The following is a 72,089-nucleotide window of genomic DNA, read 5'->3' on the forward strand; positions in this document are numbered from 1 at the left end:
AAAAGGCCATGCCTGTCAGTGTTCTAAAGATACCATTGTGTATCTTTTGACTGATTCACCCAATGGTATTTTGTGATGACACAAGACTTTACAAAGCACTATTGTCATTACTGCTGGAGTACCAGACTTCTTGCAAGAGCAGCAAGACAAGCGATTTTTCCATTTAAACTGATTGAAGCCTGAGGTATTGTGTCTTGGTTCCACTGAAATCTGTTACAGAAATGGTTGATTACACATGATAGCTAGATTCTGATATTAAAAAATAGATTAAACCAGAAAAGCCCTGGCAAAACAGAATGCTATTTATGAAAAAAGCAATTACCTATTTCCTTGAAGAAGATATTTTGGGAGATGTGCAAATCTCCCATTCCAGTTCAATGGCTTGGAATGGATAATAACCTACAAGTCACTTCAGGCCAATAAACTGGACTCTGCTAGTTGTAAACATGGATGCTTCACCCTTTTTTAGGCTCACACACTATGGCATAAGAAAAGAGTTTTGCTATGCTCTCAAACACTCAGCTTAAGAAAAGCCTTATGATTAGTACATTATGGGTGAGTCAAATCAGATTCAAACCAAAAAAAAAAAAAAAAAGTCTGATAGAAAATGCAATACAGCCAAACTGGAAAGATCTTGACAAAACAAAATACCATCTGTGAAAAAAGGGACAGCCTGTGGTGCAACATATTTTTCTTTGTGCTATTGTGTATATATAAATGTCAGAGTAATAGCATGTCAGGGTTTCAAACAAGAAAGCATGCTTTCTCAGCACTGACCATGCCTGAAATAAAGACGTTTTGACTAATGCACTTACCCAGTGAACTCTACAGGCATCTGGTATTGAGATATGTTCATATGGCAATCATACATATGTAATGAAAAAGGAAAAAAATATATTATTTTAACCTAAATTATATGTCTGTTTCTTTTCTCACTAGTATCTAGCAACTGCCATGGTGGTGCAGCAGTTCAAGAGGTTTTCCAGTTCGATTCTCAGCTGGGGTGCCTTCTGTGTGGAGTCTGAATGTCCTCCCTGTGGTTGTGTGGGTTTCCTCTGGGTGCTCTGGTTTCCTACCAAAGACATGCTGTAGGTGGATTGGACACTCTAAATTGACCCTAGGTGTGTGTTCCTTCTGTGGAAGGTTGGGTGCTGGGCTGGCAACTTGACACCATAAAACTCCACTGCCAATCATGAGCGGACAGGTGATCTGCTGTGGCGACCCCTAACCGGGAAAGCCAGAAGAAGATCTACTGACTGATAATATTTTAAAAGATATGTAGATCATATTTTACTGCTAGACCCATCTTCATTTTTTTTATTAGGTACTTAGCTGAAAATGCCAAAACATCTTGAAATGTTGATAATCTGGAATTTGTATTACCGTTCTACTGTAAATCTTACTACAGCTTCCATTGAATATTGTGCTGAAAATAATTGAACACGTGCAAAAAGGGAGGGGAGTGAGAGAACAGTAAAACAAATCTGAGTATACTGTGGGAGACACAACTATCTTAATATCATGGTTAGACTGAAATCACATATTTTGTATTTATTTCATACAGTAAAAAAAAAATCAGTAATATAGTAAATGCAAAGAGGAATGTGTAGAGTATGAAGCCATCATGGCTCTTGATGTAAATACTGACTGTTTAGGTCAAGATACTTTATGGAGTTACATTTCAAAGATACCAAGTATCATTTCTGAAATAGCAAAGTATGCATATTTCTCAATTTCTCTGCTCAAGCATGCTTAATAAAGCCAAACATAATTGTGGAGGGAGCAAAGGCCCAAACCCAGGGGCATTTCTAAATGATGCTCTAATTTACATAAAAGTTAATGTTAATTGAACAACGGCTTTTATATCATTACATTTTCTGAACAGCAGAAAGTCTGAAACTAGTGTTTGCTATAACTGAATGACTGTAATGCTCAGTGGTTTACCAGAAAATCTAAAATTTTATGATGGACAAAGCATAAATATGACAAAATCAGGGACATTCAGTGAAAGTGTGAACAGATGAGAAGTGTGCATTCTTGTGGAATGCAGTTTATTTTGTGAATATTAAAACTCAGAAAATTTGTAAACTGCCATCGTAAGCAAGTCTATTTGTAAGGCAACAGAACAGATTTATAAATTATCATAACATAACACATACTTGGATTGGATTCAGAAATATGCCTTGTATGATTGTGCAAGGGCTTCCTTGAAGTTAGTGAGAGGTATGATGGTGATTGAGGGTCAATTGTCAATTAACAAGTAGGAATTTTACTGCCCAAGCAGTAACTAATTAAGAAATCTACTCACTGAAATTACAGGTTAGCACAGACAGAGGTTTTTTTCATGATTGCAGATAGAGATTTCAGAAACTCCAGTGGGTATAAAAGCAGAGTACATGACGAAACATAAAACACAAAGAACAACAAGGCTGGTGTTAACACAAAGTGAGGGTATCATAACGGTCATATTGACATACAGGAAGAAGAAGAAGAAGAAGAAGAAGAAGAAGGAGTGATGGGGAAGACTGTACAACAAATGAGGAGGGAGGGTGACACAGAACAAAAGAAAACACCAGGATGGAAGATAGGGTTGCTACCCCATTCTATGTCTGTGCTAGCTACATGCAGAAGTTAGTGACCACTAAGAATGCTCTCGCCACTGTGGCCTTTCTCAGATGGTAAAAGTAGCAGTGCCTGGTAGTTGTGCAACTTTTTTGTCACAAAATGACCCTTTTCAGACAAAAGATGTGGGCTTCAAGAGACTAGTTCCATTCATCCCTTTCAACTCCTGCCAGGTGATAAATTGTGACTTCCTGGCAGTGTTAACAGACGGGAAAAAGATCACTCCCTTGAGTAATTAACTGTCAGAGGCCACTGATGATGCTCAAGGTCACACCACACCACAGATCCTTTGCCACCCAATAGAAAGGAAGGCCTGGGGGCAGTTGATCTGTCAGCAGGAGATGGGCATGTCCTGTGAAGAAACAGGAATCTCTGCTGCACCACCATCACAACCATGACAGATGCTGCAACAATGACAAATAAATGGATAGAACCATCGTAATCATCATCAGCCCCCTTTTTCCCATTTTTCTACAGAGGATCAGTGTGTCAAGTCAGGTATTGTCATCTGTTTCAATTCAATGCAACTCTCCTACCATCTTTGAAAGTCATGCCTGACTGTCACAGGCTTTTTCTCATACAATCCAGCCACTTATTTTTTCTCTGGATGCTTTCATTTCCTCTTACTTGCTTCCTGTCTGTCCTTCACAAGATTGCCTTCTGCTGTCTTGCACATTTGCTTGAACCACCGTAATATGTTTTCTTCCAGTTTCTGTGGAATTGGAGCTACTTAGGCTTCTGCTCTGATGTCCTCATTTCTTCATCTGTCCCACAGTGTGCATCCTACCACTCATTTCAGGCAATTTATCTCTATTATCCATGGCTTCTTCAGCTGCTCTGCATTCCCTGCCAATATTTCTATGTCAAACAGTAGTACTGGTTGCACCACTACTTGTACACCTTACTTTTCAGCTTGTTCAGCATTATTCTGTCATATATTGCACTGATACTCTGTGGCAGCTGGTTGCAATCCCTCTAATTCTAGCTTTCACTTCCTCAGTCAGATTTCTCTTCTCTTCAACCTCCCTTCTCAGATACTTGAAACTGTTAGCCTGTTCCAGTATTTTCCCTTGTATCTCAGTTTTCAGCTTCTTCTGATTTCCCCCATTTGTTGACATTGTGACTGCCTTATCTATACTCAGTTTTATCCTGTGTGCATTCAGTTTTGCATTCCTTCCCTTATAATTTGCTGAAGTTCTTGAACAAAGTGTGCTCAAAAATGCCACATCATCTGCAAACACAAGCTTTGTTGATTTGCCCCCTCTGACCTGTTTGCTAATGTAGTCCATCACCAGTGGGAACAGCAGTGAGCTCAGTGCTGGAACTTGTTGTACATCCACTCCCACTGGGAAACCCTCTGTGAGTCCAAATACTGTTCATACTTGTGTCAGTCCCTATATGTAGCCTGCACTAAATCTGTTAAAGTGTATGGAACTCCTAACCATCATAGAACTATCCAAATCTGCTTTCTTGGCATCTTGTCAAATGCTTCCTCAAAGTGTAGGAAAGCCCAGTTGGACTCTGGCCTCATCTCTATCTTCTACTTCCACCATCTGTCTCACTGCAAACATAGGGTCAGTTGTGCTGCATCCTGTGTTGAATCTGAACTGATCATCTTGCATCTAATGTTTTACTATTCTACATATTAATTTATCATTCACTCTCGGCAGAAATTTCATGCAGTGTGACAGGAGTTTGATACATCCATGCCCCCCATAGCCATGAATGTCCTCTTTGTTCTAGAATGCTTATTCTCCAGTTAAATAGGATACACCTTATTCTCCATACTGCTGTGAGTACCCCTAGGAACCTTTCCTCCCTTAATTCATCCAACATGTTGATCACATCTGTTGAGACCTCATTTGAGCCCGCTGCTTTCCCTGACTTTATTTTCATTAGCACTGTATTTACTTCTACAAGGATAGGATCCTCCTCTTCTTTCATTGTAGTCTGCATGTGGCAGTCCAGTTTCTGTGGTATTTTCATCATTCAGAAACTGCTAGAAGAACTCCTTTCATCTGCCTTTGATGTCCTGTTGACTGGTGAGCAGGTTGCTGCTAGCATCTCTAATGAAGAGTGCCTGATGACTGTCTTCCTTATTTTTCTGTATTTGCCTTGTAACCTGATATAGTTTCTTTTTGCAATCTGCTTAGTCACTTTTCATAAACTGATTGAGTGCATCTGATGCCTTGCTCTTTGCTATTGTAACTACTCTTTTAGACTGTTTGTTAGCAAGCATGTATCCCTTCCTAGCCTGGGCCATCTTTTCTATCTCCCAGTTTTCCTGCACTCTTTCTTTCATTTTTGATGACTTTCTGGAATTCTGTATTCCACCACCATTTTTCCTTATTTGCATACCTGGATAGAAACAAAAAAGAAAAACAGAAAAAAATGTATTTTTTGACAAAGAAAGTAAGAGCGGAAGAACACTATTACTATTCTACCTGTTTCTGCTTATCAACAATTTTACAGGTACCTACTGGTCTGCTACACAGCTATTATGTATGCTATTGTGCATGGGATGGTACTACTGATTAGGTATATAAATTAAAATGTCCCTCTTGAATGTTACGGATTGAACTGAATGGTATGGAGTAGGAGTGTACCCATGACTTAGGTTTGTGAGGATTGTGACTACACTGACAGGTCACTGATGTTGGACATAATATGCCATGGATAGTGTATGCAGGTGATATCCTGTGCACATGTTGTATGGGACAAGTTCAAAGACCTGCATGTGGACTTGGATAGTAGTACTGTGTATGTAGCTAAACATGCTTATGATAATAATGTAATGTAGCAAAGGTAGGCAAACAATTATTGCCTACAAATAGACAGCAAAGCTAATCTAATTTTCTATCCATCAGGGACATACTATAGGTATAGCACAAATCCCTGTAATATGACAGGTGGACATGGCAATGACATGGGCATATTGGGTTTTTAATACACTGTCACCCTTACATTCACATGATGTGTGGCAGTGATCATATTTCAGGGAAGTAAGTTTCTGACTCAAAAAATAAATAGTAGAATCTGGTTTGATAAGTAATATATTGGAAGCGAGTTTCTCAAGCAGGCAGTTCTGAATTTCAAACAAAATAAAAATGTAAAAAAAATACTAAAGAATGCTTTTTATTCAGTCACTGTCATCATCATCTTCTTTCGGCTGTTCCCTTTAGGGGTCACCACAGCAGATCACCTGTTTCCATTTCTTCCTGTCCTCTGCATCTTGCTCTGTCACACCAACCACCTGCATGTCCTCTCTCACCACATCCATAAACCTTATCTTAGGCTTTCCTCTTTTCCTGTTACCTGGTAGCTTCATCCTTAGCATCTTTTTCCCAGTATACTCAAAATCCCTCCTCAGCACATGTCCAAACCAACGTAATCGTGCCTCTCTGGCTTTGTCTCCAAACCTTCCAACCTGGGCTGACCCTCTAATATACTTATTCCTAATCCTGTCCACCCTCATCACACCCAGTGCAAATCTTAGCATCTTTAATTCTGCCACATCCAGCTCAAACTCCTGCCTTTTTGTTAATGCCACTGTCTCCAACCCATATAACATAGCTGGTCTCACTACCCTCTTGTAGACCTTACCTTTCACTCTTATAGGTACTCATCTGTCACAAATCACTCCTGATACTCTTCTCCACCCACTCCATCCTGCCTGTACTCTCTTCTTCACCTCTCTTCCACACTCACTGTTACTCTGAACTATTGACCCCAAGTATTTAAAGTCATCCACCTTCGCCACCTCTACTCCTTGCATCCTCACCATTCCTCTATCCTCCCTCTCATTTACACACATATGTTCTGTCTTAGTCCTGCTGACCTTCATTCCTCTTCCCTCTAGTGCATATCTCCATCTCTCCAGGGTCTCCTCCACCTGTTCCCTACTCTCACTACAGATCACAATGTCATCTGCAAACATCATAGTCCACGGAGACTCCTGTCTGATCTCGTCTGTCAACCTGTCCATCACCATTGCAAATAAGAAAGGGCTCAGAGTTGATCCTTGATGTAACCCCACCTGCACATTAAACGCATCTGTCAATCCCACCTCAGACCTCACCGCTGTCACACTACCCTCGTACATATCCTGTACCACTCTTACATACTTTTCTGACACGCCTGACTTCCTGATACAATACCACAACTCATCTCTAGGCACCCTATCATATGCTTTCTCTAAGTCTACAAACACACAATGCAACTCCTTCTGACATTCTCTGTACTTCTCCATCAACACTCTCAGAGCAAAGATCGCATCTGTAGTGCTCTTTCCTGGCATGAAACCATACTGCTGATCACTAATCATCCCGTCCCTTCTTAACCTTACTTCCACTACTCTTTCCCATAACTTCATGCTGTGACTGATCAGTTTAATCCCTCTGTAGTTACTACAGCTCTGCACATCACCCTTATTCTTAAAAATCGGTACCAAAACACTTTTTCTCCATTCCTCAGGCATCCTCTCACTTTCCAAGATTTCATTAAACAATCTGGTTAAAAACTCCACTGCCATTTCACCTAAACACCTCCATGCTTCCACAGGTATGTCATCTGGGCCAACAGCCTTTCCATTCTTCATTCTCTTCATAGCTATCCTTACTTCCTCCTTGCTAATCCATTGCACTTCATGATTCACTATCCCTACATCATCCAACCTTCTCTCCCTCTCATTCTCTTCATTCATCAACCCCTCATAGTACTCTTTCCATCTCCTCAACACACTGTCTTTGCTTGTGAGTATGCTTCCCTCATTATCCTTTATCACCTTTACCTGCTGCACATCTTTCCTAGCTTGGTCCCTCTGTCTAGCCAATTGGTACAGGTCCTTTTCTCCCTCCTTAGTGTCCAACCTTTCATACAACTCTTCATATGCCTTATCCTTAGCCTTCTCCACCTCTCTCTTTTGCCATGCACCTCATCTCCTTGTTATTCAGTCACTCTAAAAAGTAAAAAATTAGAAAGAAGAGTGAAAGCTTTCCAAAAAAAAATATATATATATCACAGATAAGCTGATTTCAGAAAAGCATTCAAGGTTAGTTTTGCTGATTCTGTTACTGAGGAGGAATCAGCAAAACCAGCAACGAATGCTTTTCTGAAATCAGCTTGTCTGTTTTTCTTTTGCAAAGTTTCACTTTTCCTTATTTTTTATTTTTTAGAGCCACTGAATAAAAAGCAGTCTTTATTTTTATTTTATTCCTTTTTAGTTTTCAAGTAAAATATGTGCCCCTCTGTGGTTCTGTCATGCTCCTCGATAAACATAGTAAGAAGGCAATTAGCTAGGTATGCATAGGTATTCCATAACAAAAATGAAGAAGAAAAAATTGATTTAGCTGACAACATCAAAAATTTTGATTACATTTTTTTTTACATAAATGTGACAACTTTTCATACCTACGGCTTTGTATGCAGTCTAGTTGCACAAAAATGACACAGTTGCTGGATAAGGCATTTTAAATTTAATACCATATTTCCTTAGAAGCTGCTTCTCTGGCACCATACTAAATTTTTCAGTTTTCACTTCTTTGGCAATTTCACACTTATTTTTAGGTTATGTCTGAGACAGGTCTTTGCTGTTTGCTTTTTGACTGTGAGATGTACACGGAAAGCATTACTAGCACTAAGAAGTTTGCCATGCAGTAACCTCAGCAAATTACTTTGTGGGTACAAGGGTTTATTCACTCTGTCTACCAATTATGACTGTAGAACTTTAGCTTTGACAGTCACTTGGCTAAAAATTTCTTTTATCACTAGCTCAGGATTATCTTGAAGATAATGGGGGTGATTTAATAAAGCCTACATGGTCTTTTTTACCATGTAGGCATTGTGCCACTCTGCTAAAATGAAAGTAAGCAGATTTGAGACTTAGTAAGCACTGCAGGGTGGCATGCATGCTCGCGCCAACACAGGAAGTTCTATGGCATGCAAATTGCCTCATAAGCAGGTGAATCTCATGCAAATGGGGCAGGTAGAGCAATCTAGCAAGCAGATAGGCAGCCATGCAGACCCCGTGTCAATGTTCGTAGTGTACATGGAAAAATTCTGTGTACAGGAATGTAGACAGATGGACAGAAATGGCATACCACACACAGATATGAGCAAAAATATCCTCTGTGTGTCGTAAAAGTTACAGAAAATATGTTAATATATATACATTTTTTAATAATCTGGGCATGTTTGTGTGGCACACCTCACTGTGCAAACATGCCTTAAAAAACGTGAAAATAAAATTAATATTATGAGACATAAATGTATTACAGGACCCTGCATGGAGTATCTACAATGGTACACTGGTACTGTTGATAACGTGATAGGGCTTGGAAGCCTGTAGTTTCAAGGATGTAAGCACAGAATGCTATGTAAATGATGTGGAGTTAATGACTAGCATAATGGGGTAATCATGTCTGCTTATCCCCATTGTGTAGGCAGAGAAGTATGTTGGTGTTTACAGAGGAAGTAGCTGACATCAGGGGAGAGTGTGTCCAATAACTATTAAGCTGATTGGAGCTTAGCTGCACCTGTCTGCACTGTGTTCTGCCATACTGAGCATGGAAGTCTTGGGGGATGCACTGACTTCTAAGCTTTGTTTACTTACAGGGCACTCGTTTGCGTGGTGCACAGCACTGCTGACAGTATCTAAAACGCAATGATGTATTAATTAGTTTTGACCCTTGTTTAACTTAAATTAGGGCCATTAAATGATGTTAATGATATGCTAGGCAGGTGCAATGTGTCATAGATAGCCAATCACACAAACAGCGCCTACAGTAGAGCACTCTGAAGTAGGCAAACACCATACAATCTGATTTTCCCCCATACTCTGCACCATTGGAGTACAGACTTGAGAATTTTAACTGCAAGAATGCTAGGGACTGATGCAGGTCTACTACATCTGTATGCGCCAGATGCTGAAGTCAATGCTGCTGCAGACAATAGGCCTAGGCAGAGAAGAAGAAGAGTGTTCAGGCCCAGGTTAACCTTCCAAGAGCTACATGAGCTGGAGATTGTAGAGTGCAACAGGGTGGACAGGGACATACTACAAGAACTCATTGAGCTCTACCACCCTCAACTCAGACCCAGAGCCAACAGAGGGGAATCCACCCCAGTGGAAACAAAGGTATTTGAAGCCCTTAGGGTAATAGCCATAGGTACCTTCCAAAAACCTAATGGGGACATGACAGTGGTCTCACAGGCATTAGCATCCAGGGTACAACACCAGTTCCTTGATGCCATGTTACCACATGCCAGTGAGAACATTTATTTTCTCTGTACCCCTGAGGCAAGGGCCAGCAATATGCAACACTTCTACCATTTAGCACACTACCCTGAGGTACTGGGTACCATAGATTGCACTCATACACACATCAAGTCACCACTCAGTGAGGAGAGTAGAATCTATGTCAACCACAAGGGGTACCACTCCATCAACTGCCAAGTCATGTGTGATGTTCAGAGCATTATCATGAATGTGTGTGCTGGCAGCCCTGGCAGTTATCATGGCTCCCATACCTGGCATGCATCACAGCTGTACCAGATGTTTGCTAGAGGGACATCCCACAAGGCCATTTACTGTGGGATGCTGGCTATGCACTGGAACCGTAGATGATGACATCCATCAGAAATGCACACACATCCATGGAAGAATACCATAATAAGGCACATGCACAAACTATGGACATCATAGAGCATGTATTTGGGCTACTGAAGTCATGGTTCCAGTGCCTGAACATATTTGGTGGAGCCCTGCAGTACTCTCCAGCCACATGTGTGCATGTGTTCACAGTATGTGCCATTCTACACAATATGATCTTGCAGAAACAGCTACAGCAGGATCAGCAAAGGAAGGGATACACAGCCCCTCACCATTGCCTTGGTCACCACAACCACACTCACAGGAGGACTTGGAGGAGGAGCCCCCTGATGATGTCCCTGTAGGCAGATGTAGGAGTGCCCAGTAAGTCCTGGCATTGGCTAAGAGACAATGCATAGTACATTCACTGACTACCTATGGCCCTAGGGACTGACACCTTACTCCTACTCACATTCATATATTAAACTAGCTGATGTCAGGCAACCCACATGACCTGTACCTATCCATGTATTGGCTGTGTACTGCTTTCATCACAGAGAGTTAGCCCTGAACTACAGGTCTGTCAACTGCTGCATTCACAAAGTAAGTTTCTAACCTACACACTAACTGTAAGGATTACTATACCATGGTATTGTATGTATGCATCTGCTGCTGTTATGCAAGGAAATATAGTGGGCTATTTGGACAGATGTTACATCCACATGGGACTACAGATACCCTGTCCAATAGCATGTGTTTCTTAATATTCACTAGGCCTCATGGTTGGAATTTTCACAACATCAGGCAAGGGAGATGTTAAACAGTGGCAACACATGATATGTGGACAACTGTCTACCTAAGCTGATCATGTGCTGTTGTTCCCACACCCCCAACACAGCAGTGTACCCATATAACTGCTTTAACAGAAAATCAGCTATGGTATATCAGTGGACCAGGCAATCTCAGGGCTTTAACATAGATATCACTCACACATTGCATGTCTCCCTTTATGCAGGATAAAAATTTACATATTTATGCTGTTGATTGTGTGATGAATGACTCCTCTCTGTCTGGTGACCTGTGTGGTTCAGTGGACTAGGGAAGCTAGCATGGGTGATGGTGCTGATGGTTCTAATATAGAAGTATTCACATGTTTTGCATGTGAGGTAGTACTATGTTGGTGTTTTCAGACTGTCATACCTCTCAACCTCTTAGTGCAAGAAATCTTGACAAAGCCAGAAAAATTGGGAATCAAAGGCACAAACATAGGGACATATTTTAAATTTTGTTCCCATAAACCTAGAAAGTTGCTGTAATTAAAGGTGTTGCATTATTACACATTTTCTGATGGATATAACGTCTGAAACACAAATGTTTCTCTGTATTTAGTATAATGTAGTGATGTCAATATTCAATAATTCACCAGAAGATCTCAAATGTATGAAGGACAGAAAAAACATATTAGGCAAAACTCTGGGCATTCTGTGAAAATCAGGACATTTGAGAGGTATGCAGGCTGTCAGTCTGTTGGTGGCGTAACATTACTAACCACAGTCACAGATTAAGTACAGCACAGAGCTGGGGAATGCCATGGACATTTTGAGTGAAGTGAAGTACTGCATAAACAGGGGCAGATGTTAATGTCTGCAACATACAAAATCCTGGAATGCAGTACAAGTATGTGTTGCTTGGAGTCACTTTATAAGTACTGACAGTCCCACTGGGCATGCACAGACACTTTTTATTTTATTTTATTTTACATTTGTTAACTGGGAGGGTCTGACTGGACACAGGCCCATTTTCTGCGGAGGCCCGGTGAGAAAAGCTCCATGTTACACTCTTAGCAATTATACAGTTCTAAGCAAGTTTTAAGAACAAATTTAGGTGTTACATTATTTAAAGTAGTACAAAAATGAAAATTCCACAGTATATAATGCATTTGTTAGAAGTAATAAGTAGTAGAAAATTAACAAGAAATTTATTTTTTTATTTATTTATTTATTTATTATCTATATTCTCATTCACAATAAATTAGTATTTATAGACATAGATGCATATATATATATATATATATATATATATATATATATATATATATATATATATATATATATATATATATATATATATATATATATATATATATATACACATGTTGATAACCACACATCAAGAATATAGATATTGAAGTAAGACCAGGATGAGAATATGAAGTTCTATGATAAGGTTTATACCTTTCTCAGATACAGATTATAGCCTATATCAGGTACAGATTTTAGTATTGTAGTGAACAGGTGATAGTATGTTTTATCCTATTGTAATGATGCTGAGTTTGGATGAAAAGCAAGGATATTAGTGGGGCTATATAAGGAAAATGTCAGAGAGAAGCAGAATCTTTGCAACTGTGCATAGTTATTGTTTACCCTGGGGAGTAGCAAGAGCAGAGCCAACTGTTTGAATAATGGGATTTCAGGAGGTGTTTGAATTGGGTACTCGAAGAAGTGGTAGTTATGTGGCTTTGAAGTGAGTTCCAATTTTGGGCTATTGTGTAGGCAAAGAGAGATTTTCCTGCTTCATTTTTATTTCTGATTACATGAATGAGGTTTTGGCTGCTGGATCTTAGGGCTCTAGTGGAGTTGTGGGGTTGAATTAGTAGCTGGAGTGCCGGTGTTTTCTCAGGGTAGTAGTAAAGTTTATGTGCTACTGTGGCTTGTTGAAGACGTAGTAGCTGTGGAAGCTCCAGCCACTTGAGTTGCATTAGGGAATGACAATGATGGGACCTATTTGTGGAGTCTGTAGCAAACTTGGCAATCTTGCTGTAACATGATTCCATTTTGCGAAGTTCGGTAAGATGAAGATTAGTCAGGATAGGGGAGGCATAAAGAAGGATAGAGATGAGGTGGATTCTTGCAATAGTAGCTTTGGTCTGTTTAGTCATGAACTTTTTATTTCTATAGAGGAGTCCTAATTTTCTGTTCACTTTTTTGATGGTTTGCGCTATGTGGATATCAAATTTCAGGTGATTATCAATCTCTACCCTTATAGTTTTGTGTTCTTGGTTGGCGTGATTTGAATATTATTTTTTAAGTTTATGATGAGGCTATAGTTTGGGTTAGATGATCTGCCAGGGGTAAATAGGATTAGTTTTGTTTTCTTGGGATTTAGAAGTAGTTGTATGTTAGAAAACCAGGTTTCAGCTAGAGTAAAGTTCTTTGGGGTAAGGGTATGTAGTTCCATTATGCTGGGGGCAGCACATATTATGGTGGTGTCATCAGCATATTGTACTACTGAGGCAGTGGGCAGGAAAGAGGAGATGTCATTAGTGAAAAGAGAGAACAACAGTGGGCCAAGGATTGATCCTTGGGGAACTCCTATGGATACTGGTAAGAGGGGGGACAGCTTTTCTTGCCAGAGGACTGCTTGTTGGCATTCTGATAGGTAACTGTTGAACCATAGTATAGTGGAGGAGCATATGTTTAGTCTAGATAGAGCTTTGAGGAGCATATTGTGATTAACAATGTCAAAGGCTTTTGATAAGTCCAGGAAAATGGATGATATGAAAAGACCTTTGTTTCTGTAGTGGTTGACTGTATTGGTGTAAGATAGAAGAGTGGTGGTTGTACTATGGGAGGGTCTAAAGCCATGTTGGGAATTGGATAGTAATTTGTTTTGTTGGAGATACTGCATAAGTTGTAAGTGAACAACTCTTTCTAAAATTTTTGATAAGGGTGATAGTATGGCTATAGGGCGATAGTTGGTCAGCTTTAAGGAGTAGCCTCCTTTGTGCAGAGGAACAATGTGGGATGTTTTCCAGAGGGTAGGTACTTTGTTTTCAGAAATGGACCTATTTATGAGAATTGACACTGGGTATGATATGGCCTCTGCTGATATTTGAAGAAAATCTGCAAGAAGTTTATCGGCTGCCAGTGTGGTTGGTTTTAGCTTCTTAAGGAGGTTTGAAATCATTTTAGTGGACACCGGATGAAGGGAAAAGCTAGAGGCATGTTTTTTTGTATTACTGTCGGTTGTAGTGGATGATTGTGTTGGAGTGCCATTATTTTTTTGGGTATTAGCTAGGTTTTGTACTGTTTCTGTGAAGAATTTATTAAATTGTGTTGGGATATTGTCCTGGCTATTTGGTAACACAGGGGTAGGGGTGGATGCTTTCCCAGGGTGTAGTAAGGTGTTTATGGAGGCCCAGAATTTTTGGGGGTTATGGGTATATTTTTCTTGTAGTTTTTTATAATAGTTGGACTTGTCAAGTTTAATTAGCCTTTTGGCTTTATTACATAGTTCTATGTACTTTTGCCTTAGGGTAGTATTTTTATCTTTATGAGATGCAATCCAGATTTTGTCCCTTTCTTTCATTGTACTTTTTGTCTCTTTGGTTAGCCATGGGGCATGGTATGTTTTTGGTCTAATAGTTCTAGAGGGTGCATGATAGTCTAGGATTTGTAGGAAGGTTGAGTTAAAATACTGTACTGCTTCATTGAGAGGTAGGTGCTTGAGGGGGAACCAATTGCAACAACTTAGTGCCTTATTAAAGTCATTGGTTATGAAGTTTTGTTTATTACATATTACTCTAAGAATAGGTAGGTTGGGGAGATGGTGAGATCTGTTCCTGATTAGGTAGGTGGGTTGATGGTCACTTAGACTAGCTTAGTTAAAATGAGCACAATTCTGTTTCCCCTTCATCAAAATGACCAGTTATGTATAAGTGTTTTTACATACAGACATATACATATACGTATACATATCCATCTGTCACTATCTCTCTCTTACATGCATGGTATATCTGTCACTACATAGTGTCAAATAGATATATACAGATATATATAGCTATGTTTATTAAAATGATACATACATTCCTCACATATATATATATATATATATATATATATATATATATATATATATATATATATACATAACACATATACATAGCATATACACACACAGCTACATGTATATATATATCCTTGTTTTATACAGAAAGACGTGTGTGGATGTCTGTATTGTCCAACATACCCTAATAATGGTGAGTAAATATCCTCTATCACACAGCCATATTGTTGCTCACAGAATCCAAAAAAAAGGCACAACAGTACATAATCTACTTACCTACAGACCCCTGTGCCTGCTGGATGTTGCCACATAGACAGATACAGGTTAGCAGCTGGTGTAATGTATAATGCTGTCAACACACATATGAACAGGGCACATTGTTCCTGCCCACAGGTTCGCCTATGTAACTGCAAACAGCCATATATGGCCATGCTGGTAACTGTACACACATAGCTAGAATACAAACAATTATCTCACTGCTAGGATACTAGATGCAGATAACAATATGAAGCAATATCACTCTGCAGGCCACAGATGCTGTTCAACACAAGTCTAGTTTGTGCAATGCACAAGTACTGCGCCTGCAATCAGATGTACAACAGACTTAATCTGTTGTGCGTGCAGTAAGTACTGTGATCTGTAGTGTATAAGACTAGATAGGTAGGGGTTCTAATCTCAATCTAACTCACTTGTCTGTCTGTGTGTATATTCCTCAGCAAAACAACAGACTTGACCTCATGCCCTATCCACCTGCAATGATTATGCAGTTTTTGGGCCTGTAACTTGTTGCTGGCTTCCAAACTTCCCTCTTCTACAAGGCCTGATGATGTCAGCCACCTTAAGACAATCAGCTGACAGTGTAGTATCAGATGCAAGCTGTGGTGCATGCAATAAGTACTGTGATCTATAGTGTATAAGATTAGGGAGGTAGGGGTTCTAGTCTCACTCCAGCCCACTTGGTGCATGGCTGTGTATTCCCCTGCAAAGCAATGGACATGCCATGGGAAATCCACCTGCAATGGTTATGCACTTTTTGGGCTTGTAACTTTGCTGGCTTCAAAAACTTCCCTCTTCTACAAGGCCTGATGATGTCAGCCATCTTAAGAGTATTAGCTGACAGTTTAGTATAAGACATAAGCCATGTCACATGTGATAAGTACTGTGATCCATAATATATAACATTAGATATGTAGGGGTTCTAATCTCACTCCAATCCACTTGGTGCATGTCTGTGTGCATATATATTCCACTGCAAAGCAACAGACATGATCTCATGGGCTATCCACTTGCAATGGTTAGGCACTTTTTGGGCCTGTAGCTTGCTGCTGGCTTCTAAACTGCCTTCTTGTACAAGGCCTGATGATGTCAGCCACCTTAAGACTACCAACTGACAGTGCAGTATGAGGTGTAAGCTATGGTGCATGTGATAAGTACTATGATTTGTAATGTATAAGACTAGATAGGTAGGGGTTTTAATCTCACTCCAGCCTACTTGGCAAATGTGTCTATATCCATATGCTATAACCTAGACATAGGTAGTATTTTATTTGCAGCAGGTGATATGGCCCACAAAGGACTGACCAGAACAAGGACTGCTTATGTCATCAAGCATAATATGTCCTAAACTGATAGTACTAGCAGACATGAGGAGTGTTGCGTGCAACACGTACTATGATCTGTAGAATGTTCCATTATATAGGTGAGTGTTCACATCTATATACAGCCAACTTGCAATACATGTGTGCCTTGGCATGTCCTGTGCCCAGTGATTAGAAGTGGTGCTATCCTCAATGTAGCCATGTTTGTGTGTGAGCCTGTTAGAGCATTGTACATCATGTAATGGAACCATAGGATGATTAAACTGAACTAGAATAATGGCCATATAGCGCTCATAATGATAGACATTGTCATAACCATAGTTATAGGATCACCACATATTTTCCAGTCCAAGAGGGACACAGATGCCCTATATTGAGATGACAATCACCCAGCCAACCAGACAGTTGGCATGTGCTGAGGTGCACTGAGGTGCTCTGTGTGCCATTAGGCAGGGTTCTGTTCCAAGGGTATGTTTCAGTCTGTTAGAAAAAATTCTCCCACAAGCATGCACTACTAAATTCACATACTATGCTAATGTCCTTACAGTAAATTATCCATCTACTATGCTTCCTACAGATAGGCAGCATATGCAATCAAGTATGCAAGGTAAAGATCACCTCTGAGCAGTCTGTATGCCACAGGCAGCAATAACACTCATTGCAGACAATCCTCATTGAACACATACTGAAGACATGAATTGTCCTTGTGAGGGACCATACTGTTGTGTGCAATTTCCAGTACTGCTTGGAAAGGTACATCAAAAGCTAGCCATTACACTCAGATATTGACATGCTGTGGGAAGAGTATGTGAAGGTTATGAACATGAAACTTACTGGTGACTGTGGTCTCAGCTATGCCATATGATCCCTGCCATACTACTATGGAGACATGGTGATCTGCAACACATTCGGTGTAAACCTGTGTGGGCAGGTCTGTGTGCCCAGTTCTTCCACACCTGAGTATGTACAGAACATGTTGTGACTGATGTGCTACTTACCAGGTACATAGGTCTACCTGATGGAAATGATATTGCATATATATTCGCTTGGAGTTTATGGCCATTAGTATGTCAACAGGCATTTGTTCATCAATACCCTCTTGTTGCAATTGACATAACTCACAGACTCTATGAGTACTCACAATATGCAAGCATCAGTCATCGTTAACCACAGTCATTCAGTAGTCATCTGTATTGTGGTTACATGGACTCCAAGCAGTAGAGGACCCACAACTGCACCCTGTTGAGCACTGCTGCTTATAGATCATGTATTGGAGGCAGATGTCCCTGTGTTGTGTATGTGTGCCATCAATGGGCCACTTAGTAACCCCTACAATGGCAGCATCATGGATTCCTAAATGGGTGCTTTGTAAATGTTGTCTGAGCAGGGTATATAGCAAAATGGCTTGGCTCAGTCTAGGGGGTTGTACGCCCTGATGTACCCACACCCCAGGTCATTGGTGACTGCCTCATAAATGTCCACCACTTGAAACAGTCATGCTCCCCATGTTACACATCCAAACTGTGTACAGTCAACTGTGTGTAGTACACATATATGTGTGCTGATCAGCTCCATGGTGATTGCCCCTACAGGCATACAGATATGGATACTTAGACAAAGAGGTGTTTAGTTATGTTTGTCCGTGAATGCACCACTTCTGTGCAAGGGTGGAACAGTTGCCATTGTCCACTCAGCTGGTGTGCAGCCAGTAGTGTCAGTTTGATTTAAAGTGTTTCCCAATGGTGTTAGTAATCCTTGTGAGATCACATGTAGGATGCAGCCTGGAATGTTACCATGTGCAATAGATGCTGTGTATGGTCCATTGAGAGGCCAGTTACAAACTGCTCTGTACATATATGAGTTTTGGGACAGGTTGTAGGGATGCCATGTGTCCGATGTGGTGGGGAAAAGGGAGTGTAGTTGATGCAGACAGTGTGGGAGTACAGGTTAGGTATGAGTACAGACCTATCTTACGTACCGTCATGACATCTGAGGTCAGAGAAATTCTCAGGTTGTCCTTTGAGGTTACACATGTAACTACACTGTGCGTTGTGGTTCTGCTTTGTGTGGGTGGCTAATATTGTCACGTAACATGTCTACACAACATCACAACAACACTATGTGCTTCATTTAGCTGAGAAGGTTGTGGCTGCATGTTAGGGAATCACCCTCACCCAACTGTCACACAGCAATGTCCACCTGTTATTGCATAGCCTGCTAATGGCAGTTGTCCACTGCTCAGTTGTGGTGAGCCATGATGAGCCTGTGTCCAACCTGTCCCATGCAGCTGAGTTGATGCAGTTGTAATGCTGCTGATATAATGCATGGTTGAGGAGCTCTGCATGCCTGCCTGTCCCATCAACATGGGAAAGTGCAGTCATGCTATGTCAACCATCCCACAGGAGGTCAAATGTGGTTTTCTTCACACACACACACACACACACATATATATATATATATATATATATATATATATATATATATATATATATATATATATATATATATATATATATTGTTTGCAGGGGGGGTACATGCTGGTAGTTACAAAATATATGATCTGTGGTCAGATCCCACCAGATAGGACCTCACATTAGGGAGGGCTGCACTGGTCATCCATATTGGTAAACACATGTTGTAATATGTTGGTTCCCCATGTGGGGATGTCACAGCACTGCTGCAGGTCATTTTAGGTAAGGACCTGGAACATCCTTTGTGCAAGTGAGCCTCAGCATGAATAAGCAACACAGTGTGCACATATTACACTTCTCTAACATCTTTGTGTGTGTTCTGTACAGACACCTTGTATGACTCTCTTCCTGAAACATGCTTGCAGTTACTGCAATACTTGCATCCACAGAGGACAACTAGCATGCAGCACAAACAGAATCCCCAGATCTCTGTGTCCTTGTCACCTGAAATGTCATGTTAGGGGTTAGCATATATATGAGCACAATCACTGTCATACACCTACTGACACCGGGCCAAACACTGTTACCTTTGCTGAAGGCCAGATCATGCCTACCGACTGTAACCAGTGGAGCCCAGTGACTGTTACACTATGCAATGGATGTTGGACATAAGATTCACTCCACAAACCATGGCCTGACAATGTGTATGACAATACTAGTCCAGCAGCCAATGTTGGAAACTGTGTATGTCATGTACAGAGTGTTAAATCAGCTGGTAGATAGGCAAGTGTCTGACAGTCATACTCAGGGAACATAACAGTTGGAGACCTACGCTGCAATGACACCAGTCACCAGTGGAGTTCATTGTTGGCATATCCCTCCTATCTATTCCCTCTCTGCAGTCATAGCCACTGTCACTGACCTCTGATGGAGTACATTAGCAGGTGAGTGCATATAAGGAACTGTCACAAAATCCCACACAGTTATCCAGGATGGCCTAAGACATAGTCAGTTGTTGTCTGAGCCACTGACAATGACTAAATGCCAATGACTGCACAATATTAGCCTGTGGGGATTCATCCACTCTGCAAAATATTGCAGTGTCTGCACACCACACACAAACGAGCCATTCCACATGGAGTTTTGGACACAGATAGTAATGTAGCCTTTGACTGTCATCGGTTGGAAAGATGTGGATGCATTCACTGTTGTACAACCAATACTGACAGGTTTTGGATGTACATCCCAGACTGTCACTGGTATACTGAATGTGGCAGCCATCGCACCTATACTTGTGTGCAATGGCACTCTTGCCATGTCATTACACAGGCATATCGTACAACTGTAGCAGTTACACAGGTTCTATGGTACACCAATACACAGTGTCGATAACATGTCCTATGGAGTCTATGTCATGACCATACATGTGTAGTCTGTCTCTGAAATGCTTTGGAGTGGATGTGTATTGCTCCATACAGGGAGATGTCAGTTCCCACTGTGTACCTCCCATGTATCCATGACAGGACTAACACATGTCTCACCTGTTCTACACACCGACAACATCAGTGTGGCATGCATAGTACATGCTGGTGAGACAGGTATGTAACACATGCCGTACACCCTACATGAAACAGCCCCCCCCATGTATGTAAAGCACACATCTGCTGTGACACACATCATGTGCAGGTTATACATTGGGATGCAGAACTTGACAATCATAACTGTTGTCAGACAACTGTTGGTACTGGATACAGGATAAATGTAAATTGGTCATCTCCATCAGCACAGCTTGTAGATGTGTTAGTTCTCAAAACCCTGGTGGCACTTATCAAGGGTAGCAGACCTTCTCACAGACTAGCTATGCATGAGTATGGTGAATGCCACCACTGTCCATGTTAGCCTGTTATACACATATGAAACTATGGACCCATGGACTTATAGTGCTGTACCTTGCTGATAACATATTACTGTTGTGGTGACATGCCATCCTGGGCTGCTGTATTTCTGCTGTGTATCCATAGGTTATCCCAACAGACTCCTGTAACAGAAACATAAACAGGCCTGTGACACACCTGCCATTGTGTAACTATACAGCCAATACAACATCATACAACATAAAGTACACAAATTTATGTGGTATACTCATGACAAATGCTAGCATACACTATCTGGTGGTAACCACTACAAGTGGCATGGTGAACCAACACTGCATTACACAAATACATGTTAACTAATATAGTCACCGTGTGCATCAGACACATAGCTTCATCTTCCTGCATCAATGGTGAGGATGACAGGGATGTAGCACAGGTATCATCACTTGCACAGGGTGTTGTGTGGGGGAGCAGGAAGCCTAGGCTGGCCCAAACAGTAAACAGCATGTGTGTGAGTCAGGAGGGGATCATGTAAGATGGACCATGGAGAGGTGCTGTGTGTGTCTGTAGGTGACCTGCATTTGACAGTCATGTGTGAGTGTGTGCATGTACACAATAGGTTCATAGGTTCATAGGTTGATACTAGGCTTTCTGCCCTAGGGCATTTATAAGCCTAGCCAGAGTGTGTTTGGCTTTCACCACCCTTTTAGATTAGTTGACTGTGCCTCTGTATAGTAGGTCACAGAAGATACCCTTTTAAGGTTAGTTTACTGTGCCTCTGTCTAGTAGGGACACAGAAGAGATCCCAGGGGTAAACCTACGATCTCCCATCCACTTGTCAAGATTTCTCTTGAAGAGGGTCATTGAGGGGCTCTGCCTAACATGGATTGGGATTTTGTTCCAGAGTGAGGGGAGCCTCTGGGATATGAATCTGTCCCTCCAGCATGTCTATTTATTTCTGTGCTGAGGTTTAAGTCCCTGGAGCATGTAGCTCTAAGGGATTTGGATTTCCTGAGGTGGAGCATGTCCATTAATTCTGGTTTGGACATGGCTTTATACGTCAGGCACAGATCGCCTCTGAGTAGGCGGTAAGCAACTGTGTAGAGCTGAAGTTTCTTTAGCCTAACTGTGTAGGGCATCTGTTTGAGTCCTTTGATCCTCTTGGTGAGGTACTTTTGGGGTCTTTCCAGTTGCTGCAGGTGTCGGGAAAGGTACAACCCAAATGGGGCATTGTATTCAATTATGGGCCTGATGAGTGATGAGTAGAGGGGCACAATGACCTCTCTTGATCTAGATGTGAACCCTTTCATGATAAGGTGGGCTATATAGAAGGTCTTTCTAACCACTTTGGCAATGTGATTGTCAAAAGAGAGATTGCTATTTACTTGGGTCCCCAAATCCCTAATTACTTCTTCTGTACTTAATGGATTACCACCTATGTGGTAATTTGTTGGCACTTTGTTTTTCCCAAAGGGGATGACTATGCACTTTTTGGCATTTAGCTTTAGGCCATGGCTCTGGCATCAGTTATCCGTCTCTGTGAGACCCTTTTGGAGGATGCTTGTTTCAGTTGGTGAGTCGATTATGGCACCCAGTTTGCAGTCATCTGCGAATCTGGTCAGCCATAGTCCTCCCATGTTAGCCTGTACCTCAGAGAAATATATACCGAGCAAGACAGGTCCCAGGACTGAGTCTTGTGGGACGCCACTTGTAACTGGCTTAGAGTCTGACATGGCACCTGCAATTCTGTCCATGTGGGTTCTATCCCTGAGCCAGTTTGCAACCCATCTTGTGACATAGGGGTTGACATTTAAGCTGGTGAGCTTATTTATGATGCCCGAGTGGAGTATTGTGTCAAAGACTTTTGCGAGGTCCAGGTAGGCTGTGCGGACTACTTTCCCTTCATCTATGGCCTTGGTGACTGTTTCAAAGAAGTCGACCAGGTTCAAGAGGCAAGATCTGCCCTTAACAAAGCTGAATTGGGTAGGATCCAGTGTTTGGAGGTTCCAAATGTCTTTCTTTATGAGTTCCATGATGATACACTCCATAGCTTTGCAGACCAGGCTAGTCAGGCTTATAGGGTGATAGTTTCCGGGGTCCGTTGTGGCACCACCTTAGTGGAGTGGGACCACTGTTGCTGTACACCATTCCTTGGGTACATATCCTGTAGTAAGGCTGAGACTGAACAGTGACTTTATGTGAGGGTTCAGTTCTTCTTGGAGATCATGTAAGACGCATCCCGGGACACCGCCAGTCCCATTGATGCTGTGTTTTTTGCTTTGGAGAGGACAGCTCTCACCTGTGCAACTGTGATGTCAGGGAGGCTACACTCTGTTGGGACAGACATTTGCTTTTTGGGGGGGGGGGTTGCACTGAACCTGTCTGCCAGGATGTTGGCAATGTCTGTGGGTTCAGTGTATTTTTTGTCATTTTGCACTAACTCAGAGCATATCTTAGAGTTGCCACCCAGGTTCCTGACATAACTAAAGAAGGCCTTGTGATTATCTTTAGTGTCTTGTGCAATTTTTCTTTTGAAGCTGGCCTTAGATGATTTTATGAGGGATTGTAGTTTCTTGCCAGTACTGATCAGAGATGCCTTCCTTTTTGGGATTTTGTTCTATCATGTGGTAGCTTCCTCCTTCTGTTGTATAGCTTATTTATGCCTGGGGTCCACCAGACAGGTCTCCTGCCTTTGGAGGAGTGAGTCTTGGTTTTATTTGGGATAGCACGATCTATGCATTCCTGTAGGTGTCCATAGAATGTGTTTGTAAAGGATTCTGTGGTTTGGGCCATATTTTCCACTGGCCCGGGGGCTTTGAAGGATTCCACCTCGGTTTTGAGAAGTGTGAAGTTTGCTTTTGAGAAGTTCTTCACCGTGGTTTCCTTGGCTGGGGGTGGGGACGGGATATGGATGTCCAGTGAGATTAATTTATGGTCAGATCTTACCAATGAGGGGTATACCTCTGGTATGGAACATAGAGTCCCCATGTTGGTGATGATCAGGTCCAATATGTTTTCCCCTCTTGTGGGAGTGGTGACCAGTTGTTCCATAGCATTTGAGTTTATAAATTCTAGGGTTATGGGGCTTGAGTAGTGCTCCTAGTCTATGTTTGGGTAGTTGAAGTCACCCAATATGATGGTGTTTGGAGAGACCTTCATATTCTCCAGTGTTCTTAGGAAAGCTGAGTGGGGTTCCTGAGTTTGGGAGGGTGGTCTGTAGCAGGCTACAAACTGAAAGGCAGTTTTGCCCACTGTTAGTTGCACATGGATGGTCTCCGATGCTTCGTGCAGTGCCACTAACCTGGAGGTGTGGGTATCTTTGATGAATATGGATACTCCCCCTCCTTTTGTGGTTTGGTCTGAGTTTTGGGGCCGAAAAGCATGGCATGAGGTATAACCTGGTAGTGCTGGGGTGCTCTCGGGAGCCTTGAACCAGGTTTCTGTTAATGCACAGATATCAATATTCTCCATATTGAGGAGAGCCTTGAGTGCATGCATCTTGAGGTTTAGACTTCTGGCATTGAGCAGCATTACCCTTAGTTTCTTTTTCCTTGTGTTGTCTGTGGAGGTGGGTTTGTCTTTTGAGCCTTGCCTAAAAAAGGCACTATGGGGGTGGCAGGAGCCTTAGCCAATAGTCGAAAGCCCAGAGGTGACAGGTGCAAGCCGTCCCTAGTGAAGCAACATGGCTTGTCGAGCATGTCATCCCAGGCTGACAGACACTGGATCCCCTTTGAATGACACCAATACTTTAACCAATTGTTAAAATAGATCATTTTGTCTTTATACTGTGGCATCATTCTTGGTGAGGGTAGGATGCTACTCAAGGTCAGGGTCATACCGGCCTGGGCTACATGATCAGAGAGCTCCTCTATGTCTCTTTCCATGTAGTCCAGGGAGGTACGTCTCAGGTCATTCGCACTAGCATGGACAATGACGGAGTCATTTTTGTACTTGCTTTGGAGTGACCTGAGTGCTTGCATTATGTGGCTGATCCTGGCACCCAACAGTCAGCTTACAGTGACCTTCTCCTTGTTCAGCCTGGTGAGTGCGTTGTGTGGTTACCGTCTCCTCCTGACTGACAATGCCAGTACTGGGTTGAGAGAGCTCAGCCTCCAGTTTGTCATATAGTTGTATCTCTCACATATATTTGAGCTTGTTGGGAGGAGGAGAGGGTAGTCTGTGTACATAAGGCAGTTGTAACATTGCCTCATAATTCCCAGATTCACCAGCTGGACTGGAGATTAAATCCGAAACTGACTTTTGGACTTGCCAGAATAGTTTAAGGAACTACTTTTTGACTGATCAAAAAGGACCAATAGGGAGCCAAGTACTTAAAGAGAGTATAAGAGGGTGTAGTGCTTTAGTTTATTAGTGCTTACTTATAAGATTACTTATACGAGCAACTGCAGGGCTTTAGAATGAAAATAGAGTGCTTACTTTGAGATTTAGAACAGTTCTAAGGGAAAAAGTGAAGAGCAGACTTTGTGGAGCCGGGAATAGTTTAAACCCGTTTAAGTGGCACTGCCCGATGCTGCGCTATACGCAAAATCATGCAAAACCGTGCAAATGCGGGTTTTAAAGCAGGGGAAACTGAAAGAGATAGGAATTGACCCAAAATGACCAATAAGCTACTAGTTTCAGGGCTGAGACCACTCCTCCAGGGACAGATAGGCTGCTCAAAGTTCCCCATTCTCACTGGTGAACAGAGAAGCTTCCTCCTATCCAGGTAAGGATATGGGCAACACAGGAAACTATACCACAGTCTAGAATTCAGCAAAACCTGAAATCTAGACTAATCTATTTCAGCAAAGGCGGGAAAAGAGAGTATTTTTTGTTTTGTTTTTTTCAGGAAACAGCAGAAAACACTGTAAATGCTATAAACAGGCTAGCGCACTTTATTGTGTAGCCTACAACAGTTATACAATAAAAAATGACTTAAATTGATATAAAACAAGTGCATAAACTGTAAAAAGCAGAAGGCAAATGCAATTTAAACTTTTTAAAGCACCAATCAGTTAGAAATTCACTTTTTAGGCGGGAAAAGGCAGTCGGAGCAAAAAAACAGAGAAAAAATACTTAAATCTGGAAAAGTCTCTCTTGGGTCTCTCTGTTGCCTGTATCACTCTGCAGGACACCACAAGGAGCTGTGCAGAGTTGTATACTGGTGCAAAACTGTGCAAATGCGGGTTTTAAAACAGGGAAACTGAAAGAGATAGGAATTGACCCAAAACAGCCAATAAGCTACTAGTTTCAGGGCTGAGACCACTCCTCCAGGGACAGATAGGCTGCTCAAAGCTCCCCACTCTCACTGGTGAACAGAGAAGCTTCCTTCTATCCAAGTAAGGATATGGGCAACACAGGAAACTATACCACAGTCCGGAATTCAGCAAAACCTGAAATCTGGACTAATCTAGTTCAGCAAAGGCGGAAAAAGAAAATTTTTTTTTTTTTTTTTTTATTCAGGAAACAGCAGAAAAACACACAGAAAACACTGTCAATCTCTGTCAATCAAGAATCAAGCTCAGTGCTAGCCCTATAAGGGTGTATGTTGTACAGCTTTGGACCGTACATGGTAGAGTCGACAGTTCATTGTCTCTAACCCTGAACATGGGAACTGATGCTGCCAGGAGCTGCACTGGCACTTCCATGCCCAAGGTGAGAAGCGGTGCTAGTACCTGATGGTGACTGCTGTCTGTTAGGACCGGGTCCCCCACAGGACTGCCTAGGACCATGAGCCCATGGCCTGCCACATTGTGGTGTGGACAGCACACTCCCCTCTGTAGCGCTAGATGTACTGAAACTACAGGAGTGTGACTGTGCATGGCCACGTGGACTCTCAGCAGATGGGGTTGCTGACCTACATCTATGGGTCAGACGCTCAACTCCAACCACATGACTCAGCACAGATAGTGTGAGGTCCAAGACAGACACTGTCTCAGCCCTCTGTCTGTCCACTGCATCAATGAAGAGATCCAGTTTATCCCCAGTTCAGTAGAGGCAGTCACAGATGTCATACTGTGCTGCATCTGTAACCCTAAGCATATGTCCGGTTTTCAATTCAGAACATGCCTGTGCCTCCATGATGGCCCAAATCATGAGCCAAGTGATCCATGATGTGAGACCTGCAACAGGCGGTGGATGGACAGCAGGCCTCCTAAAACCACCCCTGTCAGTATGCCTGTGTGGGACCTCATCAGCCCTGTGACTATGGTCAGTGTCCACACTCACAGGAGCCATATTTGCCACACTTTCCTGTTCAGTGTCCTCACCCTCTGACTGTCCAATATCTGTGGCCTCCCGGGATGGGGTATGTGTGGGAATACAGACTGTGTGTGGTGATAATGGGGGCAGAAGAGGGATGTCTACTTCTTGGACAGATTCAGCCCCCATCATTCCCACCAGTTCCTCACTGTGGCCAGCATCATCATTAGAGTCTGAAGAGACACTGACATCAGGTTCTGTAGCGGTCAGACACCAACCCCCACAATCACCTGCAGTAAGAAAGAAAAAAACAGTACATTAATACCTGCACTGTTGTGTATGAAAAGCATCCAAGAATCATAACAATGAAGACCCACAAGTGGATTAGCAGTCAAGCAACTTTCTTCCAGACTTTTGTCCACAAAACATTTCCTCAGAACAAAATACAAATTCAACTCAGGGCCTTTATAACAATCACTTGAAGTAAATTAAGCACGACATGATCAGTAATATTTACCTTTTAATTCATCAGTATGACACTATACTTGAAAAAAAACAACACATAAAACCCAGTACAATTCTCTCAACAAATATATGGAAATGCACATTTCACTGCCTAATTTATTTACCTTCAACCTGTTGTATTTTAAAAGGCATTTTACATTCCTTGCCTCATTTAAACCAAAGTGTATCTGTTTGTTGAACCATGCCTTCTAGAAACCTTAGGTACCTGTTCCAGACTGGAATTTTAAAACATCCTATGCTGATTGCACATATAGTTATGTTTACATAAGGCATTATTCTGGCCCTTAACTGTACTGGAAAGTTAGTGCTGCACACCAGAGGATTTGACTGCAGGACTGTGTGTGGAAAAATGTACTGTGTATAAGGCATTTAACAGACTGAGCTACTGAGTCACTGCTGACTAGTGGGTGACTATTACTGGTGTACAGATAACCTGGAACCATACTATGAGCTGAGCAATACAAGTTACAGGACATTCTTCTTATATTCTAGAACTATTACAGTGTTATAATTAACTGCAGTGACTGTAGAACAGACATGTATGGAATACAACCATACTGCATATATTAATGCAGCTTTATTTTAGAATCAACAATGCTGGTGAACAATTTTTAATGGTATTGCTTTGAAATATCTGTGAAGCCCACACACAATATCTGCCCATGGAATGGGCTACCTCACCCATATACCTTTATTACCTAAAATAGGAGGAACAGAGAGCATTATGTGACTGATATTGGCCTGGAGACAGCATTGAACAGTACTATGAGTTAAGCAATACAGTTTGCAGGCCATTAATTTTGCATTCTACAGCAATTATAGTGTTACACTTGACTGCAACAACCTTACCATAGACAATCAATGCATACAGCTCTACTGTAATGATTATGACAACACAATCCTGCTGTACATCATTTTGCTTACTGTTATTGGTAGGGTCTACATTAGAACACCGAACATTCAAAATGTCAAGTGTTCTAATATCAACCTGTTTCCAGCGAATGCTGAAAATATCGAAGAAACAGAAAACTGAATTTTTTCCTAGGGAAAGAATTTGGTTGTCTGTTTCTGTTGCTTCTGTATTTTCAGAGCTGTGGTGGAAAGTTACGGGTCAGGTTCAGGTAAGTGTGCGATTGTGTGGACGTGAGGGTTATGGCGGGTTAAGTGAGTTAGGGTTAGGGTGCGGGTCAGGTAAGTGTGTGATTGTGTGGACGTGAGGGTTAGGGCGGGGTAGATGAGTTAGGGTTAAGGCACGGGCGAGGTGACAATAGTGACGGACCTTAGGGTTAGGGTTTGGGTTAAGGTAAGTGGATAGTTAGTGGTGTATGTATAGTTTAGTGTAGGGTTAGGTGTAAGAGTCTAGGTGTAGTGTGTGGATTGCTGTTTGTTTGGTGTGCTTGTGTCGTGTGTATGTGTTTTGGAACAGCAAATGTTTTCCCTAGGAAAAAATTCGCTGTTCTGTATGTTCGGTGTTTTAAATTTTCGATTGATAGGGTTCGATATTAGAACACTCGAAATTCTGAAAGTTTGGTGTTCTAATATAGACCCTGTTGGTATTGTTTATTGTTTATTGCACCACAGTTGTTATTGTTCATTTATTGCACTAATTGCCCATTTATTGCATAACAGTTGTACATACCCATTTATTGCACTACAGTTTTTTGTGTGTATGCTTTATTGCAGTAAATACTTTACTCCTTCTTGTGTATTGCACTACAGTTAGCATAATGCATTCGTACTTACCACACTCACGGAACAACTTGGCCAGGTGCTCAGCATGAGACTTGACATTGCGAGCCCTCTCAGCTGCAGCTGTTCGGAAAGAAGCACACCATTATGCATACCAGTTTTGCAGACATTCAGGTTGCATATTGATAATACAGAGTAAAAATTACTTAAATATTTGTAGGGAATTCCCTGCTATAGCTTCTTGGAGCCAGGTATCCAAGGTTCCCCTTTTTCTCCTCTTCAGGTTGTCATAATGTTGATGACACTGCGCACCTGTGCAGGAGATGCCAGTAACACTGTTGAGTTCCCTGGCCAACTGGTCCCAGGCCTCTGTCTTACACTCCGAGCCCTGGAAACCACAGTGCAGCAGCCTAGGTTCATGATTTTTTACCAAGAACCCAACCATGACCCTAGACTCCTGAATAGCTCACTTCTGCACCCAAAAGCTCACACCTTCATCAGCACTGCCTGCCATATCAACAGTCAATTGAACTCCTAGGATTGGTGCAGAATTCCTGTCTATTGCGCTTAATATAAGCTGTTTTCCCATCCTTATACGTCATTCAGCAACATTCAGAAAAGTGCAGTGTTGCTTAGCAGCATGCAAATCAGCAAAGCAGAGCTGAACACAACTATGGTTTTAGCAAAAGTTAGCACAGCACAAAGACTGGTAGCCTTTAGAATGTTTATGCAGTACTTAACCTGGTTTGAGTAAAGCTTAGCAAAGCACAGCAGTGCCTTATTTCACAATTTTATTATTAAATTAAACAAAAATTGTACGTTATGTTACAAACATGTTCTGCTTGCTATGGACTCAAACCCAGGACCTACTACACATAAGGCCGTAACTCTACCCATTTAGCTACTTGGATATTATGAAAACTCCTAGACCTTCACATATACTACTAGGCTACCTGTTAGCATTGGTGAGCACCGCTCTGCTCCGTGCAAACATGTGTAGACAAACTTATAAATAAATAATTAATTACATCTGGTTTCTATTTTTAGATGTCTGGCAGGTGTCAGCTATGTATGTATAAGCAGTGTTCGGCTCTGCAGTCCTCTGCACCATGCCACACAAACAGCAATTGCAAAAAAAAATATTACAATGGAAAAATAAAATCATTAATTATGAAAAGTGATCACATCCAGTTTCTACTTTTACATGTGTAGCAGGTGTCATCCGTCTATATGTAAGCACTGCTTGGCATTGCTGTGCTCCATGTCACACCACACAAACATGCAGAAAAAAAATAAAACTGTATAACTTATATATTACACATTTAACACAATTCAAAGCATTTCAACAGTTCATTACAGGGAGCCGTACCCTGTACATATCATCTAACCAGGTATCCACAACCATGGGTAGCCTCTACACATCTCCCTACACTGATTCAATATCCCTGTTCTTATGCTCTCCCTCAGCAGCAGGCCATCATTAATATGCATGTTGTGCTGCCGAGGGGGAACCGTGGCCATGTAAATGGATACATTCCATATAGGCTCTACACGGTGCCTACACAGAGTTTATTAAATCCTGGAGAATCTCTTCCCCAATGGCACTGATGTAATTTCCCTTATAGATTTTCATTTTAACTCATTCCCTCCAGTACAGCTCTTTTGAGTGTGTATCTTTAACTCCCAGTGGGTGTGGCTTGAACCATTAAAAAAATAAAGTCATCACCTTACAGTTCTAACAAATACTTATTGATGAAGGTCAAATATCAATACAAAAATAACTACAAAATAGCAAACAAACCACGACTGAAGGAATAAACCAAACAAAATTTAATGAGAAGTTAGTGCTTTCACTATCCAAACTGATCAGTTTGTTCGTTATTTTGTTGTTATTTTTCACTTTGAGGTGAATACCGAGCATTTTACCTAGTATCTGTGCCTTTTTTACTACAAATATCAATACAGTTGTGTTTGCCATCATATATCCTTCAAGATAAAATAATCTGATACCCTGTATGTAGCATGGTTTTGGAATTATTAATGGAAATACGAACAAGCAATATTTGATGCCTAGAGGCGCAGTAGGAGTTAACTGCAGAATGTCTGGAGGCACACTCGGCTGTAATGAGTTAAAGCAAGATGTGATTCTTTTAAATAGTTTTTGAAACTGCCTAAATGCTTTACCTCAGGCAGCATTTTTATTGGACAGTCCTCAAGGGATGAGGCTATTTTTTTATATTCCTGAAAATGACTATCCATATTTTGCAATGAAATATATATTCCCGATTCCAGACTGTAGAACACAAGTTAAAGCATACAAGTGGGCTAATTCTTTTTTAGAGTTGCTGCTATTAGTTCTGATAAACTGTTAGGAGTCAACTTTATGGGTGCGACTAATTGGAATGGTGTGCAGGTTCTATAATGGCAGGTCAGTAACGATTGCTTGTGATCAAACAACAGATGCGGGTCATTCATTTTTATCCACAGATTGCCCCAGTACTGATTGGCTATGGTGACTTTATTGACTGTATACACCTCAGATGTCTGACTGCAATGAACTGGAAAAAAAACACAGGTGATATGGAGCCCTGGACAAAGGACTCCATGGGTGCCCCCAGGCCTCCATAGTGGCCCTACCCTGTATTTCCCTTACCACTGTGCCACAACATAAAGATATATTACTTTTTCTTGTTGTTTCACATAGTTTTCCACCATCCTTTTAACACACCCACATTAATAAGCTTAGATGAAGTAATTGAATTTAGACGGAGGTCTGGATATCCATAAGCCCCCGCCCCAGAAGCCATATGATCCTAGATGGTCTGAGGTACAGCTTAGAGTGTGTTACAACCTTTAGAACCAATTATGGCCTAAACAAAACATCATGAGTAAGGGAAGAAAGTTATTCTTACTTTTTTTTCTTTCAAGGAAAAATATGTTGCATCTAAAGCTTAATGTTCAAATCTAAAGAAACAGCAGTTCCACAATAAATTGAGAAGACAAATGCTTGTAAGGATATATAACCCCTATCTGAGAAGAGAGCCTGCCTTCCTACACCTCCAAAAAATAAAAGAAAGGTATAGGATATATGGCCAGAAGCATGTATTGTACAGCTGATGGTCTGGGAAATAAATCAAAACACATAGATAAATCCCACATAGAGACAGGGACTGTATGCAGAATCCCAACAGAAGGAATCACGACCAAAAACTTAACCAGAGAACCATTGTCTGTACCACTATGCCAATTTTAAGTTGCTGTCACACACATATTGACCAGACTGCCCCAGACAAAGTACGTTGCTGATTTTAACGACAAAAAGAGATGGGTCATCCAACCAACACACACCTCTAATCAAACCAATAAAATTGTAGTATAATAAAATTAAAAATAGTAAAATTATAGTGACTTGACTGAGTGCTTTCATCTTATAACAAAGTAGAAAGACTTCAACAGAGATATTAGACCACCAGGAACAAATTTAAAAAGTGTGAACCATCTGTGCCACCTGGTATTAATGGCACTTTATCTTTGGCTTGTCTGCTAAAGAAAAGACCCTTGTGTCTTTCATTGATCATTTATATATTCATTTATATATTTATTATTTTTTATTCCGAGATTGATATTTTAACATTACTTTTTAAGACTGTGTGTTTTTAACAGCACATTTTAAACAGTGTAATTTTCTATTTAAGTCTAACACTGTACTACTGTTTACATTTTTCAGGATGCATTTTCAGCTTGGGCTTTAATTATGAATTAGTGAAATGTGTGTCATTAAACCATACCTGGTCTATTAAGTAATTTCAATATCATTGGTGGCTTCATAGTATTTAAATGTATTTGTTCCTGGTAGTCTATTATCTCTGTTGAAGTCTTTCTACTTTGTTATAAGATGAAAATATTCAGTCAAGTCACTGGACATTTACTATTTTTAATTTTATTATATCATTCTTTTGTTGATCTCTTTTAGTAGTTGGTATCATTTGCTTTGGTTTGTTTTACGTTGCTGATTTTGACTGCGATGGAAAATGAAAAAATGATGTCCAATTTATTATTTGTGATGCCCTACAATCCCTCATCAAACAGACTGTCATTTTCCTTACATAGGATCCCCATACCCATCAGTTACAACTGCTTATATTAAGGTGTACATCTCAGATATCTGACTGCAACCAAATGAATGACAATGACCTTGTAGATTTGTAGTCCATTATAATAATGTGGGAGTAATGGGACTGTCCTAGTTCATAATGATTAACTAGGTAAAGGGCTAACTATCAAAAAGGAATGCATCTTCTCAGCAGCTGTTGGCAGACTACACCATGCACCCCCCACACACATATACACACATATGCCATACTCTCAACCTCTTCACTCAAGAATAAAAGAGAAGGCTAAACATTATGGTGGACAAAAGACCAAATCATTGACAACTATTCCTCTTATATACTTAGAAAGTTGCTAAAGTACCAGGCTTTGCCATTAGCATGCTTTTCTGGAAGGCTGATAAGTCTGAGACTCAAATGTCTGTTAATATTTATATCTTGAAATATTCATTGACTTACCAGGAAAAAATACAAACTTGATCAGACACAGGCTAAAATATTAGGCAAAAAATCAGGACACTCTGTGAAATCAGGGACATTTGAACACATCCATATCTCTACCACACACACACACACACACACACACACACACACACACACACACACACACACACACACACACACACGTAACCACCAATTGTTGCCACCCATATGAATGTGGGTACCTTAGCTGTTTGATAGCTATTGCGTTTATAAACATAGAAAGTTGTTAGAATAACACGCTTTACCTTAGCATGCTTTTTTCCCCTGAAGGCTGTTAAGTCTGAAACACAAATGTTTGTCACTATTTACTGACTGCAATCACCACTGATTTGCCAGGGGAAAAAGCTTTACATGGAACAACCAAAAATATAAAAAAAATATTAGGGATACTTGAGGGCAACTATATCTCCCATCACACACACACACACACACACACACACACACACACACACACACACACACACACACACACACACACACACAAACACACACACACACACACGCGCGCGCGCATCTGTCAATTACAGATACTTGTATGGCTGTAACTGTACACCTTAGAATTTTGGTTGTGATCAAATTAATGAACAAATATGTAAATAATTGCCACACAGGAAATTATTCTGTCAGCTCATAGATAGCAGAATACATTGTGCAAGCTCCTTCCATTTCATAAGTTATTATGCTCCTGTTTGTGGAATCAGATATGCTAGTGTTATTATATTTCAATCCAGAGTTTAAATATTTAAAAATGCTGAGATCTAGAGCTTATAAAATAGATTCTATGAATCACAAATTTAGCAGTACCCAGCTCCCCATAGCTTATTTAGTAAATATCTATAAAAAATGTGGGTATCAATAATTTGGGATGACTAGCTTGCTTTACTGAACACTATGGAACAGCAACACGAAAACATGCATTTATTCATTTGCACTTGAACAGCAAGACCAAAATTAAATATAATTTTCTTGTGTGAGTGAAACAAAACACTGATTTGATGCTTTGAGGTCCTTTTCTTTCCAGGAATTGATCAATGAAAGGCTGCCTGCATGTTATATAATGACCATGTAAGTGTAATCAAATGTCATATCGTTTATTGAATAAGACAGTCCCGAATAATTCTTTCTCTCTCTCTCCCTCTCTGTCTCTGTGTATATATATATATATATATATATATATATATATATATATATATATATATATATATATATACAAACACAAGATCTCCAAAATGTAATATATTAAGAAGACTTAAGGATAACCTTGCCTCTCTCCCTCTACAGAGACAGCTCATTCCAGAAATTGTGGTTCCTTCAGTGCATGTGTTCCTACTAAAATAATAATAATGATAATAATGACAATAATAATAATAATAATAATAATAATAGTACTAATAATAATAATAATAAAACTATTAACGCGGGTGACTTGTTTTCTCGCACTATAGTGGATTGGCTGCATATACCACACTATATTTATGCACTGCCCATCAAGTAAAGGTACAAACAACAGTAATAAATTAGATTTGTTAAGAGTCGGAAGGTGCAAACAGCAGTAACAAATTAGATTCATTAAGAGTCTGTATGTTGGGATAAATGAATCCATGTGCTCTTTTGAATGAAACAATCAATGGTAAGAAAAAAAGCACAGTGACATTAACCACTTACTGTTACATAGATGCAATATAGAATATTATATCCCTTACAAGTTAAAGAATGTTTTTTATAACAGGTTATAAATGACAGAAATGTTAGTCCTAGGAGCTATTCAGTGTTTTAAATGAAGTGTGAGTCTATTGCCTGTTCAAAGCCTGCAGGTTGAGGCAGTTGCTATGAGTACATTGGTGAGCAGAAAAGGCTGTGTAGCCACATCAAACTATTCATAACTGAGGCTAATGTTATGTGCTGGAAGCCAGACAGGGATGCTGTTAAATGGATGGCTACAAGTAAGGTAGAAGTGTTAGAGATTAAATTGTATACTACTTTCATATTGTAATTATGGTAATGTAGCACTTGGTTGCTCCATGATGGAAATGTTGAGGTCTTGTGTTTAGAATCTGCCTTTTGCTCAATGGTTTATGGTATAGTCTAAATATTTGCAAAATACTTTGCATATTTACCACTCTCAATGACTTCATATTATTTTGCACTCTGTTTTAATGTGTCAGGTATTAAGCTTTGTCATTCTACCTCTTACTTTAATTGATTTTGTCTGGATCATGGCTGCAACAGGTCCACTTCTTCAGCCATTATTCATGATAACGATAACTTTAAAAATTAATTATAAGTTTGCGGATATCGTTTGCATCCATCATGGAATATATGACCTGGCAACAATAAAATGACACATCTGTAGATAAGGAATGACAGTACGATGACCCTATGGATGCCATGGTTATCAGAGTAGGAGAAGAAAGCAATCATTTTTTTTTAAATAAGTTCAGTGTTGCACTTTCAGTTTTGTATGATGCTATGATCTAGTTTGACTCCAAGATATTTCCATGACTCCAGACATACTAGAAATGTTCCCAAGGCAGTGACTATGGCATGCGGTTAATGAATTATGCAAAGTTTAGGTGAAGAATTATAAACATGCAAAGGTTTACCTGGATTCAGAAGGGCAACCTTTATTCAAAATGTTATAGTTAGTATAATTTGCAGTTAGTCACAGCAGTAACATAGACGTTAATAAATAGAACAAAGCTCAGTTCTCACTGTATGGACTACAGCATAGATGTTCAGATTGATGTCATCTGCAGTAACATTTTGCAAACTTTTATGAAGCAAAGAACTAATACAGCAAAAATGCAGGCACAGATTACTGAATGCAGAATACAAATAAAGAATGAAATGTCATTTTATTACAATATCAAAAACAGATAAAACTATTAATCAGGGCGGAGAGGGTCATATATTATTTTAATAATATAACAGATGAATCAGATAAAATATACACAAAGGAAAGAATTGTCATTAATCATCTCCTTATACCTCATATAAAATTTTCAGGATATAATTGATTTTGCTGTTATATCTCCCCTGTATTGACATACCCCAGGATTTAATAAAATCTGTGTAGGCACTCTGTAGAGCCTACATGGAATATATCCATGTCCATGGTCATAGTTCCCCCTCACCAGTGGCCCATGCATATTAATGATGCCGCATTGCTGAGGGATAGCCGATAAACACACTTATTGAAACAGTCTAGGGAGAGGTGTAGTGCTAATCATGGCAGTAGAGGAGTATGAGACTCCCTGCAATGTCCTTTGTTTTATTTTTATTTTAATATTGTTTTCCTTTGAGTTATTTTTATGATTTTTTTTTAAAAAGCATGTTTGAGCATCGGTGCATGGAGCGCAGCAATGCAAAGCTGCACTCACATATAAGATAGCAGATACCTGCCAGACATCTAAAAACAGAAAACGTATGCAATTAATTATTTATTTAAAGGTGTGTTTAAATATGTCTAAGCATGTTTGTGCAGTGCGGTGTACTGCTCAGCACTGTTTATAGCTAGCTCAGTGGTATAGGTGAAGGTATCGCAGATTTCTTAATATCCTCATAGTTAAAGGGGTAGAGTTACAGCTTCATGTGCAGTAGGTTCAAGGTTTGAATACATGGAAGGGAAAATATGTATTGAATTTTGATATACATATTATGCATTTTTTTATAAAATATGGCCTCGCTGTGCTCTGCTAGGCTCTGCTCAACAGTGCTTAGACCTGCTAAGCACTGCATAAACATGGTAACAACTGCCAATGTTTGTGCACTGAATGGCTCTACTTAGCAGGTTTGCATGCTGCTAACCTCTGCTAAGACTACGGTTCTCCAAGATTTTGCACTTCTCAGCTCATCTGTGCTTGTTTGCATGGTGCTAAGCAAGGTGGCACTTTTTGAAATACTGCCCAATGATGTGTAAGGGTGGGAAAACAGGCTATATAAAGCTCAATAGGTGGGAAGGCAACAGAATCCATTTGAGTTCTATCACTTTTAGTATGCAATGGCTGGCAGTGGTGAGGGCACACATTTTTGGGTGCAGCATTAAGGCATTCTGGAGTCCAGGGTCATGGTTTGGCTCCTTATACAAAATCATCCTGACAGGCGGCTGCAGAGTGGTTTCCAGGGCTTGGAGTGAAAGGTGGAGGCTTGGGACCGACTGGCCAGAGAACTCACCAGCATCACTGGTATCCCCCACACAGGTGAGCAGTGTTGTCACCAACATGATGACCTGAAAAGATTAAAGAGGGGACTCTTGGACACCTGGGTCCAAGAAGCGAGGGCAGGGAATGCTCCACAAGTATGTAAGTACATTTTCCTCAGATTTATCAATATGTAGTCTGAATGTCTGCAAAACAGGTATGCATAATGGTGTGCTTCTCTCCCAACAGCTGCAGCTGAGAGGGCTTGCAATGTTGAGTCACATGCCAGGTGCTTCTTCAGATTGCACCATGATTGTGGTGAGTATAGATGTATAATGCTAACTATAGAGAAATAAGTAAGAGAGAGTAAAGCATCAACTGCAATAAAGTACATACGGTAAAGATTGTAGTGCAATAAATGTGGAATTAGAGCTGTATTGCAATAAATGAATAATGCCAACTGTACTGCAATAAAAACAGGAAACGATACCAATGACTGCATTAAAGTATATACAGTGAAGTGTGTAGTGCAAGAAAGGTGGAATTAGAGCTATATTGCAATAAATGAAAAATGCCAACTGTAGTACAATAAAAACATGAAACAATACCAATAACTGCTTTAAAGTATATAGGTTCATAGGTTGGTACTGGGCTATCTGCCCAAAGGCATATATTAGCCCAGCCACATTGTGTGGTATTCACCTCCCCGTTAGTAGTTCCCTAGACCCTTGTACTAGCAGCTAGTACCCTTGGCCCCTATCTAGTAGTGCTGTTGGTGTGATCCCCGGTGTGAACTTTCTGTTACCCATCCACTCATCAAGGTTCCTCTTGAAGAGTGATAATGAGGGGCTCTGTCTTATGTAGATCGAGACCCTGTTCCATAGTAAGGGAAGTCTCTGCAAAGGGAATCTATCCCTCCAGCATGTTCTATTCATTGTTGTGTTGAGGTTTATATCCCTAGAGCATGTAGCTCGAGTAGATTTGGTTTTGCTAAGATGGAGCACGTTCAACAATTCTGGGTTGGGCATGGCTCTGTGCATTAGGTAGAGATCGCCTCTGAGAAGGTGGTATGCAACAGAAAACAGTTTTAGCTTTTTTAATCATGCTGCATAGGGCAACTGTTTGAGGCCAGTAATCCTCTTGGTTAGGTACCTCTGTGGTCTCTCCAGCTGCTGGAGATGTCTAGCCAGGTACATTCCAATTGGTGCATTGTACTCAATAATGGGTCTGATGAGGGAAGAGTAGAGGGGCACCATTACATCTTTAGATCTTGATGCGAACCCTTTCGTGATCAGATGGGTCACATAGAAGGATTTTCTAACCACTTTGGCAACATGGTTATCAGAGGCAAGCTGACTATCTACTTGGGTCTCTAGATCCCTTATATACAGTCTGCAGTGCAAAAAATGTGGAATTAGAGTACTACAGTAAATTAATATTTCCAACTGTTCTGCAATAAAAACATGAAACAATACCAATAACTGCATTAAAGTATATACAATAAAGTTTGTAGTGCAATAAATGTGGAATTAGAGCTGTATTTAAATGAATGAATAATGCCAACTGTAGTGCAATAAAAACATGAAACAGTGCCAATAACACCTAGGAAAATGGTGAACATCAGGATTGTGTTGTAGTAACCATTGCAGTAGACCGGTGTGCATTGAGGATATAAGGTAAGGAACTGTAGTCAAGTATAACACTGTAATAGCTGTAGAATGCAAATCTAATGGCTGCAAATTGTATTGGTTAACTCATATAAGTACTGTGGAAGGCTGTCTTTAGGCCAGTATTAGTCACATAATGCTCTACCATCCACAGAGCTCAGGTAATAAAGGTATATGAGTGAGGTAGCCCACTCCATGAGCTGATATTGTTTGTTGACTTCACAGATATGATACTGAAATGTAGCTTATCTACTATCGGTATTATGCTTTTATTTTATGCTTGTGCATTCTACTCTCACTGCAGTCTAGTATAACACTGTAGTAGTACTACTACCAGGTCAGATTATGGTTCTCATTGAGCTCTAGCAAATATCAGTCAGTTGGTAATCAGCAGTCACTCAGTAGCTCAGTTTGTTAAATGCTCTGTATACAGCTCATTTTGCCACACACAGTCCAGGGTTTGAATCTAGTGCTATGTACCAGTAAATATTACAATAGCTGTCATGTAATGCTCACAAATTTTCTCTCCACAGGGACTACAGGTAAATAAGTAAGGGAGACAACTTTGTAAGTAGATAATTCTGTGTTTAGATTTCACAGACTATTAAAATCATTAGCAAGAATGTGTTCATCAGCAGTGTTCAGTCAGAAATAAAATGTGTAATCCCGGAATGGCTGTATGCCTGGAGTGTCTGTTACAAGTTGCTGTAGTCAATTAATACATCCTATGCAGATGTCTCCTGCAGTCACTGCTATTGGGTTCTATTCCCATGCCTGCCAACCAATGTATGACAGCTGTTTAGTGTCTGTACTGTACACATACATATCTCTCAAGTGTCACAATTTCATTTATGTAATTCATAGTGTATAATCTGTTTGTCACATGTTTACCATGGAAATGATTACCTAGATTACTTAGATTGCAAAGTATCACCAAATCAGCCCACAGAAAACCTTAGTAGTTATATAGGTCCACCTGATGTGCAAGTATTTTGTGTAGTTGTGTACCCCCAGTTATTTCTGCTTGGCCCATAGTGTCCCATGCAAACATCTTGAGAGGTAAGTACATGCTACATCAGCTAAAGGAGACTTGTAGTCACTGTACACATAAGCAAAATACAGACCCATGGAGTATATAGTAGTACTGTTGGCAAAGAAATAACCAGACATGTTACTAATAGACTGCTTTTCTCTCTCTTCCCACTCATAATCTTCATTTATTTCTTACTGTTATTCATTGGTTATGACTTACTATTAACATATGTTGTCACATTAACAGTATTTTGAGACATGTGTTTTATTATTGGTTTGTTTATAATGGTTGCATATTAGCATATCGTGTTACCTTACCTATTTTGTTGGTGTTATGCTGTAACTGATACTAGCATGCTGTTAACATACTGACTATTCTGTTATTTATTGTTGTGTTTCACATAATATTCATTGATATGTAATTGGATTATTTCCAATGTTCTGCCATGCTGTTATTACTAACAATGCTTTGTTCACAACTAACCTATACTTATTGATATACCTCCATTACTATAGCATGTCAGGGTAGGCTGGCACTGGGTGATCTAGCTACCCTACCTCCAGCGGCCATAGCACTGGGTCCTATTACATCTGGGACCCAGACTGGTGGTGCCCCCTCTGCTACCCCTGTACCACCTGCAGCGTTGGATCAGACCACTTCAGGGGACTGGGCCTGGCCTCCCCCCTGGGAGTGGTGGCAGTAGGGGCATTGTCACCCAAGTTGAATAGTTGGTCATTGTGCATAGGATTGTTCATCAGAGCTATGAATGCCACATGCACCAGATTGAGGGCATGCTGGCTAACCTGGTGAGGCAGCCTCACTCTGACACCCAGCCTCCAGCACAGTCACCCTCAGGACAGTGAAGGAGCAGTGTCAACTGTCCCATAGGTGGGGACATGAGTCACGCTGCTGCTGACTGGAGGCATGCGTGACTTGGATTCCACAACACCCTCCCTCTCCAAGGTGTTCACCCACCTCATGTGCAACACACTGGCCCTGTCTGCTGTCTTGTCTGTCTGCAAATGCATCCTCTCCTCTCCAACTTACCTCTGCACATGTACCTATGTCCCTTCCCCAACATTCCACTCTTACCTTAAGAAAACATGGGCACCTGCCCCCCCCCCCGCAAAAAAATATTGCATCATACATCGCTCTGCATTTCGGACATATGTCCACTGAACACAAGTAATTTGGTCCAATTGACTTGACAATGCAGTTATGTTGTCCTCACCCCTCTATCTAGGGTTTGAGAGTTCAAATTCATCTATAAAACCTATCAAAGTTGCACATCATGTGTGGCTTGTGCTATATGACTGCAGGACTGCAGCCCTCCCACCTGTAGAAAGAAAAAAGAAAAAGAAATTGCGAGTCCCCCCCCACTGTAGAAAGTTAATAGAAAAAAAAATTGCAAGTCCCGGAACTCCACGCATGCATGCTTAGTTCCTGAACTCCAGACTGCTGTGTTAAGCTGTCCAGATAGGGAAGGAAGGGAACACTGCCCTACCATCCCAGAAGTCTGTGTGGTAACAACTGCACAGACTGGAAGAACACCAGACTGCATCGCCCACAGGCTGGAAGCTCCAGCCTACTCACATCTCGCAGGAAAACCACCAGTACAGCCTGCGCAGGCTGATATGGAGGACAGACAGTTGATTGGGTTGCTACAGAGGACAGATTCAGGCTGCTATGGAGGATGAGGACTTAGCTGTCATGGAGGAATGGATTGGATCTGCTTAAGAGGATGAGGATGGATGAACAGATTGTATCTGCTGCAGAGGACCAGGACTTAGATCTGCTGGAGGTAGGGTGTGTGTGTGTGTGTGTGTGTGTGTGTGTGTGTGTGTGTGTGTGTGTGTGTGTGTGTGTGTGTGTGTGTGTGTGTGTGTGTGTGTGTAATGCCCCAGCTGCTACATACTGGTGGCTAGAGGGAACACATGGTGGTGGGTAGAGAATACTCAGGCTTGAACCCTGTACCTTGGATGTGGGTTGTAAGGGCCTGAATTCCCTACCCACCACCACTTGTAAAAAATGTGTAGGTTTTTGCATCATATTTGTTTGGTTCCTCATAATATCTGTGGTTTCTGTATGTTTGTTGTTCCTGGCAAAGTCAGTAGTACAGTGGTGCACTGGTAGCATTGTTGCCTGACAACTACAGGTTCTCTGGTTTGATTCTTGGCTTGGGTGCTTTCTGTGTGGAGTCTGCATGTCTTCCCATCTTACAAAGACATGTGTCTGGAGTGTTTCCCTGCTCTGCTGAAAATTGGCTTTTGTTCCAAGTCAGACTTTCCTGGTTAACAAATGTTAAATAAAAATAGCAGGCATTTGAATGTCAGACTTCATATTCTTCAGAAAGTACATGACCTTTTATTCTAGCAATTTTCTAAATGTATAACATGGATATTTGAAATTTTTCCTTATTTTTGGGACTGTATTCTCCCATTATTGGCTTCGTCCATGTTTTTTGTGCTAAGCGGTTGAGAATTATGGTGAGAACTGAATTCACTGAATATGTCTGGGGGCTGTATTCCCCCATTATTGGCTTTGTTCAGGTGTTTTGTGCTAAGAGGTTGACATTTATGATGAAATGAATTTACTAAATGGTAGTCATTTAAGTTTCAGTCTGCCGCTCTTTCACAAAACAGCTGATATGGCATAGTGGTATGTTGCTCTGACTGTTTTGCACAGGGCCCCCTGGGTTCAAGACTTGGCAGTGAAGTGTATGGTGGTAACAGAGCATTTTATTGTAGCAACTTTCCAACATTATACAAGCAATCTTTAAAATGTATCCTTGTATCAGCAACATGCAGAAAGATACCTGCTTAGGCAGCAATAGCAAAAACATGTTCAACTTGGACCCTGGTGCAGAAATACAGTCATAGAAAGTCATGCACATACTGATGGATGCAGACATGTGTCACAGCCTGTATGTCTGCACATATATCGTGCAAATACACCTGATGTAGGACTGACTCAGTATCTCAGTCTGTTAAATGCATTGCATGCAGTACATTTTGCCACACACAGTCTTGGGTTCAAATCCAGTCTTGTGCTGCAGTGCAATTACATTATTGTAAAGAAAGCAATTAATGACTGAGTCATGCAATCTTTATCCTTACAGGTTACTGCTAATTAATAAACTACTATCTAGTTTTGCAAGTCAAAGGCATGCAGGTGGGACACACTGCACATATTCATATAGCATAAGTATATGTCACCTGCTACACTGTTATTGGCATTGTTGAATAACAGATGTACCTTACTCACATGCCTCGATTGGACTGTAAAGGGTACCCTTACTCTGGCTCTGCTGTATTGACAGGGCTGACACAGTTGCCACAGTTACATGTACAGCTTGTTGTCCCTCAAAATTTAGCACTCCCCTATCTGTTCTAAGTTGCAGTAGAAACTGCAGCCTGTAGCACACACCTGTATGTAAAGGTAGCTACTACACACCTACCATGCCTCCAAACCCTCTAGCACAAGGGATCTAGACACAGCAATACTTAATAGGGGACAAAGGTCCAGGGATTGGGGCATGTTTTACAGTTTGCTCCTATACTGATAGTAAGTTGATACAATAACATCTATTGCATTAACATGCATATACCGAGGGATATGAGGTCTGACACTCAAATGTGTGTCTTCCATTACTGACTTCAACCCGCAATGTTTACCAGTGAATTGCCAGATGACCACAATGCCATGGGACACTGAGCACACATGTGAGGTGAAGCTGTAGACATACTGCATAAATCTCAACAGTTGACAGTTATGGCACCTACCCTCTGCAATGCTATAGTCTCCACACTTCAGTAATGTCCATCTTAACAGGTAAGAAAGTGGCCCAGGTCTATATGAAGGCCTTTTATATTGCACTGTGGTGGCATGTCATTGGCTAATGATAGTGCAATTCAGCTGTTTTGTCTGCAATTACTATATAAGAGCCACAGATTGGTGTAGAGGCAATTAGCTGCTAATGCGCAGTACCTTTAAAAGGAAAGCAGCTGGTTATGAGGAACATGTTTGTATGAGAATTACCTCACACAGAGAGTGTATTTTCAAAAGATTACATGAAGCAAAGTTCAACAAAGGAGTACTGCACTAAATTAGGTATGTAATTGGTTTCTCCATATAACAGGATTCAGATGAGAGGATGGTGGTATCAGGAATAGGAATCACAGCAGTAAGCCTGTCTTAGATCTATGGTAATGACATGTCATTGATACTCAGCTCTCTTACACCTACAAGCATGCCTCTCAAATGTCCCTGATTTCCACTCACATCTTAGCTCTGTCCCTCTTATTCCCTCCTACAATGGTTGGCTGTTGTAGGAATTCAAGTGAATTATATGTAAAACATAGTGACAATAAATAAGGGTGTATACTCCTGTAACGTCAGGCAATGTACACTAATTCACCTCATCTCATTCTGTCATTGTCTCACACAAATAGTTCTAACATTTTAAAAATGTCCCTGATTGTCCCTGATGTACTCTGGCTAAGTCCATGATCCTGTTCCCATTGTTCCCTGTCTGGTTGAGAGCTATGCCTAACATAGCTGTCAACCTGTTACAGCAAGATATCTGAACAAAGCCATAATTAATGGAGGGACAAAGGCCCTAAATTAGGGACACTGTAACTTTTGCTTGTACAAAGTAAGTAAGTGAATGGAATAACAGATATTACAGTAGCATAACTGTGTTTTGCAGAGTATGACACCTTAAACTTAGATGTCTGTCTTTATTTTCTGACATCAACCATCAAAGATTACCCAATATTTTGTCAGAAATCCACAGTGTTGTGTGAAAATGACCAAAACTATGAGGCAAACATCTTGACATTCTGCAGGCATCTGCATAGTTGAGAGGTATGATGCCTACAGGGAACATATACCACAGCAGGTTTGCATTGTTTTCTGTCATTGTGGCACACTGGTGTTGCTGGACTGTCCCCACATAGTGGTGGCAATAGCACATAGCTATTTATCTGGCATTGACTTTATGACATATTAACAGGTGTTTGCCCATAGGGGACACACCACACTAGACTGCAATGCTGGGTATAAAAACATACAGCAGAATCTGTCACTTCACAATGGGACATACCCAGTATTGTTACTATCTTGGTGGTATCCACACATGTAGTGTGTTGCCAGACTGTGGGGTATGACATGTGAGGGAGCAATGGATAGTGCAGGCCATTATGGTTGTGCTGGATCTGTACATAGTGGATGTCCACATATCTGGTCCTGTAATGTGTTCCCCTTTTCTTATCTTTCAGGAACCATGTACCACAGAAGACATTCCCCCTTCTCAGATGCAGAGAATGACATAATAGTGGATGGACTGAGACAGCACCATCAGATCTGTTTGTCCAGGGGGAGGCATAATCGAGAACAGCAGGCAGCATTGTGGGCAGACCTTGTGTGGGATGTCAATCAGATTGGCCAACAGGACAGGACCTATGAGCAGGTCTGAAACTGGGCCACAGACATGCTGAATGCTCTACAACGAAGGGTAGCTGATGTTGCCAGGGATTGTGTGGCAACTGGGAGAGGGTCTGCGATAGAACAACAGTGGCACTAGTACTAGCATATCATTCTCAAGATAGGTATACTGGGTTTTATGTGTATTTCTGTTATGTATACTGTCATACTACATACCTTACAGGGAAATTGCACTGGCAACTTCAGCTTGATGTGGCTGAAGTGCATGTTATAAAGGGCTTGACTCATCTGTGTATGTTTTTGTGAGGTTGTGTGTTGTGCGTGGGAGCATGGGAGCAGAGATGAGAAGATGTGAGACTGGAAATTCAGTTGTGGATCCTCATTTGTATGAGTCTGTGTGGATTGCCATACATTAAAGTGCAGGTAGTAATGTACTGCTTTTTTATTGGTTTTCACAGGTGACTGGGGAGGTTGGATTCTGATCCCCTCACAACCTGATGTCAGTATCTTAATGGACGCTGATATTAATGGCGGACATAGTGAGGCACAATTGGGGTTGTTGGGGGCTGAATCTACCCCCATTGTCACCATACACAGTCAGTATGCCCACACATACCCAGTCCCCAGAGGTCACAGATATTGGACAGTCAGAAGTTGGTGACATTGGAACAGGGCTGTGTGGAAACTGTGGCATCAGTGAGTGTAGATACTGGCCACAGCCAGAGAGCTGGTGAGGTCCCACACAGGTGGATTGACAGGGTGCTGATAGGAGGGCTGCTGTCCATCCACCAACTGTTGCAGACATCACATTACGGGTCACTTGGTGCATGTTTTGGGTCATCATGGAGGCACATGCATGTTCTGAATGCAACATGAAATGGATGATTAGGGTTATGGATGAGCACAGTCTGTCATCTGTGACTGCCTCCACTGCACCAGGGACACCCTGGATCAGTTCACTGATATAGTGGACAACAGATGGTGGGCTGAGACAGAGTCTGTCTTGGATTGTACATTGTCTGTGTTGGAACATCTAGTTGGACTTGGGAGTCAGACATGTGGACATAGGTCAGCAACACCATCTGTTGAGTGTCCACATGGCTATGTACAGTCATGCTCCCATAGTGGCAATACCTCCAGCGTAATAGAGGGAAGTGTGCTGTCTGCACCATGATGTGGCAGGCCGTGGGCACCTGGTCCTGGGCAGTCCCATGGGGGACACAGCCCCAGCAAAGAGCAGTTACTATCAGGTACTAGCACCATACCTGACCTTTGTCAATGTGGTGCCAGTGCTACTCTTGGTAGGGCCAGTTCCCATGTTCATGGCTGGTGACAGTGAACTGTCTACTTTACCATGTATGGTCCACAGCTGTCCAACATGCAGATGCATAGGGCTAGCACTGGACTTGATTGTGCACTCTCTCACACTCAAACACAGCTGTCACATGCAAGTCACCAACAGACACACACAGCACCTCTCCATGGCCTTCTAACCCACACCCCTTCCTGACTCACACACATGCTGTCAACAGGTGGCACAGCCTAGGGCTCTAACACCCCCACACCACACCCTGTTCATGTGATAATACCTGTGCTACATCCCTGCCATCCATGCCACTGAGGCAACGAGTTGCTACTATGTATCTGATGCACAGGGTGTCTACATTACTTGACATGTACTACTGAAGTGCAGTATTATTTTTCCATGGCACTTGTTGTGGGCCACAACAGGTACTGTATGATGGCATGTGTCATGACTAGACATCACACTTTGTGTATCATTGTTACATGATGCTGGACAGGTGGTAGTGTTACAGAATAACAGGAGTGTCATGGTCCTGTGTATGTTTCTGTTCCAGAAATCTGAAGGGATAAACTATGGACACATGGTGGCAATACAGTGGCAAAAGATGACATGGTAGCACAGCAGAAATATGACATCAGCAAGGTATGACAGTACACATGCATGGCACCTTATGTGCATATGTGTAAACAGTCTATCAGGGACAATGAGTGCAGTCAGCATAATCATGCATTCATACTCTGTGATAAGGTCTGCTACCCTTGCTATGTGTCACCTGGGTTTTCTGAACTTACAAATCTAGATGGTGTGATGATGGAGTTGACACATCTTTAAATATCCTGTGTCTTGGTCAGACAGGTGGTGGATATCAGTTATGATTATGTAGAGGAAGGTAATATGGGCATATCCATAGTGCTGCAAGGTGATATATTTACACACACACAGAGTTGGCTGATGTAAGATTAGAACCCATACCTATCTATTATTACACACTACAGTTCACAATACTTATAGCATGTGCCACAGAGTTTATCTGATATCAGATTGTCTGCCAGGACTCTAAAGGTGTCCAGGGTCATAAAATACATAACCATTGCACAGCGTTAGCTCATATGGGCATGTCCGTAGAGCGGCAAGGGGATATATTTATACACACACACACACACACACACACACACACACACACACACACACACACACACACACACACACACACACACTTGGCTGATGTGATATTAGAGCCCCTATCTATCTAGTATTACACACTAAAGCTTGCAGTACTTATCACATGCACCACAGGTTGCATCTGTTGCATATGTGATTGCGTGCACAGTACTTGTGGAGTATGCAAAGTAGACTTGTGTTGGACAGCATGTGCAGCCTGCAGGGTGATATTGCTTGGTACTGTTACTATATCTAGTGTCCAAGGAGTGGGATACTCGTTAATATCCCAGGTCTATATTATGTCATTGAAGAGTCTACTCTTTGAACACATAATCATCGACAAATACGCAGCAAATGCTGTGAACTGCAAATGGCCACATCCGTAAATTTTTTCCTCAGGAAAAATTCACGTGGCCATAAAAAAAAAAAAATTTAAAACACTAATCAAGTGGGGGGCTTTGCCCTCCGCACCCACTAACTAAATATATCAACTCAAAAGCACTCTACATTGAAGAAAAAGGCAATTCCGGATAATGGCCAACTGAATTTGTTCCCGAGGAAAAAATTTGCGGACATGGCCATTCGCGGTTTAAAGCATTCGCTGTATATTTGTCAATGATTATGTGTTCAAAGAGTAGACTCTTTGATCACATAATATAGAATCAATATTCCTGCTATGTGTATACAGTTACCAGTATGGCCATATGTTGCTGGTTGCATATAGGCAAACATGTGGCCAGGGATAATATGGTCTGCCCAAGGCATGTGTTGAAACCATTGTACATTGCAACACCTGCTCACCTGTGCCTGTCTACAGGTGACATTCCATAGGCACAGCGGTCTGTTGGTGAGTGGCTTTTGTACTGTTGCGGCCTTCGTCTGGGTCCTTTGGACAACTGTTGAGATATGTACGTGCAGATAACCTTAGCATTCTGAGGGTATGTGGGGACATCCCAACACACACACGCACACACACACACACACACACACACACACACACACACACACACACACACACACGTAGATATATATATATATATATATGTGTGTGTGTGTGTGTGTGTGTGTGTGTGTGTGTAACAGGGATGTCTGTTTAAATGTTGCCATGTGTATGCTTTATGTAAATGTCTTACATAGATATAAGTGGAGAGTGTATGCATCATTGTAATTTATATAGCTATATATATATATATATATATATATATATATATATATATATATATATATATATCTGTATCATATGTATATGTGATACATACTGATAGGTACACTAATCATGTGTGGGAGGGATAGGGACAGACACTTATGTATATGTAGCTTTCTGTATGTTCTGACATATTTCCACATAGCAGGTCTTTATGAGGAACAGGCAAAAGACTTGCACTCAAGTTAACTAAGTGTAGTAGCATGTCCAGTGGGACTGTCAGGGCTTACAAGGTGACTCCAGGCCAAAGCTACCTGTACTCCAATCTGGGATTTTGTGTACTACAGACATTGGCTGCTGCACCTGTTTCTGCAGTACAGCACTTCCCTGAAATTGTCCAAGGCATTATCCGGCTGTGTCCTTTACTTAATATTTGACTTGGGTACATAATGTAACACTACACACAGGGTGATTGTCTGTATACCTCTCACTATACATGTTTTTGCAGAATGTCCGGCATTTCGCCCCATATGTCTGTTCCTCATACATTTGTGGTATTCAGGTATAATATTGTATAATGCAGTCACTGAATTGTACTAACTACTGACACATTTAAGTAACAGCCTTTACATTCTGCAGCTATTCTTTACTTTTGCAGCCTGCTGTTATACTAGTCACCTTCTAAGTTCATCAGAGCATGTGTAATGTCTGTCTGGAGTTTTGGCCCTTTGCCCCCTAGTCTCTCTGACTTTGTTCAGCTGACTTGCAGTAACAGATTGAGGAGTATGACAGTCTGTGGAAGTAACACCATATGATTACCTCACATGGAAAGGATGTGGATGCTGCTAGATTCAAACCATCAACACCATCAGCCATGCTAATGTCCCTAGCCTAGTGAGCCACACCATCCACCAGGCAAAGTGATGACATTCCTCATACAATCAGCAGCAGACATACATTGTCACCCTGGCATTATGTTACACACACAATGTGTGGCCAGGTTATATGTCACAGCCCTGGAAATGGCTGGTCTGCTGATATATCATTGCAGACTTACTGTTACAGCAGTTGTATGGGAATGATACATACTGACAGATACACTAATCATATGTGAGGGGGATAGGGGCAGACAGATATGTATATGTAGCTGTCTGCATGTTCAGAAATATTTCTATATAGATGTTTGTGAGGAACAGGCGTGTTGGGGGTGGATGACGAACAGCACAAGACCTGCTGTCATATACAGTAGTGCAAATATCGTGTGTCCCCACTGTTTAACATCTCCCTTGACTGCTGTAGTGAATATTCCAACCATGAGGCCTAGTGAATATTATGGAACACATACTATTGGACTGGGTATCTGTAGTCCCATGTGGATGTTACATCTCTCCAAATAGCCCACTATATTGCATACATGCAGTAGGTCCATATATATGATAGCATATTATAGTATTCCTCACAAGTGGTGTGTAGGTGAGTGACTTACCTTGCGAATGCAGCAGTTGACAGAACGTAGTTCAGGGATAACTCTGTCTGATGCATGCAGTACACAGCCAATACATGGTTACGTGCCGATTGTGTGGGTTGCCCGGCATAAATTTTACTATATGTATGCGAGTCATAGTAAGGTGTCAGTCCCTAGGGCCTAGGATCTCAGTGCAAGTGCTATGTGTTGCGTCTTGGCCAAGGCCAGGGCATACTGGGCATGCCTACATCTGCCTACTTGGACATCCTCAGGGGATTCCTCCTCCAAGTCCCCCTGTGGTCCGGCTCTGGTGACCTAGGTACTGGTTGTAGGCTGTGTATCCCTTCCAGCTGTTTCTGCAGAATCATATTGTGTAACATGACACATACTGTGAACATCTGTTCACATGTGGCTGGAGATTAATGCAGGGTTCCACCAGATATATTGAGGCACCTGAACTGTGACTTCAGCAGCCCAAACACACTCTCTGTGATGTTCCTAGTTTGTGTGTGTGCCTCATTATAATGTTCTTCCATGCATGTGTGTGCATTCCTGATGGGTGTCATCATCCATGGTTCCAGTGCATAGCCAGCATCCCCCACTAAATGGCCATATGTGATGGCCCCCCTAGCAAACATCTGGTACCGCTGTGAAGATTGCCAGATATGAGAGTCTTGATAACAGCCCGGGCTGCCAGCACACACATTCATGATAATGCCCTGGGCATTCCACGCCACCTGTCAGTTGATGGAGTGATATCCCTCGTGGTTGATGTAGATTCTACCCTCCTCACCAGGTGGTGCCTTGATGTGTACATGAGTGCAATCTATGGCACCCAGTATCTCAGGGTAGTGTGCTACATGGTATAAGTGTTGCATACTGCTGGTCCTCTCCTCATGGGTGTGGGGAAAATAAATATGCTCACTGGCATATGGTAGCATGGCATCCAGGAACTGGTGTTGTAGCCTGGATGCTGATGCCTGCAAGATCCCCATCGTGTCCCCAGTTGTCTATGGAATGTACCTGTACCTAGTACCCTAAGAGTTACACAAACCTTTGTTTCCACTGGAATGGTTCCCCTCTGTTGGCTCTGGGTCTGTGTTGAGAAAGGCAGAGTGGGTTCCTGCAGTATGCCCCTGTCCTCCCTGTAGCGCTCTATAATCTCCAGCTCATGTAGCTCCTGAAAGGTTACCCTGAGCCTGAAAAATCTTCTCCTTCTCAGTATAGGCCTATTGTCAGCAACAGCAGCTTCACTGACTTCAGCATCTAGCACATACAGATATAGCAGACCTGCAACAGCCCCTAGTATTCCTTCCTTTTAAGTGTTAAGTAACCCTAGTGGGCATGGCTTAAGCCTTTAAAAAAAAACTAAGTTATCACCTTAGAGTTCTAGAAAAAAATTGAAGAAGTCAAAATCAATAGAGAGTTGTGTTTGCCATCACATGGCTCCCAAGACAAAATATCCTGGTATCTTGTAAGTAACATTGTTTTGAATAATTATAATTATGCATGAACAATCCATATTTGACGCCTAGAGGAGCAGTAGGGGTTAACTGCAGAAGACGCCTGGAGGAGCACTCGGCTGTAATGAGTTAAAACACCCAAGTCTGTACTCCACGGGTGCAGAGTATGGAAGTGAAATCAGATTGTAGGGTGTATGCAACCTTTATATTCTCTGCTGTAGGTGCTGACTGTGTGATTGACTCTCTGTGATGCATTCCACCTACTAAGATACATCATTAAGAAGATTTAATGGTCCTAGTATAAGTGAAACAGGGGTCATCAGTAATTAACATACCATTGGCTTTCACAGCCAATTTGTTTTTTTTTTTGGACAGCCTTCCTCACTTAGCAGTGCGGCGTGCCACGCAAACATGCACTGTGAAGGTAAACAATGCTCAGCAGTCACTGCACAAACCCCCCTGAAAGGTCACACTCAGCATGGTGGCACGCCATGCAAACCCACTGAATCATGCACCCTGAAGGTAAAGAAAGCTTAGCAGCCAGTGTACACATCGCCCTGCTGAGTACAGCAGAATGCCATATAAACAGGTACAGCTGAGCTCCAATGAGCTTACAAGTCCTCAGATGCACCCCCCCTTGATGACAGCTACTTCTTCTGTGGACACCAAAATGGTTCTGGCCCTACACAGATTTGATCTGTGGACATGGATACCCATTAGTGCTATTCAGTAACCCCACCTCATTTGCACAGGGATCCGTGCACACAACCTGGAAACTACATGATTCCAGGCCCTGCCTCATTAGCAACAGCACCATTCCAACATTGTAGATACTCCACGCAGGGTCCTATAATACATTACTGTCACATACTACAAAATTTGTTTTTTACTCATAACAGCATGTTTGCGCACTGTGGCCCTCAGCACAAACATTCAGAGATCATTAAAAAAATTATTTTAAAGTATTTCCCATACCGTTTTGGACACACATTGGATAATTTTGCATGTATCTGTATCTGCTACCCTATTTCTGTCCATCAAAGTATACTTTTGCAGCCCCTGTTATCTGTTTAAATTCCTGTACACAGAATTTTTCGGTGTACACTACAGACATCAACAAAGGGTGTGAAGGACTGCTTATCCACTTGCTGGATTACTCTACCTCCCTCATTTGCATGCAATTCACCTGCTTATGAGGTGATTCACATGCCAAGGATGCTTCCATGTTGGCATATGTGTGCGCGCATCCCAGCTCTATTTACTGGATTGCAAACTTGTTTACTTTCATGTAAGCAGTGTGCCATGATGCCTACATGGAAAAGCAGTCTGTGTAGACTTTATTAAATTGCCCCCATAATCTTTAAAAAGAGTACTTTGCTAGAGTTCATACTAGGTTTTTGCATTTTTTCCTACAAGAGAAATGAAAAAGGAAAATTTTAATAATAACTTTAAATAATTCTGATATTAAACCACATTAATCTGGTTGAGTTTTCAAAATAGTGCTGGGCATTCACCTTAGATCTAATCAACATATTTTCCCACCTCAAGAATTTTCCCCCATGATAATCTCATATTGGTAAGTCCTGACATCTCTGGGCGTCAGTAAATCTTCTGAAAGAGAACACGGTGCTTGGTCAAAGTTATATTTCTGACTGGAAACTTCACTTGCAGAAGGAGATGCTACTATGGAAAACAGTCATTATCCTCATGTGTTCTGGAAATTATCTAGTTTGTAGAGTTGTTACCTCACAGCAAGAGGTTCTCCCGTTTGATTCTCGGCTGGGCTTGGGAGTGCCTTCTGTGTGGAGTCTACATGTCCTCCCAGCGGTTGGTAGCGTTCGAAAGACATGCATGCATAAAAGGGCGTGCCTTCATTGAAGGTTAAGCATCGAGCTGGCACCTTGGTGTTTCATAAAAATCTACTGCCAATAATTAGTGGACCGGAGTTCTGCTGTGGCAACCCCTTACCTGGAAAAGTTGAAAGACAAACAACAGTGTCAGTAGTCCCAGTCATATATAAATCTACAGAAATGCAGGAACTGGAAGAAATCTATTGATGCTTCCATAATAACAGTTGATAGTGTGTTAGGAGGCTTCTAAATATTCTTGTATTATTTTTTCTCTGTGGTGGTTATATAAATCAAAGCTGAGGCCAGTGTTTGCAATGTAATTTTACTTTGATGTTGTTTTTTAATACACCTTTATTGAATTATCACTTGTGACACAAGCAAATTTACATTTACACAAAAGTAATAAATGTTGTCAGTTTTAAACAGTTTTTGGTAAAAAGAAATACAGATCATACTTGGGCATACATCTGTTCTGAATTTTAATTTATATAATGTACTCCATTCCATAAAGAACTATTGTAGTCTATAAGAATATGTTATATGTTTCATATCATAGGAAATGAAAGAATTTACCTAGGTGTTTGCAGGATATTTATATCTGTATCTATCTATCTATATCTATCTATCTATCTATCTATATATATATATATATATATATATATATATATATATATATATATATATATACCTCTATATATATATATATATATATATATATAGATAAATATATATATATCTATATATATATATATATATATATATATATATATATATATATATATATATATATATATATGTTTACTATCAAAAACCCAAAACTCAGATGTGAGAACACTGACAACGTCGACGCATTACACTGACATCATGAATATTAAGTAGGTTAGATAATCGACAAGGAAATTCTAAATTTCCTTGTCAATGTAAATGTTGAATTTTTTTTTCCTTGCTGAAGTGCCACAAACTGTGAATGTACACTCCCTGGTTGTGCGAAGCAGTGCAAAATCTATTCCTTAGTGCATTACAGAATCACTGCGACAGTTCTATGTGATAGTGGCATATCCTTTTATTCCCCTTGAAATAAACAGTAAAACACCACGATAGTAGTGACTATCAAACATATTCCCACAGACCTTGTTGCATTTCCATCACCAATTGGCCTGATATGTATTATACGTCAGGCTTTACAACATTTGCCACAAATGCATTGCAGGAATGACATCTACAACATCAATATCCACACCCTAAAAGCTGCAATGTTTAGCTACAAGTTCAATGAAACCTTTAGGGGTGAAATCATTCCTCTTCTGGAGCAATCTGAGAAATACCTCCTCCCTGTCGACAAGGCATCTATGCTTAGGAGATGACGGTAAACAACTCATAAGTCTGGCATGTATATCCTCAACATGGTTCTGTTCCAGGCAGATGATATGCAGTACAACATGTAGAAAAAGCTGTTTCTTGCCAAGCAAACTCCTCAACCTCCTATGCCAGCCCTTAACACTATTTTGTGTACGTGGATATCCCATAGTATACGTATATGCATGATTCCAGAAAGCAACTTCAAATAGTGGTGGTATGACTTTGGTGGAGGACTGCCTCATGACACTTCTCCATGGTCTGCCCACTAAGTAATTCGTTTTCAAAACCTCACACAGAGGCTTCCCATGTGCAGACATTTCACTCTGGATTTGCTGAAATGTGTCCATGACATCATTAGGGGGTACAAAGGCCAGTGATGGGATCTGCTTACACAATGAAGCAAACTGGATGTCATTGCCAAACTCTACAGTGAGCCGCAACTTCTGTATCTGCCTTCATATGATCTGACAAAAATAGAACCAGCAACCCAGGGCATGAGAATCTACAAGATTCCTTCTCATACTATTAACAGCAGCTTTCTCAAAATCACTCAAAACTATGGCAGGCTTGAATGACAACCCATGATCCTGACAAAGTTGCAATAATACTCTCCAGAAATAGTCATATATCTGCTCGGATTTTGATGTCAATACACCATATACTGCTGAAAATACCTTACCAGTAATATTCCCCTGTAGATTACAGTGCACAGTATATGGCTGCTTACATTCTCAGGTGTTTAACGGGAATGTACCGTCAATGAGAATTACCTCATTCGAACATAGTGTATGGAGATTACTAACAGTAGTGATGATGACAGGTGGTGGAGTACTCTCACTATGTTCACCCTGGCCTATTAGGAATGACCCTGACTTAAGTGGCAACATATCTGTTGTCAAATCCCTCAATATAATCTTTTCAGAGCCTTGCACTTCCCTATTCTTTCTGCGGAGTCTATGCACGGACTGCTTCAGAGCATCTGTATTGGCCAGAGTGGTAACTATATCAGTTGAGGTGCTTGCCATCACCTCAGATAATATCCTGCAATGGTCCTCCTGACAGGAAGCAGCATGTCTCTTGATATTACAGTGGACCTGCACTTCCTCATATCTTTCCATAGTAGGACCATGAAAATGGCCAGTAGTTTTTAGTAGCCGTTCACCTTCTGGTATGTTTCCCCAACCCAACGGCCCTTACATTTATCCTTGATTTTTTTGCTGCAGCACCAGTAGTTCCTGCTACCTCTACTTCTTTCCAAGTAGTACTGGCAGCCATCTATATTCAGTAGCTTTTTGCCCTTCTGTGTTTCGGTGGTGGTGTACGTGGATCTCACTATGCCTGGGGTTATGGCTCTGACGTCCGACAGGCCCACTAAAGTGTTATGACCTATATATGGGATACATACAGATAATAAACCATGTCTAAATTTGCCAGTAAAGTGTACTTTAGAGTATTGTTTGCCACTATGACACTTACCAGGTATACGCAGCCGTCCTCTGTTCTAATTCCAACCACAGCTGTTATCCAACTAATGTTGCTGTCCTTTTAATTTGTGTGCCTCTGCAGAGTATGCGTGGTTATAATTATGTAACGTTGTTACCACAACATACGTTTGATCGGCAGTTGTATGGCCGACAACACAACTTATACGGAGTTCTGAATGTTGGTTAATGTACCTTAGGTAACTTGAATGTTGATAAAGTGACTGTCGGACATTCGACTGTCGTATACGTAACTTTAGATGTTTTGATAGTATACTATATATATATATATATATATATATATATATATATATATATATATATATATATATATATTACTCAGCTGAAAAGTGTTCATATAGGGATTACCTCAGGAATTTACTGACAAAAGCCACAGCCATTGCTCTATCATTAGCGCTAAAGTAAATATACTGTAAATAAAAAAAAGAATATATTAAAATGTTTTCATATTCCAACACTGACAGTTAATTGAGATAAGAGAGTGCTTACAGAGGAATATTAAATGTTTTGCCATATTCTTTAAACAGAGCCAAAATTTAAAAGAATTTTAACTATAACTACCACTGACATCTGCATCTATGAGGCAAGCAACTGTTTAGAATTATCATCTCTTATACAAATGCACACACAAAAAAAGTTTTCATGTTGGCACTGATGAGTTGATAAGACAGGAGTTATATTTAGGGTTAACTCAGCAATTCTTTTCCTGTCAAAAGATTAGTGTGGCAAGTTATTCAAACTAGATGTCATAAATGTACCTGAAAATTCTGAAAAATATCCTTAGAGTTAAAGCTGTAGTACAATGATAGGCTGAATTTATATTTTTAAATATATAAATGTATGCCTAAACCCAAATTCTGAAGATATAGATTTAGTGAAAAATTACAAATTATGTTGGATGTACAAACTAACATTCTGTTTCACTGTGATTAAATATAATTTAGCATCTGTGCCGTAATATTTTCAGAACTGTTTTTTTTAGTCAGTAAGTATTCACTGTTTCAGTTTTGTTCTGGCAATTAAAAACAGCCTACCATTTCAATTAATTAAATGTTATGCTAAGATGAATCAATATATTTGCAATACTTAAAAATGAAAATGTGAATTCCAGATGATAAGCCTATCACTGAGGCTGCATATGTTTCTTTGTCCCATTGTTTGGATTTCAACTCTAATGTGAAGCATTTTGCGAATGTTGCTCAGCTCCATTTCATACTGGGATGAAGAACAGAACACTGCCCAGATAACCTAAGTAGATTAGCATCTCTAGCACTAGAGAAGCCAGGCACTGAGAACAGAAGTGGATGACCAGCATCAGCGTGCTTATTCAAGGTGGTAGTAAGGGGCCAGCCACTGCAATGGCAGCACATACTGGAGAAGAGGTGTACAGTATGCAGCATATTGGCCAGGATGTTTTATTGATTTTGCAAAGCCTTATTCAAATAGTAGTCTTTATAGCCAGGCATAGCAGGCCCTCATGTATGCAAGCAGAGACAAGAGCCACAGAGGAGAGGCTAAAGCCATAGCAACAAAATCGCTGATGGCAGCCTAGATGACAGAATGTACCCACACCGAATGAATGGACTGCTTGATCATGTGAAGACAATGGTTGGCAGGAAGCTGGAAGAAAAGTAATACAAAACTGAGATCCTGACACTTCAGAAAAATGTTTTCAACTATCAATTATCGTGTTGACTATATTATGCATGTGCCCTTGTACTCGTAGTTTCCTTAGAGATGTGGTCAATTCCTATACCGACATTGTGTATGGATTTATCTAGAGTGGGAAAGAAATCAAAACTATAGTACCATAGATAGGAGCTCATGAGGTCTATAGGTCCAAAAATGATTTAAGACAGGTGGCACTTGAGGGGGATGGATTTAGCAGAGGAAAATATGATAGAAGAGATCAACACGAGGAAAGAAACCTAGAATGTCTAAGCTTTGTATTTGCACTGTGCTTTATTTCTTGTTCTTGTTAGCAGTGAAACAATCTATATCACAGCCATTCCTCTTACTACTTGCAGCCCTGTACTAAAACTAATAAAAATGATGATGATCGAAGATAATTTATCTACAGTTATGCAAAAACAGTTCTTCTGTAAAGTATCTCATACATATAAAGAATTTACTTACAAGTGTGTTTCCCTAAGGTGTACATCTGCTATTGCTTGCTTTATCTTCATAACATCATACATAAAAAATACTTGTTGCTGTTATTTTCAAACTTTGCATTATACATAGACATTTTTATGTTTACATTTTAATTATACCTACTTGTTTTGTCCTACATTGTTAATTTCTAATAGTAAATATAGTCAAACTAGTTAGTAAATGAGAATGTCATTTCCTTGACTTAACAGGGGAATTTAATAAAGCATACACATTTTTTTCTGTGTAGATATCAGTCTGTGCTGCTTACATGGCCACAAATATTTTTAGATTCAGTAAGTACTGCTGAGGGGCATGCATGCATGTACCAACACAGAAACATTCGTGGCATGCAAATCACCTCATAAGCAGATTAATCTAGTACAAATGAAACAGGTAGAGTGACCCAGCAAGCAGATAGTCAGCTCTTCAGACCCTGTGTCAATGTCCATAGTTTACATGGACAATTTCCATGTACAGGAGTGTAGACAGACAAAAGGGGCTGTAAAAACATAGATATATGGACAGAAATGGTGGCATACCATATACAGATATTAGTGAAACTATCCTCCTGTGTGTCTGAAAGATTAAAGGAAATAAGTTAAATTAAGTTTATTTTTTTAATAATCTGGGCATGTTTGAGTGGCTGCCTCAGTGCACAAACATGGTTTTATAAGAATTAAATAAATAACTGGGAAAAAACAAAATTAATATTATGTGACAGAAATGTATTACAGGACCTTGTGTGGAGTATCTACAATGGTGCATTGGTGCTGTTGAAACATAATAGCGCTAGGAAGCATGTAGTTTCCAGGGTGTGAGCATGTATCCCTATTCAAATGTGGTGGAGTTACTGAATAGCATAAAGGTGTAATCGTGTCCGCGTGCTCCCTTCATATAGGCAGAGTAACATGTTGGTGTTTACAGTGGAAGTAGCTGACATCAGGGGAGGGTGTGTCCAATAACTTCTAAGCTTATTTCAGCATAGCTGTGCCTGTTTGCTTGCAGTGCCACCATGCCGAGTGTGACCTTTCAGGGGCTGTGTACACTAACTTCTAAGCTCAGTTTAGCTAAGGGGCATGTGTATGTATGGTGCACTGCACTGCTGAGTATACCTAAAAGCCACTGATATATTGATTAGTTGTGAACCCAGTTTAACTTAATCTAGGGCCATTAAGTGATGTTAATGATATACTAGGTAGGTAGAATGCATCATAAGTAGCCAATCACAAAGTCAGCACCTACAGCAGAGCCCTATAAAGTATGCATACACTTTTACAATCTGATTTTTCACCTATACTCTGCACCATTGGAGTATAGACATGGGAATTTTAACTGAGAGAATACTAGGAGCTTCTACAGGTCTGCTACATCTGTAGGTGCTAGATGCTGAAGTCAGTGCTGCTGCTGCTGCTAGCAATAGGCCTAGACAGAGAAGGAGAAGAGTGTTCATGCCCAGGGTAATCTTCCAGGAACTACATGAGCTGGAGATTGTAAAGTGCTACAGGGTGGACAGGAACATACTACAAGAACTCACTGAGCTCTGCCACCTTCAACTCAGACCCAGAGCCAACAGAGGGGAACCCATCCCAGTGGAAACAAAGGTATGTGTAGCCCTTAGGATACTAGCCACAGGTACTTTCTAAAGACCAACTGGGGACATAATGGGGGGGGTCTCACAGGCATCTGCTTCTAGGGTACTCCACCAGTTCCTGGATGTCATGCTTCCACATGCCAGTGAACACATTTCTTTTCCCCTCATCCTTGAGGAGAGGGCCAGCAATATGCAACACTTCAACCATGTAGCACACTAACGTGAGGTACTGGGTACCATAGATTGCACTCATATACACATCAAGGCACCACCAGGTGAGGAGGGTAGAATATATGTCAACTGCATGTAGTACCACTCCATCAACTGCCAGGTCATGGGCAATGCCCAGGGGATTATCATGAATGTGTGTGCTATCAGCCCTGGCAGTTATCACAACTACCATTATCTGGCATGCATCAAAGCTGTACCAGATGTTTTCTACGAAGGACATCTCACATGGCCATTTACTGGGGAATGCTGTCTATGCACTGGAGCCATGGATGTTGACACCCATCAAAAATGTACACACACCCACTGAAAAAATGCCATAATGAGGCACACACACAAACTAGAAACATCACAGAGCATATGTTTGGGCTTCTGAAGTCATTGTTCTGTTGCCTTAATATATTTAGAGGAGCCCTGCAGTACTCTCCAGCCACATGTGCACATATGTTCACAGTATGTGCCATGCTACACAATATGATCTTGTGGAAACAGCTGCAGCAAGATCAGCAAAGGCAAGGGATACACAGTCCCCCACCATTGCTTAGGTCACTTACAACCAGAATCACAGGAGGACTCGGAGGAGGAACCCCCAAGCTGATGTCCCTCTAGGCAGACATAGGTGTGCCCAGTATGCCCTGGCTTTGGCTAAGAGACAATAAATAGCACATTCACTGACAACCTAGGGCCCTAATGACTGACACTGTACTCCTACTCACATGCATATAGTAAAATTGTTGATGCCAAGCAACCCACACAACCTGTACCTATCCATGTATTGGCTGTGTACTGCTTACATCACACAGAGTCAGAGCTGAACTACAGTTCTGTCAGCTGCTGTATTTGAACGGCAAGTCTCTGACCTACACACTACTTGTAAGCATTACTATAATATGGTATTGTATGTATGGATCTGCTGCAATTATGCAAGGAAATATAGTGGGCTATGTGGCCAGAAGTAACATCACATGGGATTACAGATATCCAGTCCAATAGTATGTGCCCCCTAATAATCACTAAACCTCATGGTTGGAATATTCAGTAGTATACATTAGTTAAGGGAGATGTTAAACAGTGGGGACATGTGATATTTGGACTACCGTCTATCACAGCAGATCATGCACTGTTGTTTCCCACCCCCAGCACAGCAGTGTTCCCATATTACTGCATTAACAGTAAGTCAGCAATGGATTATCAGCAGACCAGGCAATCTCAGGGCTGTAAAATAGAACTCAATCACACATTGTATGTCACACATAACACAAGAATAACAACATACATATTTATGCTGTTGACTGTGTGATGGTTGACTCTTCTTTGCCTGACAGCCTGTTTGGCTCAGTGGCCTAGGGGAGTTAACATGGGTGATGGTGCTGATGGTTCTAATCTGGAATTAGTCATATATTTTCCATATGAAATTATGATGGTGTTTACATAGACTGTCAGTCTGTTTGTGGTGTAACATTATGAACCTCAATGACATATTGAGTACAGCAGATGGCTGAGGATTGCCATGGACAGTTTGAGTGAAGTGCAGTACTGCAGAAACAGGGACAGATGACACAATCCCGGACTAGAGTACAGGTAGGTGTGGCCTGGAGTCACCTTATAAGTACTGACAGTCTCACTAGGCATGCCAATTCACTTAGTTAAAATATGCCCAACTCTGTTGCCTTGTCATCAACATGACCTGTTATGTATAGATATGTCTATACTTACAGACATATACATATACATATCTGTCTATCACTATTGGTCTCTCACATACATAGTATATCTATCTCTATGTAGTGTCAAATAGATATATATGGATATATATATAGCTATATATATGTTAAAATAATACATAGATTCTCCCCAAATATCTACATAACACATATACATATCACACACACACACACACGCACACACACACACACACACACACACACACACACACACACACACACACACACACACACACACACACACACACACACACACACACACACACACACACACACAGCTACATGTGTATATGCATCCATTATATACAGAAATACATATGTGAATGTCTGTATTGCCCTACATGCCCTAATAATGGTGAGTAAATCTGTACTATCACACATCCATACTGTTGCTCAAAGGAGCCAATCTAAGGGTGCAACAGGACCTAATCCACTGAACTACAAACACCTGTGCCTGCTGGATGTCACCACATAGACAGACATAGGTGAGCAGGTGGTGTAATGTATAATGTTGACAATACACACATGGGCAGGGACATTGCTCCTGCTCACAGGTTTGCCTATCTAAGTGTAAACATCCACATATGGCCATACTGGTAACTGTACACACATAGGTAGGATAATTTCAGTTACCTCACTGCTAGGATACTAGATGCAGATAACAGTACAAAGCAATACCACTCTGCAGGCCACAGATGCTGTTGAACATATGCTTAGTTTGTGTAATGCTAAAGTAGTGTGCCTGCAATCATGTATACAACAGACTTAACCTGTGGCATATGCTACAAATACTGTGCTCTACAGTGTGTAAAACTAGATAGGTAGGGGGTTAATCCCATTCTAGGCTACTTGGTGTTTGTTTGTGTGCATATACCCCTGCAAACAGCTGCCATGGCATCATGGGCTATCCATCTGCAATGGTTATGCATATCTTGGCTCAGTAACTTGCTGCTGGCTTTCAAACTGCCCTCATCTATAAGGCCTCCTGATGTCATCCACATTAAGAGAACCAGCTGACAGTCTAATATCAGACTTTAGCCATGGGGTGTGAGATAAATACTGAGATCTATAATGTGCAAGGCTAGATAAGTAGGGTTCTAATCTCACTTCAGCCTACTTGGTGTGTGTGCATGTGTGCGTGTGTGTGTGTGTGTGTGTGTGTGTGTGTGTGTGTGTGTGTGTGTGTGTGTGTGTGTGTGTGTGTGTGTGTGTGTGTGTGTGTGTGTGTGTGTGTGTGTGTGTGTACTCCTGCAAAGCAGCTGCCATGCCCTCATGGGCTATCCATTTATGGTTATGCACATTTTGGCCCTGTAACTTGCTGCTGGCTTCCAAACTGCCCTCTTCTACAAGGCCTGATGATGTCATCCACCTTAAGAGTACCAGCTGACAATATAGTATCAGACTTAAACTGTGGCACATGTGATAAATACTGTGATCTATAGTGTGTAATACTAGATAGGTAGGGATCCTAATCTCACTCCAGAATACTTGATGTGCGTGTATGTCCATATGGCATCAATATGATCACCTTGGAAACTTAGAAATAGGTAGGGTTATGCAGTATTTTATTTGTAGTGTGTGATGTGCCCCCCAAAGCACTGACTACAACAAGGTCTGCTGATGTCATCAAGCATATGTCTTGAACTGCAAGTACTATCAGATGTGAGGTGTGTTGCATGCATCACGTAGTGTGATCTGTATTATGTGCCATTACAAAGGTAAGTGTTCTCATCTACATACAGCAAAGTTGCACTACGTGTGTGCCTTGGCGTGTCTCTATGCAGTGATTGAAAGTGGTGCTAGCCTCAATGTAGTCATGTTTGTTTGTGAGACTGTTAGACCATTTTACATCATGTTATGGAACCATAGAACATTTTAAATTCACTAGCATAATGGCCTTACAGCCCTGGAAATCACAGATATCCTTGTACCCATAGCTACAGGATCAGCACATATTGCACAGTCCAAAAGGGACACAGGCAGATGCCCTATGTTGTGATGATGGTCACCCAACCAGTCATACAGATGACATCTGCTGAGGTGCACTAAGGTGCTCTGTGTGCCATTAGGCAGGATTCTGTATCAAGGGGGTGTTTAAGTCTGCTAGACAACCCTCACCCACAAGCATGTAGTACAAGCATCACATACAAGGTTAATGTCCTCACAGCAAGATATCCATCATGCCTCCAACAGATAGGCAGCATATGCAATCCAGCAGGGGACACATTGCCGTGTATGCAAGGCACAGATCACGTCTTAGCAGTCTATATGCCACAGGTGACAATAACACTCACTGCAGAAGATCCCCATTCAACACCTACTGAAGACATGAATTGCCCTTGTGAGGGACCATATTGTTGTGTCCAATTGGCAGTACTGCTTTGAAAGGTATGTCAGCAAATAGCCATTGCACTCAGATATTGGCATGATGAGGGAAGAGTACTTGGAGGTTAAGAATATGCCACTTACAGGTTACTCTGGCCTCAGCTATGCCATATGATTCCTGCCATCCCACTGTACAGACATGGTGATATGAGGCACATTAAGTGTAAACCTGTGTGGCCATGTCTGTTTGCCCAGTTTGTTCACCCCTGAGTATGCACATCACATGTTGCAACTGATATGTTACCAGGTACTTAGGTCTAACTGATGGAAATTATACCACAGATATATTTGCATGGAGTTTATGGTCATCAGTATGTCAATAGGCATGTGTTCGCAATACTCTCTTGCAGTATAGTGACATACCACAGAGACTTTATAACTGCTCACAGTTTAGAGAAATCAGCTAGCATTGTTAGCCACACTCTCTCAGTAGTTGCGTGTATTGTGGTTGAATGGATTCCAAGAAATAGAGGACCCAGGACTGCTCCCTGTTGAGCACTGCTGCATACAGATCAGATATTGGAGGCAGATATCGCTATGTTGTGTATGTGTGCCAGCAATGGGCCACTTAGTGACCCCAACAATGACAGTATAAGTGGGTGCTTTGTAAATGTTGTTTGAGTGGGGGATATACTGTAGTCAAATGGCTTGGCTCAGTCTAAGGGGTTGTACTCCCTAATGTACCCACACCCAGGTCCTTGGTGACTGCATTGGAAATGTCCACCATGTGTAACAGTCATGGTCCCCCTGTCACACATCCAGACTGTGTACAGTTGACTGTGCATAGAAGACATACATGTGTGCTGAACATCTCAATGATTATTGCCCCTATGGGCATACAGATACGGATACGTAGACAAAGAGGTGTATAGTTATGTTGGTCAGTGGATGCACCACGTCTGTGCAAGGCAATAACACTTGCCGTTGTCCACTCAGCAGGAGGGCAGCCAGTAGTGTCAGTATGATTGCAAAGGTTTCCCAATGGTGTTAGCAATCCTTTTCACATCACATGTGTGATGCAGCCTAAAATGTTAGCATGTGCAGTAGATGCTGTGTATCTTCCAATGAGAGACCAGTTATGAACTGCTCTGTAAATATGGAAGTTATGAGACAGATTGTAGGAATGTCATGTGTCGCATGTGGTGGGGACAAGGGAGTGAAGTTGACACAGACAGTGTGGGAGTACAGGTTAGGTATGAGTACAGACCCATCATCTGTGGCATCATGATGTATGAGGTCATTGACAATCTGGCCTGTCCTTTGAGGTCACATATGTAACTATACTGTGTGTTGTGCTTCTGCTTATTGTGGGTGGCTACTTTTGTCATTTACCATGTCTACTCAACATCACAGTAACACTATGTGCTTCTTTTAGCTGAGGAGGTTGTGCCTCCATATTGGGGTGCACCCTCACCCCAACTTTCACACAGCACTGCCCACCTGTTATTATACAGCCTGATAATGGCAGTTGTCCACCAGTCAGGCTTGTGAACCTACGATGAGCCTGTGTCCCTCCTGTCACATACAGCCGAGTTCATGCAGTTGTAATGCTGCTGACATAATGCATGGGTGTGGAGATCTGCATACTTGCTTGTCCCATCTGAAGGGGGAGGTGCATTCACACACTGTCAACCATTCCATAGGAGGTAATAAATGGCTTTCTTTGACATATATGTCTGTATTGTCTACAAGGGGGCTATGTGTCAGTAGTTCTCAGGAGACTGATCTTTTGCCAGATCCCACCAGGGAGGACCTCACATTGGGAGGATAGGCTGTACTGCTCACACATATTGGTAAACACATGATGCAGTATGTTGGTTTTCTGTGTGGGAATGTCACTGCACTGCTTAAGGGCATTGTAGGTAAGGACCTGGACCATCCTTTGAGCAAGTCAGCCACAGCATGACTAAGCAACCCAGTGTATACATATTACACTTCCCTAACATGTTTGTCTGTGCTCTGTACAGACACCTTGCATTACTCTCTTCTTGCAACTTGTTTTTAGTACCTGCAATAACTACTTTCACAGAGTACAAGTAGCATGTAGTGCCAAGCAGTGTCCCCAGATCTCTGAATCATGTCACCTGAAATCTCTTGATAGGAATTAGCATGAATTTGAGCACTAACACTGCCATACACCTATTGACAGTGGACCAAACACTGTTACTTTTGCTCAAGGCCAGATCATGCCTACCGATTGTAACCTGCAGAGCCCATTCATTGTTACACTATGCAATGGATGTCAGAAATATGTCTCAAGCCACCAACCATGGCCTGACAAGCTATATGACAAGATTAGGCCAGCAGGCCTTACTGGAAACTCTGTATGTCATGTACAGAGTGTTATGTCAGCTGGTGGATAAGCAAGTGTCTGACAGTCATACTCTGGAAAGATAGCATTAGGAGACCTATGCTGCAATAATGCCAGTCATGAGTGGAGTTCACCATCCTCCATTATTGGCGTATACCATCTACCTATGCCCTCTCTGCATTCACAGCTACTGTCAGTGACCTGTGACCGAGTACATTAGGAGATGATTGCATACTGGGAGCTGTCACAGAATCCCACACAGAACCAACAATTATACAGGATGTTCAAAGACACAGTTAATTGTTCTCTGAGCCACTGACAAAGACTAACTGCCAATGACTGCACAATACTATCCTTTTGGAAATCATCCACCCCTGAAAGATATTGTAGTGTCTGCATACCACACACAGTTGAGACATTACACATGGAGCTATGGATACAGAGAGTAATGTAGTCTTTGACTTTCACTGGTCAGTAAGATGTGGGGCTGAATTCATTGTTGTACAACCTATACTGACAGGTTTGGGATGTAAATCCCAGACTGTCACTGCTATATTGAATGTGACAGTCATCACACCTATCATTGTGTGCAACCTTTGCCATGTCACTACACAGGCATACTGTACAACTGTGGCAGCCGCACAGGCTACATGGTACACCAATACACATTGTAGATAACATGTCCTGTGGAGTCCATGTCATGTCCGTACATGTGTAGCCTGTCTCCTAAATGCTTTGGAGGATGTGCATGGCTCCATAGAGGGAGGTGTCAGATCTCATTGAGTATCTCCTGCATATCCATGACAGGACTAATACATGTCTCACCTGTTCTACATGTCTACAACATCACTGTGTTATACATAGTAAATGCTGGAGAGACAGGTATGTCACAGACAGTACACCCAACAAGAAACAGGCCCCTGTGCATGTGAAGCACACAGCTGCTGTGATACACATCATGTGCATGTTACAAAATGGGATGCAGGACACTACAATCATAACTGGTGTTGGGCAACTGTCTGTACTGGACACAGAATATTTGTAGATTATTAGTCATCTCCATCACCACAGCTCGTAGATGTGTGAGTTCCCAAAACCCTGGTGATACTTATCAAGAGTAGCAGACCTGTTCACAGATTAGGGATGCATGAGTACACTGAATGCTGCCATTGTCATTGTTAGCCTGTTATACACATATGGACCTATGGAGCCATGCACTTATAGTGCTGTACCTTACTAAAGACATATTTCTGCTGTGCTGACATGCCATGCTGTGCTGCTTTATTCCCACTGTGTATCCACACATTATCCTGACAGACTCCTGAAACAGAAACATATACAGGCCTGTGATGCACCTGTCATTAAGTAACTATACAGCTATTACAATATCATACAACATAAGGTGCACAAAAGTATGTGGCATACTCATGACAAATGCCAGCATACGGTATCTGTCATTAACCACTACAAGTGGCATGGCAAAACAACACTGAATTACACAAATACATGTTACCTAATATTGTCACCCTGTGCATCAGACACATAGCTTCATTTCTCTGCATCAATGGAGAGGATGACAGGGATGTGGCACAGGTTTCATCACTTGCACAGGGTGTTGTGTGGGGGTGCAGGAGGCCTAGGCTGACCCAAATAGTTGTCAGCATGTGTGTGAGTCAGGATGGGAAGAAGGTAAGATGGACCATAGAAAGGTGCAATATGTGTCTGTAGGTGACCTGCATTTGACAGTGGTATGTCAATATGTGCATGTACACAGTCAAGCTCACTGCTAGCCCTACATGTGTACATGTTGAACAGTGCTGGACTGCATGTGGTAGAGTTGACAGTTCACAGTCTTCAGCCCTGAGCATGGGAAATGGCTCTGCCAGGAGTTGCAATGGCACTTCCATGCCCAAGGACAGAAGTGGTGCTAGTACCTGACAGTGACTGCTGTCTGCTGGGACTCTGTCTCCCAAAAGAACACCCAGGACAACAAGCCCATGGCCTGCCATGTCATGGTGTGGACAGCACACTCCCCTCTGTAGTGCTGGATGTACTGCCACTATGGAAGCATGATTGTGCAAGGCCACATGGACTTTCTGTAGATGGGGTTGCTGACCTACATCCACGAGTCCAATGCTCAACTCTAACCACACATTCCAGCAAAGATAATGTGCGGTCCAAGACAGACAGTGTCTCAGCCCATCTTCTGTCTACTGCATCAGTGAACTGCTCCAGGGTATTCCCAGTGGGGTGGAGGCAATCACTGATGTCACACTGTGCTGGTTCCATAACCTGAAGCATACACTTGGTGCTCCATTCAGAATGTGCCTGTGTCTCCATGATGGCCCAAAACATGTGCCAAGTGACCCGTGATGTGACAGCTGCAACAGGTGTTGGATAGACAGCAAGCCTCCTACAAGCACCCCTGTCAATACACCTGTGTGGGACCTCACCAGATGTCTGGCTATGGCCAGTGTCTACACTCACTGGAGCCATAGTTGCCACACTTTCCTGTTCAATGTCCCTACCATCTGACTTTCCAATATATGTGGCCTCTGGAGACAGGGTATGTGTAGGCATACTGACTGTGTGTGGTGACATTGAGGGCAGAAGAGGGATGCCAACCTCTGAGAAAAATTCATCCCCTGAAACCCCTACTTGTGCCACACTGCGGCCACCATCATCATCAGAGTCTGAGGAGACACTGACATCAGGTTGTGTAGGGACAGAGAACAACCCCCCAGTCACCTGTGATAAGAAAGGAAAAAGCAGTACATTAATACCTGCACTATTATGCTCTGCAGTTCTATGTTGTGATATATGTAAGGCTCTGTACACTGTAATAATTATAACAGACCTGTTTTACATCCAACCTGATATAGTAGGACATGAAGACTGTACTCTTCCCAATAACATCTGTAATTACTTGCAAATAACATCTCATTATCTCAATCTCACTGTCAACAGTGAGGTACACTGCTGACATTTGTGTAGACTGCACAGCTGGCACATATGACACTCTGTAGTGTCCTGGCAATACCGTCACATCTATCAGTGTGGTCACAACTACAATGCATAGGTATGAGTCTAACATGTGTGCAGTCAGAATATATGTGTGCAGTTCACAATCATCCCGACAGTACAGCAATGGAGGCAGCTGACCTGGGATGACAGTCTAGGGTTTACAATTTGTAAACCTACATCTATAACAAAACAGTGTCATGCTTACCAGGAGCAGGAACATGGGCTTGGCCAATACCTGAGGGACCTGTGAAAAGTTGAGGGAGAGGTAATGTCAGTACCACTACATGTTCCACCACCACAAGGTAATATGTCCATATATCTCACAATTACAGTAGTTACTGTGTTAATTGTTATATTGGTCAAATTCTGAGCATAACAGTCAAGCTCCAGTGAACCCCCTCCCCAAAAGCAGACAGACATGACATCCATGTAAGTCTATGTATGCCCTGACACACTGAATGTTACAGTATTGCAATACTGATCAAAGTAAGCTTACGTGCACTCTTCTCTGCCATGGACACTGTGGCACCCACATCCACTCTATAAAGTGTGATGGATGCCTGGGAGCTGTCATGTGTGCCTAGATTTGTGAGGAATTCCTCATTGGTTGAGCACAGTTGTTCTGCTGCAGGCCCTCCACCAGTGGTGCCATGATCCCTGTATACATCTGCCGCTCTTCTGCATGTGACATTGATTGTGTCCATTGTGTGGTGTTGAAACTACTCATATGTCCTGCCCTGATGACCAGTGGCACTGACATCCCAGACAAGGTCAGCCAACAACGCATTCTGTTGTTCCCTGCTATGCCTCACCCTGGACAATAGGAATTCATGGCATTGATGGAGTGCATTCACTATTAATTCATTCTCTGCATCCATGAAAGCTGCAAGGCATGTTGCATACATGTTCCCTGAAAGAAAATAACATGGGAACACATGTCAGGATCACATACGTGTAAGTACACTATGTAGAGATACAGCAAGGAAAGAATGGCTGGCAATATCCACTGCATGATCACACATGTCATATTCCACAGTGTACAAACATACTAAGCATGTGGGTACAACTAGGATAGTGGTGATAGTTAGGTATTTCCATGTGTGCCATGACATATACTGCTGTATGTTCATATAGGCAACACTAGAATCTGTTGTTGTGTGTCCTCAAGGGGCAAACCCCCCTAATAATATGTCAAA

Source organism: Protopterus annectens, chromosome 2.part1 (genome assembly GCF_019279795.1).
Source record: "Protopterus annectens isolate FY-2018-M chromosome 2.part1, PAN1.0, whole genome shotgun sequence".
NCBI classification, from domain to species: domain Eukaryota; kingdom Metazoa; phylum Chordata; order Ceratodontiformes; family Protopteridae; genus Protopterus; species Protopterus annectens.